Consider the following 72,089-nt stretch of genomic DNA (forward strand, 5'->3'; position numbering starts at 1 on the left):
CATTTGCAGAAATCTTTCCCGAATACTTGATTTAATACTTTTCCTTTTGCATGTATATTGGTCTATTGGGAATATAATTAGATTCATTTTTCAGGATTGTGTTACTTAAGCAGGTTAAGAATTTTTAGTTTTCTTTGTAATACTAAGTCTGAAGTCTTAAGATGGGCAACTTTAAAGCATTCCATCACGGTTTTAGCAAAAACACAAAATTTTGAGGAACAATCATGCCATAGTCATAATTGTTTAAATTCCTAGCTCATGTTGTTAATGCACAAAATTCTACAAGACACTAAACTGCAGACAAAATTGCCTAAGAGCAATTTTAAGTGAAGTCTTTTAATGAGGGACACTGCAACACAAGTTTAAATAAACTCATAAAACCCTGAAGTGCAATAAATGCTTTTTATTGTATGCTCATTTCAATGAGTAACATTTAGAAATAATAATCCCACGTAACAGTGACAATCTTATTTTACAGCGTGTACATCATTTACAATCACATGACACACAATTTTAGATTTCCAAATTTAATATTCTGAAGTTAAGAAAGATAAAAAATTTATTCTCAAGGAACTGATTCTTATCTGGTGCAAAAACAGAAAGGTGAACAATATTTAAAACAAAGCCACAATATAGCATGAAGTAAAATTACATTTTAATTATGTTTAACAGCTGAGTGTAAACATGAAGCAACTAAAACTTAAAAGTACACATCATATGCATTACATTTATGAACAGGATTTTCATTAAATTTCCCTAAACCTGCTTTTTATATTAAGCGCCATGTTGATTTGCAGCATGCTAACATAAAGCATTGTTAAAGGGATGCATATTTTAAATTTATACACTGTAAACTGAATATCCACCTCCAAGCTCTATTGGCAGCATAGTGTTTTGTTAAATACCGCATAAATACTGCCTCATATTGAAAATGCATGTTAATAATATGGTATATAGATTTTAAAAATCAAAATTTTCAATAATGGCATAAAATTGCACCTTTAAACATTAGAGCAAGTAAGACTAGAACAATCATACTTGCTATGACTGTCCTAAAAAAACCTCTAAACATAATATTTAAGAAAACTGTGTTCTCTCAATTTAATCTTTAGATCATTAAGAAATATAGTGCTAACTTTGCAACATTACTGTTGCATCCATTTTAGAAAGCCACATTTGACTCAAATATACTTCTGTCATATATGCCACACCGAACAACACTTGAGCATCAGAAAAAGGGGAACTTTAATCTTTAGACTTCAGTACAGAATGCTATATTTTAAACATCCTATCCTGTGTTAAAGTCTTAGCAGCTCTGAAATTCTTTTAAATAGTATTGAATTAATCTAACCTGTTTTCCAGTGAAATTTCTTTTGATGAATACACAAAACTTTTGCCATTTCTGGAATTCAATTTCCAGGTACCGTATAAAGGCTCAATGACTAAGTGACTAATGGATGACTGCATTTTATTTCCCCACTCCATTTCTAAAATGGCATAAAAGTGACACTTGCTTGTGATAGCAAAACATTGATAAACTCAATTAGATATGATCTTTTCAGAAACATCTGTCTCTAGTATGATCAGCCAAATAAAGTGGTTGTCTTTGCTCTTCCCCTCTGTAGCTGAATCATGCTTATAATACTATTAAATAGACAATAAGATTTTCTGCAACCATTCTATGGTGCTCCTTAAATTCTTTAACTAATTTCAAAGGGCTATGAGATCCCCTCTCAATTCAAATATCTTAAGATCTTTAACAAAAAGAATGTAAATTAATGATTTAATATCAAGTTTTGTAACCAGGTGAAACAGATCATGAAATTATCTTCCCATGTAGCATGTCATATTTTCTAAATAGCTTCTTTCTTTATATTGATCTTATTACATAAGAGCCTCCTTGTGGTGCCTCATAATATGCTGATTTTTTTCTGATGGTCTTCGGAATCCTTTCTTGCAGAATTCACACCTGTGTGGATAGTCTTTTGTATGTATTGATATCACATGTCGTTTAAAGCCAGATGCATCTGTAGTGCTGTATTCACAATACTCACATTGGTAAATCTTCCTTCCAGTGTGAGTCTTCATATGCTTTTTGAGCTCATTTTGTTGTCTGAACCCTCTTTTGCACCTTTTACACTTCAATGACTGATCCTTAGTATGAACTGAAAGGATATGACCACTAAGAATAAATGGATCTGATGTTTTAAAGTCACAGTGCCTGCACTGATGAATCTTCCTACCCTTATGGATATCACTATGCTTTTTGAGCTCAGAAGGACGATGGAAACCTTTATCACAGACCTCACATTTGTGAGGAAAATCCTTAGTGTGTACAGATATGATATGACGCTTAAGGTCACTTGAGTTGGTGCTCTTATGGTCACAGTGAGGACACTGGTGTGTCTTATGTCCTTGAAACAAATCCAGATGGCGTTGAAGTTCCCTCTCATCACCAAATGCTTGGGGACAATGCTCACATTTATATGGCAAATTGTTACCATGCTTAGACTTAATGTGAGTTTTCAAATTTGATTGATCTGCACACCTGAAGACACAATACTGACATTGATATGGCTTCTCACCAGTATGGGTTCTCATATGCTTCTTGAGTTCAGAAGGATGTCGAAAGCCCTTCCCACACTCAACACAAACATGAGGAAAATTCTTGCTGTGAACAGCCAGTAAATGTCGGTTTAACAGTCCTTGTTCTGCAGTTTCATAGTCGCAGTATTTGCACTTGTGCATCTTCGGCTCCTTGTCTCTTAATATAAGTTTATTTGAACTCAATGGACTAGCCTCTCTGTATCTTCGTGTGTATTCTGTAAATTCATGGGTTTTGTCAACTTTGTTTATAAGCTTATGGCTTTCTAAGTGGTTATGGAAACTCACTTTCTTGTTAGTTGTAAAGTCACAATCTGTACACTGATATTTTTTTCTCATCAAATGATCAGGATGATTCTTCATGTGTCTTTTCAAGAATCCCCTGGATTTAAACTTTTTTGTGCAAATATGGCAAGGGTATACTGTCAGGGGCTGTCCATCAGGGCCTATTATAACAGCTAGATTAAAAAAAAAACAACAAAAACAAAACAAAACAGGGAAGTTGTGAAATTTGGCCAGACTGTTTTAAACAGTTTTACCACAAAGGCGGCAAAATTAGCTGACATTCACAATGTGAGAACTATACTAGTAGAATAAAATCCCGTAAGATAAAATGCACATTGAAAGCAATTTATAATAAAGTAGCTCACTACAAAGTAATGAGCAGCACTCTACTATAGACTATTCACCTGCCAAAATGCTATATCACATGCACTTTGTAAACTAGAAATAGGCACCCTTTATTGTTAAACCAACCTGAAAATTCTCTTTAAAAACATCATTTGGGTAAAAAGCAAACAAGCATAGTTTTATTAATTACCAGTAGAACATTTAAAAAATCACAACTATTTAGATCAAAGACAAGTAGGTACATGGGAGTAGGACTAACTACACTACAAACAACTGGCATATTCTTGGGTTACAAAAAATACTACTGCATTTCAAGCAATTATAATATTCATCGAGTAATATGTTAGTATTTTACCTGTTTGCCACTGCCTCGTTTCTCCCCTTCTCCTCTTCTTAGTTTTTTGTTTAAGTACTTTATTTGTATTAATGCTATCACAAATTTGAAGGTATTGTGCTGCTGTACTACTTCTGTTTTCTAATGTTGAGTCCAAAGTATTTCCTGGAAAAAAAATTCGATATACCATTAAACTACATATATTTATACTTTTTTGGTTTTGGTTAGATGAATTAGAGAAGACATGGCATTCAGTTGCCATTGCAGTACTAAATTTCACAAAGTATACCCAACTTCTCCTTCTCTCTCTTTCATACTCTTACACACACATGTGTATATGCAAATACTTTAAATATGATACCATGTGAAAGTAACTTTAAAATATCCCAATTTATTTACCCTAAAGGAACAAACTGATAAGGTGAATGAAACATAAGAAACTGAATTTTATGACCTTAAACAAAATCTTGACAACAGATCAATTTCTCATTGATGAAGGCTGATGAAATTAGAGATTTAGCAAAGAAATTTACACATGTCAGTTAACCAATACAATCATGGTAACTGTAATATATGACAAACAACATATTTCTTGTATTTATGCTTTAGAATAGTTTACTTAATGTTAAAAGTATTAATATTGATTTTTAAGTGTTAAGGTAAATGTGGCAGGCACGCTACTGCAATTTCAGTGGGATCAGTGTATATGGAATAAAGTACTTAATAAAATCTCAGTTCTCACAATCACTTGTGTTATGCAATTTAGTTTAAAAATGTAGCCCTAAGAAACTGTTTAGCTTAAATGCTATGATATATTTGCCTCTCATTAATTCCCCTGAAATCTACAGTTAGTCAAATACCGCCTAAAGATAGAAACAAAATAGACACTTTATCATAAGAAAAAGTCTCCTTGTGTAAGAACTATCAGCCATGGAATAAATAACACTATATGAAGTGTATTAAAACTAAAAAAAAAAATTTATGCTGACACATGAGCTTTATGTAACAGCTATATAAATCTACTGGTTGCCATAGAAATTAAAAAAATAGTTCCATCCCAAGGAAGACATTAACAAGTGGTTGATATCATGGGCAACTTTTACTTTCATGTCAGAATAATTTCTATTGTATAATTTTTTCCATAGTAACTTTTTTATGGCCCATGTAGTAAGTGGCCTGATATTTGTATCTTGAGGTAAATCAATTTTTTTAATTTTAATTTTTTATTTTTTGGCCATGCCGTGTGGCATATGGGATCTTAGCTCCCCAACCAGGGATCAAACCCGTGCCCCCTGCAGTGGAAGGGCAGAGTCTTAACCACTGGACCACCAGGGAAATCCCGAGGTAAATCTAAAATGAACTGCATTCACAGAATAACACACACTATGTCTCTATAGAAATTAATCAATTTCCCAAAGAGGTAAACTCTTCTAACTAACTAGATATGAACAGGCAAGTAAGAGTCTAACAAATGGGTCTGTACACACAAACTAATAACTCTGTATCTACCAAGCAGTACACAAAACCAGCTACTTAACTTACATCTCACATATAATGCTCTCTCACCTGATGACTGACAATCTTCATACCTTCGAGAAACTCTTCTTTCATCTCCTTAAAAAAAAAGACTAATTAAAAACTGATAGACTGAGTATAATGATTACTAGTAGATCACATCTTAATCTACAAAATCTTACTTTGATCACCGTTCCTTGGATTAAACTTTTTTGTTGTTGTTGAGTTCTTCCACTCCCATAGATTAGATAATATCACACACTGAAAATAAGGGCTGCTGTCAGCATCCTTCGAACTACTAACATCTAGGACAACCTTACTTTTCAAATAAAACTTGGGTAGATATTTCTGCAGAATACCCTCAAAATTGAAGATGCTCAATAAATGACTGTTGAATGAATGAACCTTTGGAAAAACCAAGTTAAGATAAATTAATGCATTTGAACAACAAAATTTTTCAAAGTAAAGAGTATACCTGGACCATCTTGTAAATTAAGTAAGAATGAGATAAAATAGAAAGGGAAAAAATAACTTGATACATTTACCTTTCATTACGTACTTCCTAGAAGAGCACACCTGGATTTCTGTTCCTTTTCAAAACCCCAATATCTTATTATTTGTGGTGTTAAAATATAAAATACGTTTTTCCAAAAGGGGAAGGATCAATTTTCAAAGGATATTCCTATTTTAGAAAAATAAAGCTTTTTATGGCACTCACTTATACATGGAGGATTTAAAATAAATCCTACTGTAAAACAAAATGCATTAAGCAAGGTTCATTGTAAATAACACAAGATATGTGGTACAAAAATTATGTAAGTAACTAGAGATGAATCAGTCCACAGCAAAACATTTTATAATATTAGCCAACTCATGGGGGGCATTAGCACAGCATATTTAATGACCTAAAGGCTGATCAAATAGATATGTTATGTACTTATCAGGTGAAAAAATGCCAGTGTCCTACCATATGTCGCAGCCCAGACAACAGGGACAATTGTTTTATTAACATCAGAGTCCTCAAGCTGAGTCTCAGGGAGAGAAGTTCCTTCCTCTTCCCCTACAATGACTTCCATGTAAACTTCATCTGCTATTTCAGCGCAACCTAAATTTTAGAAATAATTGCTTGTTTATAACCCCAAGTATTTAATAAATGGGCAAAAATTTCCAAACGATTATCTTTCAACTTTCAAGTTTTCAATTTGGTTAATTTAAAAATTACATTAGGCACTTCGCAGTCTGGTGCCACTAGGAGACAGTAATTTATCAAAGTTCTTATCCTCCTCTTAAAACCTAGTCCTATGAAGATGACTTTTAGATTATATAAAATGTGAGCTTGAAATATATTGACTGATTTCACAGTCCATTGGACATTAGGAATTTATAAGAAGAGTTGTATTCCATAATTCTGCCTAATAGTTCTTCAGAACTCAGAAGGCATTTCCCATAGAATCAGTACTAGAAAGTGGTCCATGCTATCCCACATGTAAATTAAATGCAGTACTGCACATGCAATGAAAAATTGTCAAAAATACAAGTAATTGAAAAAGAATTAAAAATGAAAGTAAGTAAAACCATAATATATGGTTATAATATAAAATGCTGGTGGCTCAAGGCTATGTGGACACCCATTAAGAGGCAGGATTTTCAGAGACCCTACTGAAGACAAAAGCGTTAAGTGAGACATTTAAAAAAACATAGTATTAGTGTAAAAGAATTTAAACCTAGAAGGTCAGTAAGTATATTTTATGTGAAATAATCCATTTGGATTTAACGTGTTTAGTAGAAAATTGGCTTGAATTTACACTTTTCCTTTGATTCACATACTGGGATTTTCTACTATTTTTTTTTCTTTTTTTGGCCATGCTACGAGGTGCAGCATGTGGAACTTCCCCAACCAGGGCTCGAACCCACACCCCCTGCAGTGGACACATGGAGTCTTAACAACTGGACCACTAGGGAAGTCCCTACTCACTACTGAAAAATGTGGAAAAAATGTGGGAAAATGTATCCCTCTTCTCCTAGGTTTCCCTTCTTTCAATTAACCAGAAGGAAACATTGGTCTAAGTTTTGCACATCCCTATGGAATTCTGGCATCACCTAACCTAACCTTCAGTCTCCTGACCAATGAGTAAAAAGGAAAAGAATCTAGAGACCAAATAGAAATTAATTATTTTTCTCTCTAACCAATCCTCTAGACTCATTTGTTTTGACATTTTCAGCTGTGGTATATTATTCATGTTTGTTTGGGATTGGAATTCAGCTCCCTATGACTTCTAGGGGAGGAAATCTGAGGAGTGGGGATCATAATGCAGTATAGATAAAGCTATAGATAAAGCTGTCAAGGTAATGCACTGAAGTGGAGGCTCTTGCTCTTCTAGGGCAAAACTAAGTAGTTTTTGTCTCAGCATGGAAAGAAGACAGAAAAAGCATTAGGGAAGGGTTGCATTCCTATACTGAGGTGAGGAGAAAGTAGGAAGAAAGTAAAACATCTTCATAAGGTAATGTGTACCATGGCAGGAAAGGAAATGTGAGGAGGTTTTTTCACCCTGTGGTACTCAGCCGCAAGAAACCTTAAACAGCAACTACTTGGAGACCATCAACGGCATAATAAGTAAAAATTCTGGTGGCTTGACTTGAAAGAATACTTACTCAGCTAATCTCTCAGTGGCAGAAGGAAAACAACCAGCTAGCCCTTCTACTGCTAAATTCAGAGAGAGGTGAACAGTGCTCACTGCCATGTACAAAGATCACTGACAGCAGAGTTAGGCAGACATGAGTTCAAATCCTGTCTTCCTCGTTTAATACTGGAATGACCTTGGGCAACTGCTTAATTTCCCTGAGCACTTTCTCCTTCCATAAAACAGGGCTAATACCACCTACCTCAGAGATGAATTATGAGAATTAAATGAGATAATATATATGCAATATATTCAATAACACACACAAAGTAGATTCTCAGTAATTCCCTACATATTTGTGGGCTCTCCTAAAGTCAGGAACCATATTTTGCTGATCTCTGTATCCCTAGTATCTCAGACACAGTATTTTATGTTTGCTCATTTGAACAATACACTCATGCACAGATAGTCAAAAGGACCCTTTTCCTTTAAATTAATTATAGTGAAGGGTCAGACTTATTTTATTGAACTTTGTTCATATGTAGTGCTTGAATATGAGATTGCTTTTTTTTTAAGAATGCATGATGACTACTGATAAGTCACTACAGTGCCTTTTTTTCTTACTGATATCATCTTCTTCTTGAGAAGAATCTTTAACTGCCATGTAAACCATCTTCTCCCGCTGCATTCGGCTCTGGTCAAGCACTCCAGCTACAGAATGCCCATTGGTGTACTCACTCTCTGTGACAATTTCTGTTCCACCTTAAAAGTTAAAACATGTAACAAAATCAGTAAGTATCATGGAATAATTCCCTAAATTAATAAGAAGGATACATAAAAATATTTTCCTTTAGAAAAATATTCCCCCTCAAATATTCCAACATAAATTTCTAAGTGTCAAGAGAATTTTCTTATAAATTGCACTTTAAATTTTCAGTCATCACTAAGAAATAACAACAAATGTTAACACTTATGTTACACTTGTATATGCCAATCACTGTTTAAGTCTTTTACATGTATTTACTCGTTTAATCCTCACAATAGCATTATAAGGTAGTTACTACCATTATGGCCATTTTATGGTGAGGAAACTGAGGCAGAAGAAGGTTAAGTAATTCACTAAAGGCCACTCAGCTAGATGGAAGAACTAGGATTAAAATCCAAAGCACCCTGCCTAGCCTGCCCTTAAATACACATAATTTCCTACTCTAAACCAAATCCCCTCCACTCATATGTTTTGAAATTTCAACTGGAATCTTCTACTCAAGTTTAAAAGTGTCTAAGATGACTTGTTCCCTATCCCTGCTTTATATTTATATATAATTTTAAAATATTCCATCCCCAAAGAAACCTTTTATAAGAGTTGCACTTCAAAGGCAATATTATAATTTAGTCTCCAGAAAAGAGAAGTTCTAATTCCTAACCATTATAGCAATAAATTAAAATTATTATTTGTACCTATTTCAACGTCATCTTCAGCCTCAGCTTTAAATATATACACTTTTATTACTTCTGAACCATATCCATCTTCTTTAACATCTTCTTGTGAACCATCACTGCTGATTTTTAATGGTGTGTTCCCCATATGCTCTAATTTTTCCCCAACATCATCCACTGTAAAATATAAATGGGAAACTGTTTCAGTCAAAAAGTACCATTGACATTTAGTGGGTGTTAAGTATTAGTGCGATGTGAAATAATGTGTTAACCACCTACCCACTATATTCAATTAATGACCCATTATGCAACCATTAAAAGTGGTATATTTCATGAAAAAAGTATACAAGACAGATATACTACATGATCATAATTATATAAAAGATATAATCACAGATTTCAATTTATGTATATGAAATACTCTTAACCATAGAGCTTTAATTAAAGTGGTTTGGGAAAATATTAAATAATCTTCCATTACATTCAACATTTTAAGCTAAATCCTAACATCAAAATTAATAACAAAAATTAGAACATAAAATATATAATACTCATGAAATAAGCTGACATAAACAATTCCCAAATTAAATAACAGTATATCTAAAACCAATTAACATATGAAATCTAGTATTTAAAAAAAAGAGAAAACAGAAAACACCTGAATTATTTTATAAAAAGGGCTTTTCAGAAATCATAAAAATAAAATCTTAGTAAATACTTTTAATTCCTGTTGAGTCAATAGAAGGCAACTTCAAATCAGAAATTTTGTATACCTCCAGGTTTACCATTGTATGATTTGCTTCAAATCATATATAAAATAAAGCAACAATAATTACTTACATTTTAAGTATACTTAAAATTTTGATTCTTTAAGAATAGCATTTAGTTTCAAGTGAATACTGTGCATAAACTATGCAATGAATACATTATATTCATAAAGTTTGCTCTTTGGACATAAATATTAAACAATATACTCCCCCAAAGATTATATGCCTACCATTTTTAATTTCAATGCTTGTCCTGTCCCCATAAAAACTGAAATGTAACCTAAACTGAAAATCTGCTCCTCCCTACTATATGTATCATAGTGTCATATATGAAACAAAATCATGAAGCCTTGACTATATCTAAACAATTCCAGAGCTACTGAAAACAGAATAAAGTGACATTAAAAAGTTTTTAACTCAGTACTCTTAAAATATGAATTTCAGTAAATTCTAAATGGGTCAAAGTCTAGATTTTCTCTACCTCAGTTTCAAATTTGATACATGCAAATTCAAAAATATTCCTTTGGCCTTTCAAAATGGTGAAAACACATTTCAGAAATTCTTCTTACAATGTAAACTACTTTAACTTTGTGATTAAATATAAATGATTCCACACTATTTAAGAGTTCAAATAGTTTATTGTCTATGAAAGAGAGTACCTAAATGATCAAAATAAACAGAAAGATATTTTCATTCCATCATAAAACCTAATTATGTTAGTACTTTTATGGCAAATATTTTTTTCACAGTGGGACAGATTAAAATGAAAGAAAAAAAGATAAGGAAGAATCTGATATTACTGGTTTTTAACAGCCTCTCTTAAATATACGTTGAATAAAACAATGAGATCATTAAAAAAATTAAGAGGCAACTTAAGTCTTCAGAAAAAAAGTACTTTCTCATTCTTGGAAATAAAGACATAGGATATAAAACACTCAAAAAGTGCCCAAAATATGAATTTTTTAGGTTGGATTAAACAGTAAATTAATGAAGAAAATACTCTCATCTGATACATACTACTTTATTACACTTCAATGGTTAAAAGTAATCAAAGTTCCTCCTGGGATAAACTGAATTAAAACTGTAATTCACAAAATTAAAGCTCATGAAATGAAATAGACATTTGTTTGGTCATTTCTCAAAAGTTTTGTACCATAATTTTCACTTTAAGTATTGAAATTACTGGTGCTATTCTGATTCCATTTATACCTTTCCTCGAGGTCCACAGTTTAATGTATCCATTATTTTCTACTTAATTAGATTCCTCAGAATGAACAATTTTGAAATGTATTGAATAATTAAACTTGCTCTGTATTTTAAGTTCATAGAAGACGATAAAGTTATTAAATATGTTAGTGTACAGTTTTAAGAGATAAACCATCAACTTCACCAAGATTTATTCTATATCCTTTGTTATAGAAAGTACAAAGTTAACAAAGATTTAACAGGCAATCAACAGATTTTAGAAATAGATCCTCAAAGACTCTTCTTTATGCAGATAATACTCAAAATAACCACAATTCAAGATTAACCTTTTTGTTATAAGGCTTACAACATTCAAGTCCCACGGTGTTGTTTCCCAACCCACATGACATCCCAGTCAGTAATAAGTGGGTAATATTATATACAACACAGAATTCTACTGGTGCTAAATATAACATAAAAACAGTAAGGTGCGGGGGGGGGGATGGGATGAATTGGGAGATTGGGATTGACATATATACACTACTAAGTATAAACAGATAACTAATGAGAACCTACTGTATAGCACAGGGAACTCTACTCAGTGCTCTGTGGAGACTTAAATGGGAAGGAAATCTAAAAAATAGGGGATATAGGTATATGTATAACTGATTCACTCTACTGTACAGCAGAAACTAACACAACATTGTAAAGCAACTATACTCCAATAAAAATTTTAAAAAACAAAACAGTAAAGTGCATTATTTGCCAACCCTACAAAGTTTGCTATCGTTCAATATTCTTCTATAGCCCATTGGTACAATTTGATTAAAATTTCATTTTAGCAAAATGTACAGTATAATATTCCTTTTAAAAACTAAGTAGGCTTTTTACTGTACCCCTTTCATGTTACATCTACCAAAATTATATGGTGAATATGACATCAGTATAGACTACAGCTGACCCTTGAACAATGCAGGGCTTAGGGGCACTGACTCTCCACATAGTTGAAAATCCATGTATACCTTTACAGTTGCCTCTCCGTATCCATAGTTCTGCATCTGCGGACTCAATTAACCTCAGATTATGTAATACTGTAGTATATATTTATTGAAAAATATCTTTGTATTAGTGGACCAACACAGTTCAAGCCTGTGTTGTTCAAGGGTCACCTGTATATTGATGTACCACAGGGATGGGGTGAGGCAATGTGTAATGGATCCGTATTATGCAATGATGAAACAAGCAAAAATTAGTAAAGCAAAAATTAGTAATATTTAAATTACAAAGGTGTTCCACTCCCAGGTGTATATATCCAAGACACCTGAAAACCTATGTGCACAAAAACTTGTACATGAATGTTCAGAGCAGCATTATTCATAACAGCCAAAAAGTGGAAACAACCTAAATGTCCATCGACTGATGAACTAATAAACTGTATATCCATATAATGAAATATTACTCATTAATAAAAAGTAATGAAGGACTGATGCATGCTACAACATGGATGATCCTTGAAAGCATTATACTAAGAGAAAGAAGCCAGACACAAAAGGCCATATATTATATGATTCCATTTACATGAAATGTTGAGAACTGGCAAATCTATAGAGAAAGAATTTGGATTAGTCGTTGCCTGAGGGATGAGTGGAGTGGCAGGGGTGATTGCTCAAGGGTATGGGAGTTTCTTTTGGGGGGAAGACAAAATTCTAGAATTGATTATGGTGATGGTGATACAATTCTGTGAATATATGAAAAACCACTGAATTGCACACCTTTAATGAGTGAATTGTATGGCATGTGAATTATATCTCAATAAAGCGATTATACTAAAAAAATACAAAGGTGTTGTTAACTTTTCTCTTTTACCCCTGAAATTGGTGAGGTTTCATGACCTCTCCCATAATAACCCTACCAAAATATTTTGCTTTATACAAAATTATTTTCCTGAAAGAAATAAAAACTGATTTTATAGGTAAAAAATAATTTGAATGCATTATATTGGTTCATTATTTAAAGAAACCTCCCTTCTCCAGTGAAGCTTTTCATAAAGAAAATAATCACCCATAAATGTTTTGAGGGTGTTAGGTATTTTTAAAGAAAAGCACACCTGGGATAACTTTAGACAGATACAGTTATCCTATATTAATTCCAAGTTACTTAGCACAAGTGGAAGAGCCTAACCAACTGCTAAGATAGAGAAATTGTGACATTTGGTCTGAAAGTGGAACAAACTCAGATGCACCTCAGAGACTGAGAAAAGACAAACTCCCTAACACAAAAACTCAGCTGCTGATAAGATGTCCTTACAGGAATGGTTAGGGATTTAGGAATAAAATAACCATCTGTTTTAAGTCCTCAATTTTATCCCTTGAGTAGTTTGAAGATATCTTGGAAAAAAAAACAGAGGACTTTTAAAATTACCAGTGAGACATTTCAAGGCAATTTATTCTCTAACTCCTGAAAGATTCAATGGTCAACAGAAACCACGAGGTAAAAAAATGAATTAAAGATTAAGCGACGAAGAAAAAAAAGGAAAAACTAATAAAATAAAATAAATGAAAATGGTTAAAAAGAGTAACTAGTCCCAATTTGAATATTCTAACCATTATAAAAAGTTAGGGATCTGGGTGGCAAGAGAATGAATGATATAAAAAATATTTAATTTTTGTATATTCTATTTTCTAAAATAAAAAAATTATTTAAGTTTTAAAGGGATTTTTAAAATAAAGGAATGCCTTCAAATTTTATAAAGAATAGACCCACTTCTTCCTCAAGCTCCATCAATAACTTATCATGAGATTTTTATTATTGTTGCTGTTCAGGCAAACTTACCACTTAAAATGAGAATAAGATATTTCTATCTTCCTCATTCAGATAGAATGTCTTAAAGACATCGAAAAGCAGTCTGAAATAAATATGTTTAAAGTATTTTTGCATAGACTATACAGACACATATATAGACAACAGAAAACAAACACAGGCAGAATTGTAGAACACAATCTGAGTTGATTATTTACTTTTCAAGTATTTAATTCAAAAAACTAATCACACATTTCTCAACATACTATGCTTAAACTCCTAAGCAAAACTGAACTGACAGCTCCAGTACCTGTCATATTAAAAAGAAAGCAGTGGTTGCATGAAATAAACTTCCCATTTTGAAATGTATATATTTACCATTAAAATATTGTGTCACTTAATGTTCTTTTTAAACCTTCCAAATCTGTATTTTTGTTCTAAGATATTAATAAATTGCATTATTTTACTCCATTGTGGGTATAAATTTTCATAAATTAAAAACATGAACAAATTCAAAAAAGCATCTCAACAACACAGCTTTGAAAAAAATTATTTTTCAAAAGATCACCCCCATGACTTTTATTGAATAGATCCCCATCCCAGAAAACCTGTCCATGTTATACATAAATCAGTTTCAACCAAGTAATTATGGACTTTAAGTTTCACTTACAAGATATCATTAAGTAGTCTTCAGAAGTGCTCTTGACATCATCATCATCATCATCATCATCATCATCGTCATCATCATCTTCAGTTTTAATAGTAACTGTAGAACCAGGAACGCCGCCAGCTGCTTGAATCACAGTTTCTGTATCTGAATTAGTTACAAGAACCTCCTCTGATACCATTGTGGGAGAGTCAACTCCTGAAACACAATCTTGGACCACATGTTCTAAGTGTCCATCAGGACCAGTAACAAGGTCAGCCACAAAAACCTGCTCAGGTACTCTAACAGTTTCTGTAATTAGCTCAGACGTCAAGATGTGATCACCATCATCTTCCTCTAAATCTTCTTCAATAGCAACATCAGCCTCAAGTACGGCTTCAGGAACAATTACACCTTCTGTTACTACATCAGTCTCGGTGATGATATCAGGCCCATGGACAACTTCAGCTGCGAGACCATGATCAAGAGTTATCCCATCATCTGTGACAACATCAGAAACTAATACAGCCTCAGGAACTGAAACAACAATATGGTCTCCATCGATACGCGCAGTACCAGCCATTCCAGCCACTACAATACAAACAATTATCCAAAAAAAGTAAAGTTATTTTATTAATTAAAAGTACTGTATGTATATATCAGATGACATAAAATATGAAATAAATATGAAACATATTTCATATTTTTAAATATGAAACAGTCCTGTGCAAACTATCATTTTAAAGAACCACTGACAATTTAACTGTAATAAAAATCATCACCAATCAGGAACTGGGGTGGAGGTGGGTGAAAATGATGTTAGTAAAATCTAAATTAAGAACTTAAAAATAATGTACTTGATTTTCAAGTAAATAAAAAGCTACAGTGAGATATCACTACACACCAATTAAAATAACTAAAATAAAAACGAATAATACCACAGGTTGATGAGGATGCAGAGAAACTGGATCTCTCATACGTGATGGCAGCACCCACTCTGGAAAATAATTTGCCATTTCTTATAAAAAACATGTGCTTACCAATACAACCTAACAATTGTATTCTGTGGCATTTCTCCCATAGATATTAAAATATGTTTACAGAAAAAGCTGTACATAAATATCCATAACAGTGCCTAGTAGCTATTATTCCTAGTAGCAAAAAACAAAAACAAAAATACAACAACTCAAATGTCCTTTAGCAGGTAAATGGTTGGTTAAGCCAACTCTGGCACATCCTTACTATGGAATACTACTCAGCAATAAAAAAGGGACAAACTATTGATACATTCAACAACCTGAATCAACTGCTAGAAAATTATGCTGCGTGAAAAGAGTCAATTACCAAAGGTTACTGTACTGTATAATGTATAAATGGAATCATTTATATAACATTCTCAAAATTCTAAAGCTATAGAGATGGAGAACAGATTAGCAGTTGCCAAGGGTAGGGGTGTGTGTGACTACTTTGGCATAGCATATATATGGTGATGGAACCATTCTGTATCTTCATTGTGGTGATGTCTACACAAATCTATATATAAAATAAAACTGCATAGAACTATATACACTCTCACACACACAAATGAAAAATGAATGAAATCTGTAGTCCCATTAACAGTAATGTACCAATGTTAATTTCCTGCTTTTGATACTGTACTACAGTTATTATAAAGATGTCACCATTGGAGGAAGATGAGTAAAGGGTATACAGGACCCTATATACTATTTTTTCTACTTCCTGTGAGTCTAGCATTTCAAAAAATTTAAATTAGGGCTTCTCTGGTGGCGCAGTGGTTGAAAGTCCGCCTGCCGATGCAGGGGACGCGGGTTCGTGCCCCGGTCCGGGAAGATCCCACATACCGCGGAGCGGCTGGGCCCGTGAGCCATGGCCACTGAGCATGCGCATCTGGAGCCTGTGCTCCGCAACGGGAGAGGCCACAGCAGTGAGAGGCCCGCATACCACACACACACACACACACACACACACACACACACACACACACAAATTAAAATTAAAATAAAAAGGAAACATAAAAGGTTGCTAATATGTTAAATTAATAAAATATGACAAGCTTAATACATTAGAAAATACATATTATAAACATAAAAGTCCCTGAACTTCTGTATTTTACAAGAATTACTATATTCAAAAATGGAAAGCATCCTTTAACATCTGATTTGAGGAGAAAAAAAACAACTCATTTTAGAGAAGGATTTGGTTTATTTAAAAAGCATACATACAAACTCTAAATTGTATTAAATTCTAAATTAGTAAATCTGTAGGAATAAAGTTTTAAATAACGTTTTTCTTGAGCAGCATGTTAAACACCAACTCCTGCCCCCCTTGTAAATACTGTAAGAGTGTAAAATTCCTTCATGAGTATTCTGTTACATTCTCTCTGAGGTGGTATAGTAAACAAATTAACAGAGTTTGTGGACCAGGTTACAACAAAATTACCTGCATGAAATAATCCAGTACAAAGCCTTTTCTACATAATGATCACTTTCTATACAGTAATACCTGAAAGAGTACCATTTGTTATATATACTGTTCACTATTATTAACCAATTCATTATGGAAGTTTGTTAGCAAGTTAGGATGAAGACCAGTAAACACTACTAATACCCTAACACAACAAAAAATAAGGTGAGAAGGGAAAAGCTGCCTTTCAGGATTATCTTCCTTTCAACCCTTCTGTAGCCTTCTCACTATTCTCAAACTCTCACCTAAACCACCATATTACCCAAAAGGACACAGCCTCAACCTTGAAAATCTGGTAGACAAAGGGAGTATGTATAGAACAAGTACTTTCTATTCACTTGTTACTCCACTGGCCATTTTTGGAGACAGGGAGAAGGTGAGGGTTCAAATTTAGTATTCAACCAGACTGGAAATATGATTTTTATCAGGGAAAAATTAAATGTTACCCCTATGAAATTCACAGTATTGCAATTCTATGTATATGAACAATGAAATTAGTATTTTATAAAATATTTTCATAAGTTAGATTTAAAATATGGGAAATCCTGTTTATTTTAGAACATTGCTGGAGAGTAGTTTGGCTCCTGAGAGTAGACACTAGGGAAGGACAGAAGGATAGAATAATGCTAGTGCTGGCTTGGGTTCAGATTAACCTGTTTGGGAGGATTCTAAGAAGAAGGAATAAGTGTTTTTCAGTTTATCTAGTCTTTACTCTAGCAGGAACTTACAGGTCAAAATAAATCAGATCTAAACCAAAAAAATCCAAACATCCTTGTTTTCCCTGAACTAGATAATTTAAGGATCTTAGACCAAGAATTGATGGGTTCCTCACAGGGTATTGGCAGATTACTCAGACCAAGATCCAAGATGTCTTTTATTCAATTTTGCTCTTTCCTCTTTTCAACTCATCTGTTAGATTTCACTGACTTTCTAAACAAAGTCACTTATTTTAGCTATACTCTAGCTATATTTATTGAGTACTATGCACCAAGCAACCTAATACTTTTACATATATTATCTCATTTAAGCCTCAGAACTGTGTAATAAGGCGAGTGTTATTATCCCTATTTTAAATATGAACAAATGATGGTTTAGAGAGATTAAATAACCTTGCCCAGACAGGAATAAAGACGCATACCTACTAGAGAATGGACTTGAGGACACAGGGAGGGGGAAGGGTAAACTGGGACAAAGTGAGAGAGTGGCATGGACATATATACACGACCAAATGTAAAATAGGTAGCTAGTGAGAAGCAGCCATATAGCACAGACAGGGAGATCAGCTCAGTGCTTTGTGACCACCTAGGGGGGTAGGATAGGGAGGGTGGGAGTGAGGGAGACGCAAGAGGGAAGAGATATGGAGATATATGTATATGTATAACTGATTCACTCTGTTACAAAGCAGAAACTAACACACCATTGTAAAGCAATTATACTCCAATAAAGATGTTAAAAAAATAATAAATAAATAAATAAATAAATAAATAACCTTGCCGAAGGTTCAAGCTGGGAACTGAACTCATTGTTTTACTCCAGACTGGCTTTTTTTTTTAAACTTGCCTAAATGAGGAGAATAGAATTTACTTATTCTAGAGACTATTTTTTAATGAATTTATAGGGCTAATCAAGTGAGTGACCACTAAAGGAAGAGTTTGAAAGAGAAAGAATAAGAAGACCTACCATAGAGTCACTCGTTTAAAATTTAAGGCATTTAGTAAGCAGCATTAAAGGGCATTAAAATTTATCTCACTAGGTAGCAAATTATAAATGATATGAAGATCTTTTAAAAAGTGTGAAATCAATTAGATAACCAGATAACAGTAAGAAACAAGTCATTATTTCAAGCATTTCCCTTTTTACTAAAGTTATTTCATTTAAATGTGAATACCTGGAATTTCACCAGAAGGACAGCATAAAATTTGGTATTTGTTGGGTCCGTCTTGGGCCACCATCTAAGGTTTTTTGCTACTTAAGTCCCAAAGCAATATGGACTTTTTTCAGCAATAAAATCTTAAACAACAATTAAATTCAATGGCACAGATTCTAAGGGCAACTGTTATACTGAGACACGTACAGGTTATTACATAAAGCATACTACTGTAAAATTTAAACTCTAAAGTATCCTCCAAAAGAAACTGGTCCAATAAACTTCTGAATTAAATTAATAGTTCAGATTCTTAATATAGTAGCCATTTCATTTCATACCAACCAAAAACCTTACAGAATTTAGAGATCCTGAACCACACAGTGTGTTTACTTGGCTAGCTCTACTTATGTATGCTAAACTCTTATGTTTCACAAGTATAATTAATTTATGGCATTGCAGATATCTAAGTTTTGATGTTAGCAAAAATTTAAAGAATTTATCTAATTTCTAATCAATTTTTAGAATTTGGAAAGCTTAGTATTAGATATAGTAAGGGATTAATTAAACTCAAGACATTGAGGAGGAACAGTGGAAAGAAAGGTAAGAGGAACACCAAGCAAATATTCACCAGCACCAATCAGACATTTTTTTCACTCTGAAACGAATCAAGTTTTACTTGCTAATGGGCAACTTCTTCAGGAGTGAGGGGGGTTCTGGCACTTTACCAGATGCTACAGGGTAGGTAATATTTTGTATTAAATGGAGAAAATAATGCCTTTCTTCCATTTAAAAATATCTTATTTTTAAAAGGTAAAAAATTAAAGTTGAAATTTCAACCAAAACTTAATTTATCACATTGAATTTCAAGTGTTCCAGAATTTGAAAAACTATCTCTAGCAAAGAATTCACAAAATTATTTGTGAAATCTCTTATGCTTCAGCCTTCTGTCCTTCTTCTAAAGTTTATTCCTATATATTTTTTTCACATAAAATCACTTCTAAGTCATCAACACAACTCACTTCTGACTCTTTCAGCAGAATAAATGCATAATTCCTTTCTATTTCATCAACTACACAGTCAACTCGATTTCAACCATATTAAATCTTTTTTTAACATCTTTATTGGAGTATAATTGCTTTACAATGGTGTGTTAGTTTGTGCTTTACAACAAAGTGAATCAGTTATACATATACATATGTTCCCATATCTCTTCCCTCTTGCATTTCCCTCCCTCATATTAAATCTTAATCTATGTATTGCACCTTTATCATCAGACAGAAATGTCCAGGAGTCAGAGAACTGGGTAGGACATTAAATGTTTTCTAATCCAACCCCTTCATAAAAGTGAAATATGTAATTTGCCCAGTTACACAGATAATTTAATAGGACTGCCAAGACTAGAATCTAGTTCTTCTGGCTCTCATTACTGTGGGCTTTACAACAGGAGACAAAATAACATATTCAACCATATTATCTGAAAACAGTAGGAGCATTTTCTTAATTGAGTAAAGTATCACTTGTTGTAATCCCCCATTCCTAATTTCATCTTTAACAATTCCACAGTATCTCATGTTTCTGTTTACTTTTTGTCCCAATTTACCATTTGTCTTTTCTACTCTCACTCTGATCTTTTCTTTAATTCTTACCACCCTATCCCCGCCTCTTACACTTCAGATACCTCCCTCTTCTATCATTCAGACTGAACCTGTACAAATTCAGTTTCTTTGTTTACCGTCAAGCGAGACTTATCATCTTCATCAAAATGACTACTGTTAAGAGGCTACTGAAAAACTTGGCCACAAAAGTAGGGAAATTTTTTTTCAAAAAAAAGAAAAAGGTAATGCTATGAGTAACAACTTTCTGAGTATATGGCATCAGAATATAATTAATCACATAGTACAAGATATTCCTCTATCACTATATAAGCATCTAACTAGCTTCTTTGAAATGATTGAAGTACTTCCTTTTCCAGCTTTATTAACAATGCAACTTAAAATGTATTTTATGTTTTAATATTTCCTACACATGAGAAATGATGCAGGTATTTATGCAAACTGAGTTTTTCATTTCCAATGACATATTACCACTATATTCCAAGTTTCCTTACCTCAACCTTCCCACAAAATTATAAGAATGATTTTATCTAGACTACTGACACATAGCTTTACTTTAAGAAAATAAGCCCTACAAATGTATTTTCCTGGCAAAAGAACAATTTTTCACTGTAATTTCTCCCCTTCCCCAATACAGTTTTGATATTTAGTATGTTCTGACTTTTAAAAAAGAAAGAAAAATATAACAAAGAAAATGCTTTACCAAAATCCTGCATAATCATGGTATGTGCCATTCTAGAGTCTGATGTGTGCAATCCAAGACTTCCACCACCTGAATCCATACTTAGCAAAGTTCATTCACAAATCTCTGTAAAAGAAATGGTTTTAAAAATAGTTTAAATACATTTAGGCCAAAGTCAGTTGCTTTGAGAAAATAATGCAATTGAAAATGTGCCTCTCAACCAGGTATGCAAATCTCATTACAAAGGAAAACAAAACAAACAAACAAAAGCCTTGATTAGATGCTTTATGTGACAACCATAAATAAAAGAAGGGTCAAATGGAAGTAAACCAAAGATAATGGAGAATAAGCACAGTAAGGGTGATGAGCCATAGGGAAGTGATAGAAGCAAGCAAAAGAACAAAACTGCAGCACTGAGGTTCCACTTAAAATATAGGTTATTAAATAAGAAGAAAAAAGAGAACAAGATGACAACAGACAATAGTTAGGATATTTATACATTACTAGAAGACTCAGGTGTCTAGTATTAGTGAATTTCATCCAGTGGCTCTCATCCATTTCTTCCAGACCCAGCTCAGCTCTGCAGCGTAGTTCTGCAGATAAACATGTGTTTCACCTCTGGCTCCCGGGGTTCTACTTATAATGTAAAATGTTCTATCCCAGTTTCCCTGGAGTTCTTTGAGCCAGTAAGGACGTCTGGCCTTATTCTACTACATTCTCTTGTCTCACAGTTTTGAGGGCTCATGAAACATGACTGCTTCCTAAATATAGTGGAGATAAGATCAATCACATACAAACATTTAGTAAATTGTTTCTTTCAGAATATCTTTTACTTGTAATTGTATGACTAATTTTTTTCATTAATGATTAATAAAGCCACACTAGCCTCATGCTAGTTTTGAAAGCAAGGGCTCAACCTATTTCTTCAAATGACTTATCCTATATTTAAGATCACCAGATCGTATGGAACCTAAAGTCAGGTTCTGTAACTCAACGTATTTCTTACAACTACATGTATACTTCACTTAAAAACATAAGATTCTAAGTAAATCAACCAAAAACTCTGTCAATTTTATAAAACATTTCCTCATTTTTAGTTAGGAATGTTTAATAAATTGGGCTATACCACACAAAAGATGAGGTTGCATCATTAAGTTTTAGAAACTTTTAGAAAACTGCCATGTAAAACAACTTAATCTATCCTTAAGTACCAGAGATCACTAAGATTTTCTTCCCTTGTCTCAAAATTTGATAGGTGTAAAAGAGGCAGGAAAGTCTCACAGAGTAATCTTTATTAACATTTGAGTCATATATATCAAAATCCTACAGCAGTAGGTTACTTTTCTATATATTAAAATGATTCAAACAAAATTACTTCATGTGTGAGCAAAATTACAAATTTTTAGAAACTCTTAGCTATATTTCACTATCTTGTTTCAAATACCACATTATTTTCTGCCTTCAAAATGAAGTCAACAGAGGCCAAGAGAGTTCACAATAAACTACCTGGGGCTTCAGAGAGATAAATTAAAATGCCATAAGGACTTATTTTTAACATTTAAAACAGTGTACTATTTCAAATTTAATTAGAGTAATTGCTTTCTTTATCACATAACTAATAGAACAATTACAGATGTCTTTAAAATGTTTTAAACACTTAATTTTGTTTAATTATTAAAGATAAAACATTAAGTAATTTGTTAATCACCTTAATATGAGTATCCTGAAGAAATTGTTGATTTTCTTACATATTGTAAAATAAAATCTGCAGCACTTTCTTTTTGTTATTTTTCCTTCTGAACTATGTTGCTTTCTTTGGAAAAACGTTCTTTATACCTATTGTAAAAATACATTCACAATTAGATATTTTAAAACATTTTAAACCAAATCTCTTACACAACTTAAGAATTTTTCTTTACACTTTAATGTGCAGGGTGAGATTAGGAAGGATTCATATGCTCAAAACTGCTAATCTAAAAAGCAACTGAAGGGATTGCCACAGAAACAACTATCTAAAATGACATAAGCAACGTTATTTCACTTAGAATTCGACCACCTGATTAAACCAAAATCTTCCCTAAAGCATATTTTAATAATCACTAGCAATACCTTATTTTGGAAAGTGAAAGAGAACCAACCAAGGGCAAGCGTTACCCTTGCCAAATTCATAGAGAAAAATCTGCACTAGTGCTCAATGAAGTGTAAAAATTTTAACACACAGTGCAACTATTACGGGAAGTATAACACTGTAAGAATACCAAATAAATAAATTGGAGCACCTTTTTCCCATATAGGAAGTTTCAATAAGATCAATAATGAATGAGGTATGAGAACAGCAGTGTGTTAAGGATTCAACAGCCAATAGATAGCTAGGCTTCTCAGTCTTCTCAAGAGTGTATCTCCCATCCTTATTGAATGGAGGTAACCACCAAGTACTCTTCAAGTAAACATCTTTCCATAAATATGTGGGGAGCAGAAATCACAAAACAAAAATCAAAACAAGACAACCCCCCCCACACACATTTTACTCTTATTCGTCTCCTCTACACATAGTTCACTCAGGACCTAGCTTCTCAATAATGTAAATAGGGTGAAGGACAGGAGAGAAATCCTAAGGCAGCAGAGCAAGAGAATGTGAAAGTAGTATTAGCAGAGATAGGAGACAAAGGAGCCCTGGCAAGTAGCAGTATTGCAGCTTTGGACGCAACCCTCTTTCCGCAGAAGTCTCCCTTTCCCATGATCATGCCAAGTTTCAATCATTTTGAGCAGAACGCACACATGTGCCCCCTCCCATATATTACCCATCTGCCTGGATCTTCAACCAAACAAGAGAACCTTCGCAGTGGAAAGTCAAGAGAGCGAAGAGACAAAAATACCATTTCCCCTCCTCCCGCACTTGGTGCAGCGGTCGCCACCGCTGCTACCCACGCCGTGCTGCCCAACCTCTCATCCTCCTCCTGCTACCTCTGCCCCGCTACACGGGAGACGGCGGCTGGGAACCAAAATGGTGGTGTTTTAACGGAGGCGACAGTTGCCGCACACGGCCCCCCACCCCCACCCCAGGCTCTGACGGCTCCCTAGCCCCTAAAATGCCCGATTCAGTGCCACCTTTTCGCAAACGCCGCCATCCCTCGCGCGTACCAAGGTTACCATCCGCGGCAGGCGGGGGGTGGGGGCGAGGTAGGGGCAGTGCAACCGAGAGGAATATTGCGGGGTGGGGGGTCGCCGAGAGAAAATGCCAGGGGGCCGCCGCATTCTTCACTTCACTGTTTTGTTTTCCGCCATTTTCCCGTCACCCTAAACCACCGACGGCCTCCACGACGGCTCTCGCCCCCGGGGGCTCTGGCCTTGGGGAAGAACGGATCAGCTGAGGGGGAAGTAATTCTCTCATTTCCTCCAGTCACCCGCTGTTGCTGAGGAGAAACACTGTCTGCCCGAGGGGGAGGGAACGCTTAGGGACTAGACGCCACTTCCATTGTTCCCTTCGTCCTACATTACACGCTGGGTGGGAGCCTCTCCTCAACTCACGCTAACGACATTGAGCGCAGCGGACCCGAGTCCCTCTACTTTCTCCTCAGGAGTCTCCTTACCTGCAGCCGTCACCGCCAGTTGGCTTCTGACCGCGCTCCGGATTTCTGCGGGGGGCGGCAGCTGTGGATCCGTAAGCTCCTCACATTCGGGTTTCCGAGGTTCCGCAGCTCGAGCCAATCACAAGCTACTCTGCGTCTGGGAGGCGCGCCGCCTAGTCCTCCTTTATATCGCTGCTGACTTGCTGAGGTTGCATTACGTCACGCTCCCCTTGCTGCAGGGTAGGGGGCCGAGGGGGGAGCGCGCACGCGCGCGCGGTCGATCCAAAAGCCCGCGCTGGGTTTCTGCCCTGAGACCCCGCGGACTTGCAAGCCGGGGCTGCGCCACCGGCCGAGACCAAGTGCGCAAGTCTCGATCTTGGCGCGACCCTGAGGAGTTTCCGTGGGAAGATTTTGTTTTCCAGGTTTCTGAAAGGAGAGGAAGAGGGGGAGGGGGAGGGGGAGAATTAATATCTGAATGACCACTCACTGAACCTCTCATAGATGTTGGATACCGTTAAGAAAAAATCGGCCCTACCCTCGAGGATTTGACCAATTAGGCTGACCAGAGTGATAAGAAGTTTACCTCCCCCAAATGAAACCCTTGTGTGTTTTGCAGTTTCCCTCCTTAATTTCTTTTATATTTCCTAATGGTAGACAATTCGATGAAGAAAGTAAGGTGAAGAAAAGCATAGAAGGGAAAGGTGGACAAAGGACCTAAATGAAGTGAATATTAAATATCTTAAATGTGTCACTTTCAGCTTGTGTCTAAATAAAATGGGAGAACACTGAGAAATTCAGTGGTGAAGGGTGGGGAAAAGAGTGATGTGATGTGACTAAAAGGTTGCATTTGCAAAGGGCCTTATGCTGGAAATTTAGCTTTAGTACTATGAGCATTTGAAATGAATAGCAGAGTTTAAGGAGGGAAAGGGTACGATCCTTAAAAAAAAGAAAAAGTAACATTACCTTTGCCTAAATAATTTGAATATTTTACAAATAAAACGTTATTTTTCTCCATCAGCTAGATAATTTCTCCATGTCTCTATAACCTAATATACCACTAAAGGTTTTGAGAAAAGTAAAAGAGACACGGTGTGAAAGCCCTGGCACAATATCTGGCTTATAGAAGACCGGGAGTCTGCAAACTGTCTACGTACAGAGCCAAGTAGTAAATATTTTAGGCTTTGAGGTCTCTGTCACAACTGTTCAATCTGCAGCTGTAGCCCCAGTGCAGCCATAAACAGTATGTACACAAATGAGCATGGCTGTGCTCCATAGAACTTTATTTATGGGCACTGACATTTGAATGTTGTCATTTTAAAGTGTCTTGAAAAATTATTTTTCTTTGAATGTTTAAAAACTATTTAAAAATGTAAAAAACATTCTTAGTCTCAGGCCATTAAAATTACAGGCAGCCGTCCAGATTTGGCCTGTGCACCGTAGTTTGCTGACTCCCGTAGGTATTGTTTGTTTACACTTGTATTTTCCCTCCTAGATGAAGAAAGGTATTTTTATGAGTATATTCCCATCCATGCTGTGTTTCTACATTGGATACCCTGGAAAATACTATTTGAAAGGTCTTCTCCTAGTGACAATTCCAATAGGAGACATGGAAAAATCTGAGAAAGATGTGGGTTTTTTTATATTAAAAACCTTTGTGAACAGTACATTGTGGTAGATAATTTTTAAAACCTGAAGATCATCCTTGCTCTTCTCTCTTTCTCCAAACATCTCTAACATCAAAACGTCCTGAGACTTCTACTTCCTTAATATCTGTGGAATTCATCCAATTTTTTCTATTCCTAATATCATTACCTTGTTCGGGTTCACATCCCTTCTTACCTGGATTACTGCAACACTTTCCTAACTTGTTCATCTGGTCCATTTGCCATCAAATCCTGAAATCAAAAATCACCAGATCAGAAAAATATCTCAAATCAAGCTTCCTGACTCCAATTTCATTTCAGTTGAGGCCCTCAGCAAATACGTCTGTGCAATAGCCTCCTAACTCATTTCTCGGCTACAAGTCTCTCTTTACTCCACTTGATATCTTTTACTGTGTAGAGTCTACACCACCACAAAGATCACTTTGCATAACAAAACAAACAAAACTGATATCTCATTCCCCTGCTTAAACATTACTGTCAATTCCCACTGGAAGTCAAGGATGATATTCAGGCAAGGAGAGAAGGAGACTTGTAGGACTCCCAGCTGGGCAACCATGTGGAAGAGATCCAACATACATCTTTTAGATATCTGGTCAATATTTATTTGAAGGGTAAATTAAATACTATGTTAAGGATGGCTATTTGTGCTATTGTTTTAAATAGTAAGTGTTGCTTTTATAGTCATGCTTCAGCGTTTTGCAGTTTCACATTAGCACCAAGACCAATATTAGTTAAGTGCTATAAACTCTTTGTAGTTTGTAGCTTGCTTTGTTTCGTAGCTTGCTCACTTCACTCCCTCTACTTCTCTTGGTAGTCTTGGCTAACTAATAGTGTTTTACTATGGTACATTTAGAAACCACATGTTGCTGTCTCTCCTTCCTCATGTACTTCCAAAGTCACAGTTTGTCATCAGATACATTCCCTTTAACTTCAACCTATTTTCTGAAAACTCTTAGACTTCTTGCTTTAACTGGCACCTGGACATCTCCCAAGGAAATAATCTAAAATAAATTAACATAAGCATATTCAGAATCATCTAGAAGCTTGCTTTGTAACTGAACACTGTCATACATTATCAACACTCACATTTGTTTTCGTATTTACAAGCACATCAATACCAGAGAGTACCACTTTAATTGTTTTGGGTTGATGTGAAATGAAGGAGTCAAACTTTGTAAATTGTATGGTCTGGTCATATACCAGGTGTGCTGTACATAGTACAATTTCTTGGTAGTTGGAATAAAGTGGTGGGGCAAGTGAGCCATCCCATAGTATACAATAAGATAAGCTATGCTCAATATGCTATTGTGGAGTCATATTCATGTTATGAAATGTAATTTACTTTCAGCAAAACAATATAATGCATAGCATTAATGCTGTTAATTTACTACCTTTGTTGTTTATTGTTTTGGTTTTCTAATTGTATAAGCACTGTAAGCCTATGATATTTATTTATACATAGCTCTACTATTATTTATTTTTAAGTAACATTATAATAAAGCTAGCTTAAATCAACATTGACTACAAATATTTTTCCTTTAGTCTATGATAAAAATATACAAAATGATGCACAAAAAGATCTCTAAATACTATTCCCCAGAAAAAGTATGAGGATTTACTGGGGGTAATAGCTAATTCCAGGTTTGAGATAGGAAATAAACAAGATGAAATCGTGTTATATTTTTGTGTCAATGAGCAAGACAACCATCAAAGACAGTGGGATCGTGTCAAAAGTACACAAGAGCAAGAGAGGCTGGAAAAAGTTGCTTCTGAAGGCAGCCCAGCTTTAGGAAGACCAGCTTTAACTACATGTTGAAAATTTTATCCCCTAAAACAAAAACCTAGATCAGAGGAAGCTAATGGCAGACTCTGTGAGGGCTCACACCAAGAGTACATCTCAGAAATTCTGCTGCCAGTGTCATTGTCCCCATGGTAAGCCACAGTCACCCCCCACCTCTGCAGGAGACCCTCCAACTCTAGCAGCCATGTGGCTAACAAAGTCTTGGTGCTCTGGCCAGGTGTCAGGCCTGTGCCTCTGAGGTGGGAGAGCCAAGTTGAGGACACAGGTCCACCAGAGACCTCCCGGCTCCACATAATATCAAATGGTGAAAGCTTTCCCAGAGATCTCCATCTCAACACTAAGACCCAGCTCCACTCAGTGACCAGCAAGCTACAGTGCTGGACACCCTATGCCAAAAAACTAGCAAGACAGGAACACAACCTCACCCATTGGCAGAGAGGCTGCCTAAAATCATAATAAGGTCACAGAAGTCCAAAACATACCACGGGATGCAGTCCTGCTGACCAGAAAGGCAAGATCCAACCTCATCCCCCAGAACACAGGCACTAGTCCCCTCCACCAGGAAGCCTACACAACACACTGAACCAATCTTAGCCACTGGGGGCAGACACCAAAAACAAAGGGAACTACGAACCTGCAGCCTGCAAAAGCAGACCCCAAACACAGTAAGTTAAGCAAAATGAGAAGACAGAGAAAAACACAGCAGATGAAGGAGCAAGGTAAAAATCCACCAGACCAAACAAATGAAGAGGAAATAGGCAGTCTACCTGAAAAAGAATTCAGAGTAATGATAGTAAAGATGATCCAAAATCTTGCGAATACAATGGAGAAAATACAAGAAAAATTTAACAAGGACCTAGAAGAACTAAAGAGCAAACAAACAATGATGAAGAACATAATAAATGAAATGGAAAATTCTCTGGAAGGAATCAATAGCACAGTAACTGAGGCAGAAGAATGGGTACATGACCTGGAAGATAAAATACTGGAAATAACCACCACAGAGCAGAATAAAGAAAAAAGAATGAAAAGAATTGAGAACGATCTCAGAAATTTCTGGGACAACATTAAGCATAACAATATGAGAATTATAGGGATCCCAGAAGAAGGGAGAAAGAAAGGGACTGAGAAAATATTTGAAGAGATTATAGTTGAAAACTTCCCTAATATAGGAAAGGAAATAGTCAATCAAGTCCAGGAAGCACAGAGAGTCCCATACAGAATAAATCCAAGGAGAAACACTCCAAGTCACATATTAATCAAACTATCAAAAATTAAATACAAAGAAAAAATATTAAAAGCACCAAGGGAAGAACAACAAATAACACACAAGGGAATCCCCATAAGGTTAACAGCTGATCTTTCATCAGAAACTCTGCAAGCCAGAATGGAGTGGCAGGACATATTTAAAGTGATAAAAGGGAAAAATCTAAAACCAATATTACTCTACCCAGCAAGGATCTCATTCAGATTCAACGGAGAAATCAAAACCTTGACTGAAAAGTAAAATCTAAGAGAATTCAGCACTAGCAAACCAGCATTACAAGAAATGCTAAAGGAACTTCTCTAGGCAGGAAACACAAGAGAAGGAAAAGACCTACAATAACAAACCCAAAACAATTCAGAAAATGGTAATAGGAATATATGTATCGATAACTAACTTAAATGTAAATGGATTAAATGCTCCAACCAAAAGACATAGACTGGCTGAATGGATACAAAAACAAGACCTGTATACATGCTGTCTACAAGAGACCCACTTCAGACCTAGGGACACCTACAGACTGAAAGTGAGGGAACAGGAAAAGATATTCCATGCAAATGGAAATCAAAAGAAAGCTGGACTAGCAATTCTCATATCAGACAAGGTACACTTTAAAATAAAGATTATTACAAGAGACAAAGAAGGACACTACATACTGATCAAGGGATCAACACAAGAAGAAGGTATAACAATTGTAAATATTTATGTACCCAACATAGGAGCACCTCAATACTTAAGGCAAATGCTAACAGCCATAAAAGGGGAAATTGACAGTAACACAATCATAGTAGGGAACTTTAACACCCCACTTTCACCAATGGACAGATCATCCAAAATGAAAATAAATAAGGAAACAAAAGCTTTAAATGATACATTACACAAGATGGACTTAATTGATATTTATAGGACATTCCATCCAAAAACAACAGAATAAACTTTCTTCTCAAGTGCCCATGGCACATTTTCCAGGATGGATCATATCTTGGGTCACAAATCAAGCCTTGGTAAATTCAAGAAAATTGAAATCACATCAAGTATCTTTTCCGACCACAATGCTGTGAGACTAGATATCAAGTACAGGAAAAAAATCAGTAAAAAATAAAAAAAAAAATACTTGGAGACTAAACAGTACACTACTAAATAACCAAGAGGTCACTGAAGAAATTAAAGAGGAAATCAAAAAATACCTAGAAACAAATGACAATGAAAACATGACAACCCAAAACCTATGGGATGCAGCAAAAGTAGTTATAAGAGGGAAGTTTATAGCAATACAATCCTACCTCAAGACACATAAGCATTTCAAATAAACAACCTAATCTTACACCTAAAGTAATTAGAGAAAGAAGAACAAAAAATCCCCAAAGTTAGCAGAAGGAAAGAAATCAAAAAAATCAGATCAAGAATAAAAGAAAAACAAATGAAGGAAACAATAGCAAAGATCAATAACACTAAAAGGTGGTTCCTTGAGATAAACAAAATTGATAAACCATTAGCCAGACTCATCAAGAAAAAAAGGGAGAAGACTCAAATCAATAGAGTTAGAAGCGAAAAAGGAGAAGTAACAACTTCAGAAATACAAAGGATCATGAGAGATTACTAAAAGCAACTCTATGCCAATAAAATGGATGACCTGGAAGAAATGGACAATTCCCTAGAAATGCACAACCTTCCAAGACTAACCAGGAAGAAATAGAAAATATAAACACACCAATCACAAGCACTGAAATTGGGACTGTGATTAAAAATCTTCCCACAAACAAAAGCCCAGGACCAGATGGCTTCACAGGTAAATTCTATTAAACATTTAGAGAAGAGCTAACACCTATCCTTCTCAAAGTCTTCCAAAAGGTAGCAGAGGGAGGAACACTCCCAAATTGATTCTACGAGGCCACCATCACCCTGATACCAAAACCAGACAAAGATGTCACAAAGAAAGAAAACTACAGGCCAATATCACTGAGGAACACAGATGCACAACTCCTCAACAAAATACTAGCAAACAGAATCCAAAAGCACATTAAAAGGATCATACACCATGATCAAGTGTGGTTTATCCCAGGAATGCAAGGATTCTTCAATATATGCAAATTAATCAATGTGATACACCATATTAACAAATTGAAGGATAAAAACCATATGATCATCACAATAGATGTAGAAAAAGCTTTCAACAAACTTCAACACCATTTATGATAAAAACCCTCCAGAAAGTAGGCATAGAGGGAATTTACCTCAACATAATAAAGGTCATATATGACAAACCCACAGGCAACATCATTCTCAATGTTGAAAAAGTGAAACCATTTCCCCTAAGATCAGGAACAAGACAAGGTTGTCCATTCTCACCACTATTATTCAACATAGTTTTGTAAGTTTTAGCCACAGCAATCAGAGAAGAAAAAGAAATAAAAGGAATCCATATCAAACAAGAAGAAGTAAAGCTGTCACTGTTTGCAGATGACATGATACTATACATAGAGAATCCTAAAGATGCTACCAGAAAACTACTAGAGCTAATCAATGAATTTGGTAAAGTAGCAGGATACAAAATTTATGTGCAGAAATCTCTTGCATTCCTATACACTAATGATGAAATACCTGAAAGTGAAATTAAGAAACACTCCTATTTACCATTGCAAGAAAAAGAATAAAATATCTATGAATAAACCTACCTAAGGAGACAAAAGACCTGTATGCAGAAAATTATAATACACTGATGAAAGCAATTAAAAATAATAGATAGAGATGGAGAGATATACCATGTTCTTGGATTGGAAGAATCAACATTTTGTCAATGACTATATACCCAAAGCAACATACAGTTTCAATGCCATCCCTAGCAAACTACCAATGGCATTTTGCACAGAACTAGAACAAAAAATTTCACAATTTGTATGAAAACACAAAAGACCCCGAATAGCCAAAGCAATCTTGAGAAAGAAAAATAGAGCTGGAGGAATCAGGTTCCTGGTCTTCAGACTATACTACAAAGCTACAGTCATCAAGACAGTATGGTACTGGCAGAAAAACAGAAATATAGATCAATGGAACAGGATAGAAAGCCTGGAGATAAACTCATGCACATATGGTCACCTTATTTTTGATAAAGGGGACAAGAATATACAGTGGAGAAAACACAGCTTCTTCAATAAGTGGTGCAGGGAAAACTGGACAGCTACATGTAAAAGAATGAAATTAGAACATTCCCTAATACCATATACAAAAATAAACTCAAAATGGGTTAAAGACCTAAATGTAAGGCCAGACACTATAAAACTCTTAGAGGAAAACATAGGCAGAACACTCTATGACATACATCACAACAAGATCTTTTTTGATCCACCTCCTAGATAAATGGAAATAAAAACAAAAATAAACTAATGGGACCTACTGAAACTTAAAAGCTTTTGCACAGCAGAGGAAAACATAAACAAGACGAAATGACCACCCTCTGAATGGGAGAAAATATTTTCAAATGACGCAACTGACAAGGACTAATCTCCAAAATTTACAAACAGCTCATGCAGCTGAATATCAAGAAAACAGAAAACCCAATCCAAAAATGGGCAGAATACCTAAACAGACATTTCTCCAATGAAGATATACAGATTGTCAACAAACACATGAAAGGATGCTCAACGTCACTAATCATTTGAGAAATGCAAATCAAAACTACAATGAGTTTTCACGTTACACCGGTCAGAATGGCCATCATAAAAAATTCTTCAACCAATAAATGCTGGAGAGGGTGTGGAGAAAAGGGAACCCTTTTGTACTGTTGGTGGGAATCTAAATTGATACAGCCAGTATGGAAAACAGTACAAACCTTCCTTAGAAAACTAAATATAGACCTGCCATATGACCCAGCAATCGCACTGCTGGGCATATACCCAGAGGAAACCATAATTCAAAAAGAGTCATGTATCATAATGTTTATTGCAGCTCTATTTACAATAGCCGGGATATTGAAGCAATCTAAGTTTCCATCAACAGATGAATGGATAAAGAAGATGTGGCACATGTACACAATGGAATATTACTCAACCATAAAAAGAAACGAAACTGAATTATTTGTAGTGAGGTGGATGGACCTAGAGTCTGTCATACAGAGTGAAGTAAGTCAGAAAGAGAAAAACAAATACTGTATACTAACCCACATATATATGGAACTTAAAAAAATTGTTCTGAAGAATCTAGGGGCAGAACAGGAATAAAGATGCAGAGGTGGACAATGGACCTGTGAACACGGGTAGGGGGAAGTGTGAGCTGAGATGAAGTGAGACAGTGGCATGGACATATATACACTATCAAATGTAAAATAAATAGCTAGTGGGAAGCAGCCACATAGCAAAGGGTGATCAGCTCTGTGCTTTGTGACCACCTAGAGGGGTGGGATAGGGAGGGTGGGAGGCAGTTGCAAGAGGGAGTCTATATGGGGATATATGTATACATATAGCTGATTCACTTTGTTACACAGCAGAAACTAAAACACCATTGTAAAGCAATTATACTCCAATAAAGATGTTAAAAAATTACACAAGAGCATCAAAAAATAATAGTAACTGCATGGTTACTAAGAGATTGAAACCCATTGAATATGTAAAAAATTCATGAGTTTATTAAGGATACTGGACGAGAAATAGAGATTGCCCCCCTACGCCAACCAATGATAAATCTTATTGGATACAATTTGAAATAAATAAAACATCAACTCCTTTCTCTGACAATTAACAATTAAAAGAAAAGAACTCAGTATTTTATTCTGCTTTTACTGTACACACTATTTCAGTACAACCAAATAACTCTAGGTTGATGAGGGAAAGTTCTTTTTCTCACAAAAAATATAATAACTATGGAATAAACATAGAAATAAATATAGAAATTCACCATTTTACAACCTTTAATGAAGTAACAGATCTAGGCAGTAATCATCAGTGGGTGAAACATTAGATGAAGTGCTGATGGCAAACTTTATAAAGAAGTTCAGGCTGTTGTCATCTGGACCCTCTAATCAGTTTCTCCCCATCCTCACCGGTATTTGGTATTATCACTATTTTTTATTTCAGCTGGTCTATTATATGTGTAGTGATATCTCATTGTGGTGTTAATTTGCATTTGTCTAGTAGCTAATATTCTTCAACATCTTTTGTATGCTCATTTGCCATAATCTCTTTGGTGAAGTGTCTTTTCAAGTATTTTGCCCATCTTTTAATGCAGTTGTTTCCTTATTGCTGAGTTTCATAGTTTTAAATGTATATATTGTGCAAACAAGTCCTTTATCAGATTTGTGATGTGCAGATATTTTCTATCCATTGTCACCTGGTCTTTTCTTTTTCTCTCACTGTCTTTGGCAGAGCAAAAGTTCTTAAATTTGATGAAGTCCAATTTATCAACTTTTTATTGTATAGATTGCACTTTGGTGTGAATTCTAAGAATTATTTTCCTAGTTTCAGCTCACAAACATGTTCTCCTATGTGTTTTCCCAGAAGTTTTATTGTTTGGGCCTTACATTTATATCTATGATTTATTTTGGGTTAGTTTTTGCATAAAGTGTGAGATTTAATTTGTGGTTCATTTTTACATATATCGACGAGTAAAGATTCCAACAACATGACAGACGAGTGGGAAAGTTGTGGTGCATATATGGAATGGAGTATTGCTCAGCCATAAAAAGGAATGAAATTGGGTCATTTGTAGAGACATGGATGGATCTAGAGACTGTCATACAGAGTGAAGTAAGTCAGAAAGAGAAAACCAAATATCATATATTAAAGCATACATGTGGAACCTAGAAAAATGGTACAGATGAACCGGTTTGCAAGGCAGAGATAGAGACACAAATGTAGAGAACAAATGTATGGACACCAAGGGGGCAAAGTGGTGGGGTGGTGGTGGTGGGATGAATTGGGAGACTGGGATTGACATATATACACTTATATGTATAAAATAGATAACCAATAAGAACCTGCTGTATAAAAAATGAATAAAATAAAATTTAAAAATTAAAAAAATAAATAATATTTTTTACAAAGTCTATCCTTTCTCCAAAGAGATTTTACACATTTGTGAAAAATCAAATGGCCATATTTATGTAGGTATGTATCTGTCCCATTTATTAGGTTCCAGAACAATGACCTGATTACTTTAACTTTTTTAGTATGTCCTAAAATTGGGTAGTGTAATTTGTCCAGTTTTTTTCTTTTTCAAAATGGTATTAGCTATTCTCCTTTATTTTAATATCACTGTGTCTATATCTATAAAAAATCTGCTGGGATTATGATTGATATTTGTGAATCTGTAGATCTCTGAGGAAAATAGACATCTTTATTTTGTCGATTCTTCTAATTCATATAACACAGTATGTTCATTTCTTTAGATCTTCTTGGGTTATTTCATCAGTGTTTTGTATTTTTCATAATTCAGCTTCTGTACATGTTTTGTTAGATATACACCTAAGTATTTCATTTTGGGAGAACTGTTGCTTGTTTTTAAAATTTGGTTTCCAATTGTTAGTTGTGTTTAGCTTTAAGCACTTTGATTATAATGTGACTGGGCTTGGATTTCTTTGGGTTTGTCCTGTTTGGGATCCACTCAGCTTTGGGACATTTTCAGCCATTATTTCTTTGAATACTCTTTCAGCACCATCATCTTTTTCTCATCCTTTGAGACTTTGATTATATAAAGTTTAGACACTTTGTTGTTGTCCACAGGTCCCTAAGGCTTTGTTCATTTTTTTCAATCTTTTTTCTTTTTGTCGTTAATACTGGATAATTTCTACTGGTTTAACATCAAGTTCACTGACTCCTTCCCCTGCCATCTCTATTCTGCTATTGAATCCAGAAACTGAGTTTTTCTTGGGTTTGTCATTGTTTTGGTTATTGTATTCTTCAGTTCTAAAATTTCCATTTGATTCTCCTTTGTATATTCTATTTGTTTGATGATACTTTATTTTAATATTTGATTCAGGAATGTTATGATTGCTTATTTGAACATTTTCATCAAAGACAATTTCAAGTCCTTGTTAGATAATTCCAACATCTTCTTCATCTCATCATTAGCACGTGTTGATTGTCTTTTCCCAGGTACATTGAAATTTTCATGGATCTTCATATGCTGAATAATTTGGTTTGTGTCTTGTACATTTTGAGTAATACATTGAGACTCTGGGTCTTGTTTATATCCTATGGAGTATGTTGACATTTTCGTTTTAACAAAGACTTGTTTTGGTTAGGTCAATGAAGAATGAAGAAAATGAGAAAGAGAAAAAAACAAATGGTGTTTTACCTTACTCTCTTTGAGCTTTAGGAATTCTCTTTTTCTCTCTCAAGCTAGAGCTAATGGATTTCTCACAGCTCTCTATCTCTGCACTCCCAGTTCTCATTTTTGGGTTTCAAGTTATATCAACTTCAGGCCAGGGAATACTGGAGGGGGTAAAAAAGGGTAAACTTAATCACTGGTTCAGTGGTACTTTGATTTCTGGTTTTCTTCCCTGATTCTCCTCTTATTGTTTAATTTTAAGAGTTCTCAAACAGCTTTCTGTGCAGTCTGTCCACGTTTTATATTTTAATTCAGTAGAAGGTAAAGGGAAGCATGTATTTACTCCATCTTACCTGGAAGCAGAAGGTTGAAAGTAAACTTTTCAATTGTTTGAAATTTATTGAAAAATAATTTAAAAAAATTTTACCAAAAATGCAAGGAATGATCAACTGTATCAATATCAAATGCTCTTGACAGACACTTTGAGTATGATAACAGCTAATATTTGATGACTGGATTGAGCAATATGAAAGTTATTGGTGATCTCGACCAAACATCTTTTGGAGAATGGTGAGAACAAAAGCCTAGTTAGAATGGGTTCAAGAGAGAATTAGATAAGAAAAAGTAAATATAATGACTAAGGACAACTCTTGGATTTCTAAGTTAAGGCTTTATCAACCTGAGGCATAGAGGCTTAGTATTAGTCATTCATTCAGTCAAGCAGTTATTCACACATTCATTCACCTATTTATTCAATAAAGATTTAGTACCAGGCACTTCTAGACACTGGCAATAGAGATATGAACAAGACAGTCTCTCCCTTTATGGAGCCTACATGCTTATAAAGATCTAATATTTAAGCCAAAGAAGGAGTGAACTCATATGAACCACTTACCACTTTAGAGACTAAGGACAAAATTTTAAAACTCTGTGCCACATTTGTAAACTGCGGATTTAAACAGTACTTTACCACATAGGGTTGTGAGAATTGATGTGAGAACTGAAAGAGGGAATTCTTATAAATGCAGTCCAATGCTTGGTACACAGTAAAAGCTCAATAAATATTACTGTTTTTATTAATCGTGTTATCATCTTTACTAACAGAACAATTTGAATATGTCCCTTCCCTACATTCTCTGGGAATCTGAAATGATTTAGTCAAGGCTAAATATCTGTGAGTGGCCATACACTTGCTTAAACTTTGTCTTTGTGCTTTAGAATAGTCTAGTGGTATTCTAGCAAACAGTCTGAGTGAAGATGGGAACCTTGAATTATAGCATTTCTTGATTTCCATGGTGTAAATACTCCCACCATGGGTAATTTTAAACTACTAATGTGACATTATTGAATGCGGCCTTGAAAGAGATGTACTAAAAATGGCTTTAGTGAGTCAATACATACAGCTCTAGCACACCATTGAAATACTCCTGTTATTTCCTGAATTCCTATATAGGAATCCATCTCACTTCAAACCAGGTAAAACTTAGGCAACTTGTGACCACCGAATTACGATTTTCCATAATGTTACCACCACTTTGGAAAACACTTTGGCAGTATCTACTAAAGCTGAACATATGCATACCCTGATACCTAACAATTCCCCTCCTAGGTATATACCCATCAAAAGTGCATACATAAGCACAACAATAACAACAAAAATATGTCCAAGAACATTTATAACAGCATTATTTGAAATAACCAAAAACTAGAAACAAACCAAATGTCATCAAGTCATTCATTCATTCATATTCTTTGAGTACCTAATATGTGCCAGGCCCTTATCTCGTGTGTCTTTGTCTTTGGGAGCTTACATTCTAGTTGAGGGATACAGATAGTAAATAAAACAAACTAACAAGCAAATATATACAAATTGTTAAAGCTGCTATGAAGGAAAAGGAATGAGTATTCAGGTAAATAAAGCCTCTCTGAGAAAGTGATATTTAGGCTGAGACTTAAAGTTTGAGAACATTTTAGTCAGAAGAAGAGTTGGAGAAAGAGCAACACCCAGAGAGAACTGCATATGTGAAGTCCTTGAGACCAGAAAAATCTTTATGCACTTAAGAAATTGAAAGAAGGCCAATGTGGCTGGATCATGGTAGGTGAGGGGGAGAGCAATGCAAGATGAAGTTGAAAGCATGCAGATTTCAGATCATTCGGGGCCCTGTAATGAGTTTGTACTTTATTTTATTCACAATGAGAAGTCATTGAAAGATCCTACTGATTCAACTTTCTAAGTAATTTTTATATTCTCCATCCATATTCCATGTTGTCATCATCCTTCACCTGGATTACTGCAATAATTTCCTAACACGTCTGCCCCTTTTCTTTAGTTTATCCATTTCATGTCCATAAAATAGATCTTTTAAAAATGCAAATCTAATCACTCTGCTATCCTATTTAAATCTTTCAATGATTCCCATTTATTCTACAAGATGAAGTTCAACTCCTTAACCAGGCCTAATAAAACTTAGTGCAAGACCACATCATGACTTTCATGAACCCTAGGCACTTTTGCCTTCCTCTGTAAGAATATACTAAAAATTACATTTTTGACTGAGTTGTTATAAAGACGAATATAATTCAGGCTGGATTCATTATTGTATGTTCATTATTATTCCTCTTTTTCTTCTGATTTTAAAATAAGGTTAAAACATTTTCAGGACTTTATAGGTATCATGGGCCCTAGGCATGGTGCCTATTTTACTTAATGAGTATGTCACCCCTATTAGTGTGATATAGCTCCATCACAACTCTCTATATTCATTCACTGATTAATTCAAAAAAATATTTATTGAGTACCTACTGTATGCCAGACACTGTGAACAAAAAAGACAAAAAGTCATGACTTCATATTGCTTTCATTCTATTGTGGAGGGAGAGGGACAAAAGGTAAACAAATGACTAAATAAAATGAGTAGTGTGATAGGTAGTGATGAAAAAGGGAACAAGGATGATGGTTTCGGGGATGGTTTGCAATTTAAAATAGGATATTCAGCAGAAACCTTACTGAGAATATATTATTTATGCAAACACCTGAAAGAGATGAGGGAGTGAGCTAGGTGGCTATCTGGGATAAAAACATTCCAAGTGATGGAACAGCAAACGTAAATGTCCTGGGACAGGGATTTGGCTAGTGTACCACTGAATAACTAGGAAGCCAGTGTGGTTGGAGTAAGAGAGAGAAAAATGGGTCAGCTCATGGGCCTTTTATCATTATAACTTTGACTTTTCCTCTGAGGGAAATGGGAACCTAATGGAGGGTTTTGACTGTGGAAGTGACATGATTTAACATATGGTTTATCATCCTGGCTGTTGTATTGAGAGTAGACTATAGCAATGCAAAGGATGAAGCAAGGAAACCATCTAGGAAGGAATTACAACAATCCAGATGAGAGATAATGATGGCTTTGACCTTAGTAGTAGCAGTGGGTGGTGAGAAATGTCAAATTCTAGATATATTTTAAAAGTAAACCTAATATGTTTCTCTGCAAGGTTGGGTATGGGGCTAAGAGAAAGAGAGAAGTCAAGGATGACTGCAAAGTTTTCAGCGTGAATAACTGAAAGGATGGAGTTGCTACCAAGTGAAGTGGAGATATCGATAGAAGGGAAGAATGCTTTTAGGGAGTTCAGTTGTAGACTGGTTAAGTTTGTGATGCCTGTTAAATATCCAAATGTAGTGTGAATTTTAGGGGAAAAGTCCAGGACAGAAATATAAAATTTAGAGATGATCAAGAAAGAGTATAGATACAAAAGAGAAGGAATGAAATCTAGAGAAGTGAATTGCTTAGAAATCAGAAACGTGAGAATGAACCAGCAAAGGAGACTGAGAAGGAGAGAGGAACAAGGAAGAAGAAAACCAGTAGAGTATGTTGTTTTGGCTGCCAGGTGAAGAAACTGTTTTGAGAAGGGAGTGATAAACTGCATCTAATGCTACTGAGAGTTCAAGTAAGGTAGGGACTGAGAATTAACCACTGGATTTAACAACATTGGGATTTTTGGTGGCTTTCACAAGAAAAGTTCCAGTGGAGTGGTAGGAGTAAAAGCCTGGTTGGAATGGATTCCAGAGAGAATAGGATGGGAGAAGTTGGAAACTATGAATGTAGAAAACTCTTTTGAAGGGTTTTACTCTAAATGGGGCAGAAAATTGTGGCAATAGCTGGAGGGGTATACAGGGTGCCTAAAGAGGAATTTTTTCTTTAATGTAAGAAATTATAGCATGTTTATATGTTAATTGGGGTTGATCCAGTAGGGAGGAGAAATTAATAATGCAGGTGAGATAAAGGAGAATTACTGGAATGACATCTTTGAATAGCTGAAAGGGATGAGTCCTTTGTACACTTTGAATAGTATACAAATGAAGTGGTCTGCCTTACCATGGGGTGTGGATAATGGCAAGAGGGAAACAGAATATGTGTGTACTGTTGCCCATAAGTCAGCAGGAAGTTCTCGTCTAATTGCTTGTGGAATATCTCTCTTTTAAAATATTCTTCATTTTGGAAAGGTTCAAACATATACTGAAGTAAAGAGAATGGGATAATGAACCTCTTGTTGTCGTCATGCAGATTTAGCAATTATCTCTTCATCACCTATCTTGCTTTTCCTGTAGGCCCACCTACACTCTCTCCTTTCCCCAGAATACTTTGAAGGAAATCCCATATGGCATATTATTACCATAAATGTTTCCATAATAAGTACCATAAGAACCTTAAATGTTTATGATTTATGAACCATAAATATTTCATTATATGTCTCTAAAAGACATTTCTTTTAAAAATTTAACCACATTACCACAATTAAAAGATTAATGATAATTCCTTAGTAGTGTTAAGTATCCATTCAGTGGTCAAAATACCCCAATTGACCTTTAGCAATGTTTTCTTGAAACAGGATCCAAACAAGGTCCATGAAATGCAATTGGCCAATGTGTGTCCTAAGTCCCTTTTAATCTATAGATTCTCTTTCAATCTATTTTCCTTAATTTGCTTGTTGAAAAACTGAATTATTTGTCTTACAGAATCTCCCACAGTCTAGATTTTTCTGTTTGCATCCTCATGGTGACTTTTAACATGTTTTTCTGTTCTCTGTAATTTGTATTCTAGAGGCTTAATGAGATATGGGTTCAAGTTTTTGCAAAAATATTTCATAGATGGCATTGTATACTACCATCAGGAGGCATATAATGTCCAGATGTCTCTCTTGTTAAGATGTTAGCAGCAATTGATGATTTTTGCTTAGATCTATGAATTCATTAGGGGTTCCTGGAATTAGCTGTAATATTTCTAAAATAAGAAACTTCCCCTCATTCCTGATAAGGTTACACTAGTATACAGTTGGAAGTTTTATTTTGATTGCTTCAATTTTCTCAGTGAAATAGGAAGGGATGTCATCAACTAGAGTGAGGAGAGAAAGGAGATACTGGAGATTTGATGAGGAGAAGGTATTAAATAGACATCTAGGAGAGTGGGAACAAGATTGGATGAAGGAAATTTAATATGATTGCCAGGTAATACTAAGAGCACAGATGAGGTTCATGATCAAGAATTTGACATAAAACCAGTAAGTGTAGTTGTGTACTTTTCTCAAGCAAACTGCAGCTGCATGGGTGCAGGTAAAAGTAGGTAAAGAACTGGATTTAACCAGGATTGGGTTTTGGAAGATGAGTACAGGCAAGAAAAAGACAAGAATATTGAGGATATGTGCAAGGGAATGATTATAATGATGAACCATGGAATTTGAATTAGGTAAAGGGGGAAGTGAGGGCATGAGGATGATGAGGAACAGTGAAAAGCTGATAGGGTCAAAGGAGTGCATATCCTATAATGGCTGAATAATTAAAGAAGTCAAGGAGCTAAAAAAAAGAGTATGCTACAGGGATAGGCGGTTTTGATCAGATAATGTAAGGCTAAAAATTGAGTTATGGAGAGGGTAATGAATGATTAGGGCTAGAGAAAGACTACAGGAGTAAGTGGCTGAGGTGGAGTGAGGGAAAAGATCACTGGAAGAGAGGAGATCAAGGAAAAAGAGGCCAAAGGATTGGAAAATTCATGAATATAGATATTGACATCATTAAATATAATGACGGCTAGTGGGCCAGAAGCTAAACTCCTCAAGGGATGAGTGGTATAACTCAATAAGGAAGGGTAGTAAAATATAAACTCCATATAGGCAGGAATTTTTCTCTATATTTTTTTTAATCACTGTATCCTCAGGTCTTAGGATAATACCTGGCATATAGTAGGGTGCTCAATAAGTTATTATATGAATTAATAAGTGAATGAATGAATGACTTGAAATTCAAAGCTGAAGAGTGTTTAGGGAAGAGAGAGAGTAAATGAGTTGCAAGTAGAACATTTAACCCACTTCTAAGACCATTGAGTTGAGGGGTATGGGAAAGGAAACAGCTGTCACTTGATAGGACTTCAGGGGAAGCAATGTCTTCATGGGAGAGCCAGAGTTCCTAGATCAAGAAGGTGAAAGGAATGTTCAGAAAAGAGGTTGAGGATATAGGGAATTTTTCTGGTGAAGGATTGTAAGTTCCAGTAGACATTGTAGAAGAAATTTGGGAGGGTGCGAGGGGTGGGGGAAAAGGACCAAAAGAGAATTTGTGAAGTTGTATGCAGATTAGGGATTTGGGATTTCTGGACTTCTTTAGGTGACTGAAGTAAACAGAGATAAAGGGTGAAATGAGATGATTCTAATGATCTCAAAGCAGATAATAGTTGTGAGGCTGTGAGTGTTGGGGGTGAGGGAGAGAGAGATGGGGATCCTGCTAGGAATAAAGAGAGATATGAGGCCAATTCTTCATTTATGTAATGAAAAGATAGAGACCAGGGAAGGAGGTATGTCTTTCTCCTAACTCTTGGAGAACAAGGAATGCTAGGGTTCTCTTTCAATTCTTACATATCATAGTGTTGAATTCCAGGGATTTCTTTTGACTACTACCAAAGGTGAACATTTCAGGAAAAATGATATCTCATACATAAGCTCTTTATGCTTCAGCCATACTTCACTTACTTGCAGCTCGCTCAGTCTGGCATGCTGTCTCAGGTTTCTTTGCCTTCTAGTCTCTCTTCCTGGAGTATCCCCTATGTACATTCCCAATCTACCTGGAGTGCTCCTACTCATTTTTCAAGACTCAGTTTAGGCATCTATTTCAGTACAAACTCTTCCCTTTCCCCCACATCCAAGGCAGATTTAAGTACTTCCTCCTGTTGTATTCCTTAGCACTCTATAAATATACCACCATGACATTAACTTTTTTATTAGGATAGTGTAGATTCACGTGTAGTTGTAAGACATAACACATAAATAATCAATGTACCCTTTACCCAGTTTTCTCAATGGTAACATCTTGCAAAACTATAGTACAATATAGCAACCAGGATACTGACATTAGTAGAGTTCATCAATCTTATTCAGATTTCCCCAGTTTTATTTGTATTCGTGTGTGTGTGTGTGTGTGTGTGTGTGTGTGTGTGTGTGTGTGTAAATTTAGTTCTATGCACTGTTATCATATGTGTAGGTTCCTGTATCCACCACCACAGTCAAGGTACAGAATAATTCCTTCACCACAAGAATCCATCTTGTTGCTCTTTTATAACCAAAGCAAACTCTATTCTATCTCCTGCAACCCAACCCCTGACAACCATGAACATGCTCTCTATTTCTAAAATGTAGCCATGTCAAAAATGTTATAAAAATGGAATCATATAGTTTGGAAGATTTGGGGATTTGCATTTTTCACACATAATTCTTTGGAGATTCATCCAGGTTCTTGCATGTATCAGTAGCTTATTCTTTTTATTGCTGAACAGTAGTATATCATATGGATGTATCATGGTTTATCCATTCACCAGTTGAAGGACATTCGGCTTCCCCAACCCCCAGTTTTGGCTACTACAAATAAAGCTTCTATTCATGTATAGGTTTTTTGTGAACATAAGTTTTCCTCTCTCTTGGATAAATACTCATGAGTGGAATTTCTAGATGTAGTGAAAGAACCAGGGAAGTCCATCTCCTCTTATCAGGAAGGCAAAAACTTTCCCAGAACCCTATCCCCATCATACTCCCCCTTCAATTTCATTGGCCAGAAATAGCTTCAAGGGATGCTGGAAAAAACAGGGACAAACTTAGATGACCCAAACAAAACTGGGATTCTGTTAGCAAAGATGAAGGGTATATTGGTTATAAAATTAAAAATGCCTGCTAAAAAGTCAATGTTTGAGAACAAAAGAAACTGAATAAGAGAACGTATATCATAGTAGTTATAGTGAGCTAAATCCAAAACTATGTCCCTAACCCCTGGATCCTGTAAACATTACTTAAATGTCAAAATATGTGATTAAGTTAAGGATCTTGCTTGTCTGTTAAGAGACAGGAGAGGAGACAGAGATATACACAGAGGAGAAGGTGATGTGAAGATTGAGGTGGAGATTGGCATGATGTGGTCACAAGCCAACAAAGCCATCAGAAGCTGGAAGAGGTAGGGAATGGATATTTCCCTAGAACTTCTGGTGGGAGAGCAACAGTGCTGACACTTTGAATTCAGAGTTTTATATTCCAGATCTGTGAGAGAATAAATACCTACTGTTTTCAGTTGCCCAATTTGTGGTAATTTGTTATAGCAGCCACAAGAAACTAATACAGTAGTTAAGAGCACTGACATTAGAGTTACATCGGAGTTCAAAGCCTTCCTTAGCTATTTAGGACTATGACACTGGAGAAGTGACTTAAATTTTCTATGTTTAGGTTTACCCATTAGTGAAGTGGTGACATAACATAAAAACATTTAGCACTGTGGCTGGCACACAGTAAGCACTTATTAGCTTTTAGCCATTAGTGTTATTCAGAGAGGTAAAGCTACAGAGGAAAGCAAGAAAAACACTCGCATTAGTATATAATCCACCAATCTCAATATCTCTCTCTCTTTCAGTGTTATCATTTCCATAAAGAATGCTTCAGGGTTTTCAAGATGGCAGAGGAGTAGGAGGGCATGGAGTTCATCTGTCTCAACAAATGCATCAAGAATACATCTACAGATGGAACAATTCTCACAGAACACCAGCTGAACACTAGCAGAAGACCTTGGACACCAGAAAGGACAATAAAGATCCCCACATAACAGGGTAGGATGAAAGAAAGAAGGGAGAAAGAAGAGGAGAGGAAGCAAGATGGGACCTGCAGACCTGGTGGGGAGCTGAAGCAGAGGAGAGGTTCCCGCATTCAGGGAAACCCCATCACCAACAGGGAAATCAGTTGGGACAGAAGGGAAGCATCTGAGGCTGTCAAAGGAGGGTGAAATGGCCTGTCTGTGGCAGACAGGACAGAGTGAGAACTACATAGACAGTCTGTGCCATGGCCCTGTGTGCCTCAGACTGGGACATGTATCCACTGGTGTGCATGTCCACTGCGGGCTGAGAGCTGTAGTGTGGGGATTGGAGAGCAAACCTGGGGGGAGAAATTCTGTTGGCTGCGAGGAGACAGACTGAAGGAACAGGGGGGAGGAAATCTGCAACAAGGAATGCTTGTGGAGGAAACCTGGTTTGCCATGGAAGTAAGGTGCCACTGTTGAGTGACGCACAGGGGGTGGAGCCATCATTGTGGCCTCTCTCTCAGCACGTACTGGCTCCTGCCCCCCGAGGCACCAAGAAAGGAACCCACCAGTGCTGGCCCTTGTGCGCCTGCCACCAGGCACTAGAAAAGACTCCCACTAGGGCTGGATCACTCATACCCCTGGCCACTGGCTTACCCATGCACCTGTCACTGTTGGGGCTCCTGCGAGCCAGGAAGCCATGCCATCTCCATGAACTGTCCTCACTGGGGCAGACCTGAGTGCTCTAAAGAAGGCTCGGGAGCAGACTCCTGTGGGTGGCCCACATGCAGAGGTGGGGCTAAAACCACAGCTGAGCCCCAGTGGTGGGGTGACTAAGGAAGAATAACAAAACTCTTTCCCTCAGCTGCACAAGCCACAGATTAAATGCCCGCAATCTGCTTGATAGACCCTGCATCTATGGAATACCTGAATGGAAGAGCATTCCCACAAATTAAGGCAGTATAGCTCTGGCAGCTGTGGACTTTGGGGGCAAGCACACATAAGAGTTGGGCCAGATCAGACTCTAAGCTGTCCCCACAGGGCACACAGCAGGTCCAGAGACCAATCTAGAGGCATTGGAGGGCCTCCTGGGGAGGCAGAGGTGGGCTGTGGCTCACAACAGGGGTAAAGACAGTGACAGCTGAGACCCCAGGGAAATACTATTATTACTATTATTTTTATTATGTTTTGATTCATTCAGCTGTTGGTATTGTTTTATTTTCTTGAATATTTTTTAACATCTTTATTTGAGTATAATTGTTTTACAATAGTGTGTTAGTTTCTCCTTTACAACAAAGTGAATCAGTTATAAATATACATATGTTCCCATATCTCTTCCCTCTTGCATCACCCTACCTCCCACCCTCCCTATCCCACCCCTCTAGGTGGAAACAAAGCACAGAGGTGAACTCCCTGTGCTATGTGGCAGCTTCCCACTAGCTATCTAATTTACATTTGGTAGTGTGTATACGTCCCTGCCACTCTCTCACATCGTCACCGCTTACCCTTCCCCCTCCCCATATCCTCAAGTACATGCTCTAGTAGGTCTGTGTTTTATTCCCATCCTACCACTAATCTCTTCATGACATTTTTTTCTTAGATTCCATATATATGTGTTAGCATATGGTATTTGTTTTTCTCCTTCTGACTTACTTCACTCTGTATGACAGACTCCAGGTCTATCCACCTCATTACAAATAACTCAGTTTCATTACTTTTCAAGGCTGAGTAATATTCCATTGTATATATGTGCCACATCTTCTTTATCCATTCATCTGTTGATGGACATTTAGGTTGCTTCCATGTCCTGGCTATCGTAAATAGAGCTGCAATAAACATTTTGGTACATGACTCTTTTTTTTTCTTTTTTTTTTTTTTTTTTTGCGGTATGCGGGCCTCTCACTGTTGTGACCTCTCCCGTTGCGGAGCACAGGCTCCGCGGCCATGGCTCACGGGCTTAGTTGCTCCACGGCATGTGGGATCTTCCTGGACCAGGGCACGAACCCGTGTCTCCTGCATCCGCAGGCGGATTCTCAACCACTGCGCCACCAGGGAAGCCCTACATGACTCTTTTTGAATTATGGTTTTCTCAGGGTATATGCCTAGTAGTGGGATTGTGGGGTCATATGGTAGTTCTATTTCTAGTTTTTTAAGGAACCTCCATACTGTTCTCCATAGTGGCTGTATCAATTTACATTCCCACCAGCAGTGCAAGAGTGTTCCCTTTTCTCCACAACCTCTCTAGCATTTATTGTTTCTAGAGTTTTTGATGATGGCCATGCTGACTGGTGTGAGATGATATCTCATTGTAGTTTTGATTTGCATTTCTCTAATGATTAATGATGTTGAGCATCCTTTCATGTGTTTGTTGGCAATCTGTATATCTTCTCCGGAGAAATGTCTATTTAGTTCTTCTGTCCATTTTTGGATTGGGTTATTTGTGTTTTTGTTATTGAGCTGCCTGAGTTGCTTCTAAATTTTGGAGATTAATCCTTTGTCAGTTGCTTCATTTGCAAATATTTTCTCCCATTCTGAGGGTTGTCCTTTGGTCTTGTTTATGGTATCCTTTGCTGTGCAAAAGCTTTTAAGTTTCATTAGATCCCATTTGTTTATTTTTGTTTTTATTTCCATTTCTCTAGGAGATGGGTCAAAAAGGATCTTGCTGTGGTTTATGTCATAGAGTGTTCTGCCTATGTTTTCCTCTAAGAGTTTGATAGTGTCTGGCCTTACATTTAGGTCTTTAACCCATTTTGAGTTTATTTTTGTGTGTAGTGTTAGGGAGTGTTCTAATTTCATACTTTTACAGGTAGCTGTCCCGTTTTCCCAGCACCACTTATTGAAGGGACTGTCTTTTCTCCACTGTATATCCTTCCCTCCTTTATCAAAGATAAGGTGACCATATGTGTGTGGGTTTATCTCTGGGTTTTCTATCCTGTTCCGTTGATCTATATTTCTGTTTTTGTGCCAGTACCATACTGTCTTGATTACTGTGGTCTTGTAGTATAGTCTGAAGTCAGGGAGCCTGATTCCTCCAGCTCCATTTTTCGTTCTCAAGATTGTTTTGGCTATTCGGGGTCTCTTGTGTTTCCATACAAATTGTGAAGTTTTTTGTTCTAGTTCTGTAAAAAATGCCAGTGGTAGTTTGATAGGGATTGCATTGAATCTGTAGATTGCTTTGGGTAATAGAGTCATTTTCACAATGTTGATTCTTCCAATCCAAGAACATGGTATATCTCTCCACCTATTTGTAGCATTTTTAATTTCTTTCATCGGTGTCTTATAGTTTTCTGCATACAAGTGTTTTTTCTCCTTAGGTAGGTTTATACCTAGATGTTTTATTCTTTTTGTTGCAATGGTAAATGGGAGTGTTTTCTTAATTTCCCTCTCATATTTTTCATCATTAGTGTATAAGAATGCCAGAGATTTCTGTGCATTAATTTTGTATCCTGCTACTTTACCAAATTCATTGATTAGTTCTAGTAGTTTTCTGGTAGCATCCTTAGGATTCTCTATGTATAGTATCATGTCATCTGCAAACAGTGACAGCTTTACTTCTTCTTTTCCTATTTGGATTCCTTTTATTTCTTTATTTTCTCTGATTGTTGTGGCTAGAACTTCCAAGACTAGGTTGAATAAGAGTGGTGAGAGTGGGCAACCTTGTCTTGTTCCTGATCTTAGTAGAAATGGTTTCAGTTTTTCACCATTGAGAACAATGCTGGCTGTGGGTTTGTCATATGTGGCCTTTATTGTGTTGAGGAAAGTTCCCTCTATGCCCACTTTCTGCACGGTTTTTATCATAAATGGGTGTTGAATTTTGCCAAAAGCTTTCTCTGCATCTATTGAGATGAGCATATGGTTTTGCTGCTTCAGTTTGTTGATATGGCGTATCACGTTGATTGATTTGCGTATATTGAAGAATCCTTGCATTCCTAGAATAAACCCCACTTGATCATGGTGTATGATCCTTTTAATGTGCTGTTGGATTCTGTTTGCTAGTGTTTTGTTGAGGATTTTTGCATCTATGTTCATCAGTGATATTGGCCTGTAGTTTTCTTTCTTTGTGAAGTCATTGTCTGGTTTTGGTATCAGGGTGATGGTGGCCTCATAGAATGAGTTTGGGAGTGTTCCTCCCTCTGTTATCTTTTGGAAGAGTTTGAGAAGGATAGGTGTTAGCTCTTCTCTAAATGTTTGATAGAATTCGCCTGTGAAGCCATCTGGTCCTGGGATTTTGTTTGTGGGAAGATTTTGAATCACGGTTTCAATTTCAGTGCTTGTGATTGGTCTGTTCATATTTTCTATTTCATCCAGGTTCAGTCTTGGCAGCTTGTGCATTTCTAAGAATTTGTCCATTTCTTCCAGATTGTCCATTTTATTGGCATAGAGTTGCTTGTAGTAATCTCTAATAATCTTTTGTATTTCTGCAGTGTCAGTTGTTACATCTCCTTTTTCATTTCTAATTCTATTGATTTGAGTCTTCTCCCTTTTATTCTTGATGAGTCTGGCTAATGGTTTATCAATTTTATTTATCTTCTCAAAGAACCAGCTTTTACTTTTATTGATCTTTGCTATTGTTTCCTTCATTTCTTGATCATTTATCTCTGATCTTATCTTTACGATTTCTTTCCTTCTGCTAAATTTGGGGTTTTTTTGTTCTTCCTTCTCTAATTGCTTTAGGTGCAAAGTTAGGTTGTTTATTCGAGATGCTTCCTGTTTCTTAAGGTATGATTTTATTGCTATAAACTTCCCTCTTAGAACTGCTTTTGCTGTATCCGTTAGGTTTTGACTCTTCGTGTCTCCATTGTCATTTTCTTCTAAGTATTTTTTGATTTCCTCTTTGATTTCTTCAGTGATCACTTCGTTATTAAGTAGTGTGTTGTTTAGCCTCCATGTGTTTGTATTTTTTACAGATCTTTTCCTGTAATTGATATCTAGTCTCATAGCATTGTGGTCAGAAAAGATACTTGATACTATTTCAATTTTCTTAAATTTGCCAAGGCTAGATTTGTGACCCAAGATATGATCTTTCCTGGAGAATGTTCCATGAGCACTTGAGAAAAATGTGTATTCTGTTGTTTTTGGGTGGAATGTCCTATAAATATCAAGTAAATCCATCTTTTGCAATGAATCATTTAAAGCTTGTGTTTCCTTATTTATTTTCATTTTGGATGATCTGTCCATTGGTGAAAGTGGGGTTTTAAAGTCCCCTACTATGATTGTGTTACTGTCGATTTCCCCTTTTATCACTGTTAGTATTTGCCTTATGTATTGAGATGCTCCTATGTTGGGTGCATAAATATTTACAATTGTTATATCTTCTTCATGAATCAATCCCTTGATCATTATGTAGTGTCCTTCTTTGTCTCTTGTAATAGTTTTTATTTTAAAGTCTATTTTGTCTGATATGAGAATTGCTACTCCAGCTTTCTTCTGATTTCCATTTGCATGGAATATCTTTTTTCATCCCCTCACTTTCAGTCTGTAAGTGTCCCTAGGTCTGAAGTGGGTCTCTAGTAGACAGCATATATATGGGTCCTGTTTTTGTATCCATTCAGCCAGTCTGTGTCTTTTGGTGGAATCATTTAATCCATTTACATTTAATGAAATTATTGATATGTATGTTCCTATTACCATTTACTTAATTGTTTGGAGTTGTTCTTGTAGGTCGTTTCCTTCCTTTGTGTTTCTTGCTTAGAGAAGTTCCTTTAGCATTTGTTCTAAAGCTGGTTTGGTGGTGCTGAACTCTCTCAGCTTTTGCTTGTCTGTAAAGGTTTTAATTTCTCCATCAAATCTGAATGAGATCCTTGCTGGGTAGAGTAATCTTGGTTGTAGGTTTTTTTCCTTCATCACTTTAAATGTGTCCTGCCACTCCCTTCTGGCTTGTAGATTTTCTGCTGAAAGATCAGATGTTAACCTTATGGGGATTCCCTTGTGTGTTATTTGTTATTTTTCCCTTCCTGCTTTTAATATGTTTTCTTTGTATTTAATTTTTGATAGTTTGATTATTATGTGTCTCGGCGTGTTTATCCTTAGGTTTTTCCTGTATGGGACTCTCTGTGCTTCCAGGACTTGATTGACTATTTCCTTTCTGAAATTAGGGAAGTTTTCAACTATAATCTCTTCAAATATTTTCTAAGTCCCTTTCTTTTTCTCTTCTTCTTCTGGGACCCCTATAATTTGAATGTTGGTGCGTTTAATGTTGTCCCAGAGGTCTCTGAGACTGTCCTCAGTTCCTTTCATTCTTTTTTCTTTCTTCTGCTCTGCAGTAGTTATTTCCACTCTTTTATCTTCCAGGTCACTTATCCGTTTTTCTAACTCAGTTATTGTGCTATTGATTCATTCTAGAGAATTTTTAATTTCATTTATTGTGTTGTGCATCATTGTTTGTTTCCTCTTTAGTTCTTCTAGGTCCTTTTTAAACGTTTCTTGTATTTTATCCATTGTAGCTGCAAGATTTTGTATTATCTTTTCTATCATTCCTCTGAATTATTTTTCAGGTAGACTGCCTATTTCCTCTTCATTTGTTTGGTCTGGTGGGTTTTTACCTTGCTCCTTCATCTGCTGTGTTTTTCTCTGTCTTCTCATTTTGCTTAATGTATTGTATTTGGGGTCTCATTTTACAGGCTGCAGGTTCGTAGTTCCTGTTGTTTTTGATTTCTGCCCCCAGTGGTTCAGGTTGACTCAGTGGGCTGTGTAGGCTTCCTGGTGGAAGGGACTGGTTCCTGTTTTCTAGTGGATGAGGCTGGATCTTGTCTTTCTGGTTGGCAGGACTATATCCAGTGGTGGTTTTGAGGTGTCTGTGACCTTATTATGATTTTAGGCAGCCTCTCTGCTAATGGGTGGTGTTGTTTTCCTGTTTTGCTAGTTGTTTGGCAGAGTGTGTTCAGCACTGTAGCTTACTGGTTGTTGAGTGGACCTGGATATTACAGTTGAGATGGAGATCTCTGTGAGAGCCTTTGCTGCTTGATACTACCTGGAGCTGGGAAGTCTATGGTGTTCCAGTGTCCTGAACTCGGCTCTCCCACCACAGAGGCACAGGCCTGACACCTTGCTGGAGCACCAAGACATTGACAGCCACACAGCTCAGAATAAAAGGGGGAAAAAAGAAAGAAAACAGTAAAATAAAGTTATTAAAAATAATTATGAAAGCTAAAAGAAAATTATAAAATAATAAAAAAGAAAGAAGAGAGCAACCAAACCAAAAAACAAATCCAAATCCACCAATGATAACAAGCACTAAAAACTATACCAAAAAAAAAAAAAAAGAAACCACAGACAGAACCATAGGCTAAAAAGAAGCATACACATACACACTCACAAAAAGAGAAAAAGGAAAAAATATATATTTATCATTGCTCCCAAAGTCCACTCCCTCAATTTTGGCATTATGCATTGTCTATTCAGGTGTTCCAGAGATGCAGGGTACATCAAGTTGATTGTGGGATTTAATCCTCTGCTCTTGAGGCTGCTGGGAGAGATTTCTCTTTGTCTTTTTTGTTCTCACAGCTCCTAGTGTTCAGCTTTGGATTTGGCCCAGAGTCTGCGTGTATGTTGCCTGAGGGCATCTGTTGTTTACTCAGACGGGTCAGGGTTAAAGTAGCAGCTGATTATGGGACTCTGGCTCACTCAGTTCTGGTAGAGGGAGGGGTATGGAATGCGAGGCTAGCCTCTGGCAGCAGAGGTCAGGGTGACATTGCACCAGCCTGAGGTGCTGTGTGTTCTCTGGTGGAAGTTGTCCCTGGATCACGGGACCCTGGCAGTAGCGGGCTGCACAGGTTCCTGGGAAGGGAGATGTGAAGAGTGACCTGTGCTTCCACACCGGCTTCTTGGTGTTTGCATCAGCAGCCTTTGCATCTCATGCCTGTCTCTGGTGTCCGTGCTGATAGCCACAGCTCCTACCCGTCTCTGGAGCTTATTTAAGTGGTACTCTGAATCTCCTCTCTTTGCACACACTGAAATAATGGTCTCTTGCCTCTTAGGCAGGTCCAGTCTTTTCCTGGACTCCCTCCCAGCGAAGTGTAGCTCAATAGACCCCTTCAAGCTGTGCTCATGTAGCCAACCACAGTCCTCTCCCTGGGATCTGACCTCCCAAGCCCAAGCCTCAGCTCTCAGCCCCCATCCACCCCCATGGGTGAGAACACAAGCCTCTTGGGCTGGTGAGTGCTGGTGAGCTCTGTGCAGGAATCTCTCCGCTTTGCCCTCTGCATCCCTGTTGCTGCTCTCTCCTCTGTGGCTTCAAATCTTCCCCAACCCCACCCCTGTCTCCACCAATGAAGGGGCTTCCTAGTGTGTGGAAACCTTTCCTCCTTCACAGCTCCCTCCCAGAGGTGCGGGTCCTATCCCTATTCTTTTGTCTCTGTTTTTTCTCTTTTTCTTTTTCCCTACCCAGGTACATGGGGAGTTTCTTGCCTTTTGGGAAGTCTGAGGTGTTCTGCCAGTGTTCAATAGGTGTTTTGTAAGAGTTGTTCCACATGTAGATGTATTTCTGATGTATTTGTGGGGAGGAAGGTGATCTCCATGTCTTACTATTCTGCCATCTTGAAGGTCTCCTCTCTCATTTTTTTTTCTACTTGGTTTATTATCATCTAAAGGTCCTTCCTCTGCAGGAATACTGTTCTTCACTTCAGTGCTTGGGAGAAGAGGTAGCAATACTGAAGGCTTTAAGAAGAGAAGTAACATTAGATTTGTATTTTTTATTGAAATATAAATGAAGTAAAATATGTTGATTTCAGGTGTGTTACATAATGACTTCATATTTGCATAAATCATGAAATGATCACCATAAGTCTTTGTATTTGTCCCCATATAAAGTTTTTACAATATTTTTGACATTATTACTTATGCTGCATATTACAGCATATTGTGAACTATTTTTTATATAACTCTTAATCCCCTTCATCTATTTTGCCTACCCCCCATCCCCCACCCTTCTGGAAACCACCCATTGGTTCTCTGTATCTATTAGTCTATTTCCACTTTGTTTTGTTTTTTAAATTCCACATATTCAGTGGATCATTGGGTATTTGTCTTTCTCTGACTTATCTCACTCAGCATAACACCCTCCAGATGCATCCACATTTTTTTGCAAGTGGCAAGATTTCATTTTATATTTGGCTGAGTAATATTCCATTGTGCATATATATGTATATATGTACACGCACACATGCATACAATATCACATTTCTTTATCCATTACTCTATCATTGGATACTTAGGTTGATTGCATATCTTGGCTATTGTAATGCTGTAATGAATATTTGAGTTCATATGTCTTTTCAAATTATTGTTTTTGTTTTATGGTTATAAGTACACAGAAGTGAAATTGCTAGATCATGTGACAGTTCTATTTTTATTTTTTTGAGGAAACTCCATACTGTTTTCCATAATGGTTGCACTAATTGTCAATCCCACCAACAGCGCATGAGGACTCCCTTTTTCCACAGTCTTGCCAACACTTGTTATTTGTTGTCTTTAAAAAAAAAAAAAAATTAACATCTTTATTGGAGCATAACTGTTTTACAAGAGTGTGTTAGTTTCTCCTTTACAACAAAGTGAATCAGTTATACATATACGTATGTTCCCATATCTCTTCCCTCTTGCATCACCCTCTCCCCAACCCTCTGTATCCCATCCCTCTAGGTGGTCACGAAGCACAGAGATGATCTCCCTGTGCTATGTGGCAGCTTCCCACTAGCTATCTAGTTTACATTTGGTAGTGTATATATGTCCCTGCCACTATCTCATTTCATCACAGCTTACCCATCCCCCTTCCCATATCCTCAAGTCCATGCTCTAGTAGGTCTGTGTTATATTCCCGTCCTACCACTAATCTCTTCATGACATTTTTTTTAGAATCCATATATATGTGTTAGCATATGATATTTGTTTTTTTCCTTCTGACTTACTTCACTCTGTATGACATACTCCAGCTCTATCCACCTCATTACAAATAACTCAGTTTCATTACTTTTTATGGCTGAGTAATATTCCATTGTATATATGTGCCACATCTTCTTTATCCATTCATCTGTTAATGGACACTTAGGGTGCTTCCATGTCCTGGCTATCGTAAATAGACATGCAATAAACATTTTGGTAAATGACTCTTTTTGAATTATGGTTTTCTTAGGGTATATGTCCAGTAGTGGGATTGTGGGGTCGTATGGTAGCTCTATTTGTAGTTTTTTAAGGTACCTCCGTACTGTTCTCCATAGTGGCTGTATCAATTCACATTCCCACCAGCGGTGCAAGAATGTTCCCTTTTCTCCACGCCCTCTCCAGCATGTATTGTTTCTAGAGTTTTTGATGATGGCCAATCTGACTGGTGTGAGATGATATCTCATTGTAGCTTTGATTTGCATTTCTCTAATGATTAATGATGTTGAGCATTCTTTCATGTGTTTGTTGGCAATCTGTATATCTTCTTTGGAGAAATGTCTATTTAGTTCTTCTGCCCATTTCTGGATTAGGTCGTTTGTTTTTTTGTTATTGAGCTGCCTGAGTTGCTTATAAATTTTGGATATTAATCCTTTGTCAGTTGCTTCATTTGCAAATATTTTCTCCCATTCTGAGAGTTGTCCTTTGGTCTTGTTTATGGTAACCTTTGCTGTGCAAACGCTTTTAAGTTTCATTAGGTCCCATTTGTTTATTTTAGTTATTATTTCCATTTCTCTAGTAGATGGGTCAAAAAGGATCTTGCTGTGATTTATGTCATAGAGTGTTCTGCCTATGTTTTCCTCTAAGAATTTCATAGTGTCTGGCCTTACATTTAGGTCTTTAATCCATTTTGAGTTTATTTTTGTGTATGGTGTTAGGGAGTGTTCTAATTTCATACTTCTACAGGTAGCTGTCCAGTTTTCCCAGCACCACTTATTGAAGAGGCTGTCTTTTCTCCACTGTGTTTCCTTCCCTCCTTTATCAAAGATAAGGTGACCATATGTGTGTGGGTTTATCTCTGGACTTTCTATCCTGTTCCATTGATCTATATTTCTGTTTTTGTGCCAGTACCATACTTTCTTGATTACTGTAGCCTTGTAGTATAGACTGAAGCCAGGCAGCCTGATTCTTCCAGCTCCATTTTTCATTCTCAGATTGCTTTGGCTATTTGAGGTCTTCTCTGTTTCCATACAAATTGTGAAATTTTTTGTTCTAGTTCTGTAAAAAATGCCAGTGGTAATTTGATAAGGATTGCATTGAATCTGTAGATTGCATTGGGTAGTATAGTCATTTTCACAATGTTGATTCTTCCAATCCAGGAACATGGTATATTTCTCCATCTATTTGTATCATCTTTAATTTCTTTCATCAGTGTCTTGTAGTTTTCTGCATACAAGTCTTTTGTCTCCTTAGGTAGGTTTATTCCTAGATATTTTATTCTTTTTGTGGCAGTGGTAAATGGGAGTGTTTTCTTAATTTCACTCTCAAATATTTCACCATTAGTGTATTAGAATGCAAGAGATTTCTGTGCATTAATTTTGTATTCTGCTACTTTACCAAATTCACTGATTAGCTCTAGTAGTTTTCTGGTAACATCCTTAGGATTCTCTATGTATAGTATCATGTCATCTGCAAACAGTGACAGCTTTACTTCTTCTTTTCCTATTTGGATTCCTTTTATTTCTTTTATTTCTCTGATTGCTGTGGCTAGAACTTCCAAAACTAGGTTGAATAACAGTGGTGAGAGTGGGCAACCTTGTCTTGTTCCTGATCTTAGTAGAAATGGTTTCAGTTTTTCACCATTGAGAACAATTCTGGCTGTGGGTTTGTCATATATGGCCTTTATTATGGTGAGGAAAGTTCCCTCTATGCTTACTTTCTGCACGGTTTTTATCAAAAATGTTGTTGATTTTTGTCAAAAGCTTTCTCTGCATCTATTGAGATGATCATATGGTTTTTCTCCTTCAATTTGTTGATATGGTGCATCACGTTGATTGATTTGGATATATTGAAGAATTCTTGCATTCCTCGAACAAACCCCACTTGATCATGGTGTATGATCCTTTAAATGTGCTATTGGATTCTGTTTGCTAATATTTTGTTGAGGATTTTTGCATCTATGTTCATCAGTGATATTGGCCTGTAGTTTTCTTTCTTTGTGACGTCTTTGTCTGGTTTTGGTATCAGGGTGATGGTGGCCTCATAGAATGAGTCTGGGAGTGTTCCTCCCTCTGCTATCTTTTGGAAGAGTTTGAGAAGGATAGGTGTTAGCTCTTCTCTAAATGTTTGATAGAATTCGCCTGTGAAGCCATCTGGTCCTGGGCTTTTGTTTGTGGGAATATTTTGAATCACGGTTTCAATTTCAGTGCTTGTGATTGGTCTGTTCATATTTTCTATTTCATCCAGGTTCAGTCTCGGCAGCTTGTACATTTCTAAGAATTTGTCCAATTCTTCCAGGTTGTCCATTTTATTGGCATAGAGTTGCTTGTAGTAATCTCTAATAATCTTTTGTATTTCTGCAGTGTCAGTTGTTACATCTCCTTTTTCATTTCTAATTCTATTGATTTGAGTCTTCTCCCTTTTTTTCTTGATGAGTCTGGCTAACGGTTTATCAATTTTATTTATCTTCTCAAAGAACCAGCTTTTACTTTTATTGATCTTTGCTATAATTTCCTTCATTTCTTTATCATTTATCTCTGATCTTATCTTTACGATTTCTTTCCTTCTGCTAAATTTGGGGTTTTTTTGTTCTTCCTTCTCTAATTGCTTTAGGTGCAAAATTAGGTTGTTTATTCGAGATGCTTCCTGTTTCTTAAGGTATGATTGTATTGCTATAAACTTCCCTCTTAGAACTGCTTTTGCTATATCCATTAGGTTTTGGTTCATCGGGTCTCCATTGTCATTTGCTTCTAAGTATTTTTTGATTTCCTCTTTGATTTCTTCAGTGATCACTTCGTTATTAAGTAGTGTGTTGTTTAGCCTCCATGTGTTTGTATTTTTTACAGATCTTTTCCTGTAATTGATATCTAGTCTCATAGCATTGTGGTCAGAAAAGATACTTGATACTATTTCAATTTTCTTAAATTTGCCAAGGCTAGATTTGTGACCCAAGATATGATCTTTCCTGGAGAATGTTCCATGAGCACTTGAGAAAAATGTGTATTCTGTTGTTTTTGGGTGGAATGTCCTATAAATATCAAGTAAATCCATCTTTTGCAATGAATCATTTAAAGCTTGTGTTTCCTTATTTATTTTCATTTTGGATGATCTGTCCATTGGTGAAAGTGAGGTTTTAAAGTCCCCTACTATGATTGTGTTACTGTCGATTTCCCCTTTTATCACTGTTAGTATTTGCCTTATGTATTGAGATGCTCCTATGTTGGGTGCATAAATATTTACAATTGTTATATCTTCTTCATGGATCAATCCCTTGATCATTATGTAGTGTCCTTCTTTGTCTCTTGTAATAGTTTTTATTTTAAAGTCTATTTTGTCTGATATGAGAATTGCTACTCCAGCTTTCTTCTGATTTCCATTTGCATGGAATATCTTTTTTCATCCACTCACTTTCAGTCTGTAAGTGTCCCTAGGTCTGAAGTGGGTCTCTAGTAGACAGCATATATATGGGTCCTGTTTTTGTATCCATTCAGCCACCAGTCTGTGTCTTTTGGTGGGATCATTTAATCCATTTACATTTAAGGAAATTATTGATATGTATGTTCCTATTACCATTTACTTAATTGTTTTGGGTTGTTCTTTTAGGTTGTTTCCTTCCTTTGTGTTTCTTGCTTAGAGAAGTTCCTTTAGCATTTGTTGTAAAGCTGGTTTGGTGGTGCTGAACCCTCTCAGCTTTTGCTTGTCTGTAAAGGTTTTAATTTCTCCATCAAATCTGAATGAGATCCTTGCTGGGCAGAGTAATCTTGGTGGTAGGGTTTTTTCCTTCATCACTTTAAATATGTCCTGCCACTTCCTTCTGGTTTGTAGTGTTTCTGCTGAAAGATCAGATGTTAACCTTATGGGGATTCCCTTGTGTGTTATTTGTTGTTTTTCCCTTGCTGCTTTTAATATGTTTTCTTTGTATTTAATTTTTGACAGTTTGATTATTATGTGTCTTCACGTTTTTATCCTTGGGTTTATCCTGTATGGGACTCTCTGTACTTCCTGGACTTGATTGCCTATTTCCTTTCCTATATTAGGGAAATTTTCAACTATAATCTCTTCAAATATTTTCTCAGTCCCTTTCTTTTTCTCTTCTTCTTCTGGGACCCCTATAATTCGGATGTTGGTGCATTTAATGTTGTCCCAGAAGTCTGAGACTGTCCTCAGTTCTTTTCATTCTTTTTTCTTTCTTCTGCTCTGCAGTAGTTATTTCCACTATTTTATCTTCCAGGTCACTTATCCGTTCTTCTGCCTCTTTTATTCTGCTATTGATCCCATCTAGACTATTTTTAATTTCATTTATTGTGTTGCTCATCATTGCTTGCTTCCTCTTTATTTCTTCTAGTTCCTTGTTAACTGTTTCTTGCATTTTGTCTATTCTATTTCCAAGATTTTGAATCATCTTTACTATCAATATTCTGAATTCTTTTTCAGGTACACTGCCTATTTCCTCTTCATTTGTTAGGTCTGGTGTGTTTTTATCTTGCTCCTTCATCTCCTGTGTGTTTTTCTGTCTTCTCATTTTGCTTATCTTACTGTGTTTGGGGTCTCCTTTTTGCAGGCTGTAGGTTTGTAGCTCCCGTTGTTTTTGGTGGCTGTCCCCAGTGGCTAAGGTTTCTTCAGTGGGTTGAGTAGGTTTCCTGGTTAGCGGAATTAGTGCCTCTGTTCTGATGGATGAGGCTGGAACTTGTCTTTCTGGTGGGCAGGTCCACGTCTGGTGGTGTGTTTGGGGATGTTGGTAGCCTTGTAATGATTTTAGGCATCCTCTCTGCTAATGGATGGGGTTGTAGTCCTGTCTTGCCATTTGTTGGGCATAGAGTGTCCAGCACTGTTTTTTGCTGGTCCTTGAGTGAAGCTGGTTCCTGGTGTTGAGATGGAGATCTCTGGGAGTTTTTCACCATTTTTTCTTGCATGGAGCTGGGAGGTCTCTTGTGGACCACTGTCCTGAGTTTGGTTCTCCCACCTCAGAGACAGCCCTGATGTCTGGCTGGAGCGCCAAGAGCCTTTAATCCACACGGCTCAAAGTAAAAGGAACAAAAAATAGAAAGGAAAGGAAGGAAGGAAGGAAGGAAGGAAAGAGGGAGGGAGGGAAGGAAGGAAGGAAGAAAAGAAGGGAGGAAGGAAGAAAGGAAGGAAGAAAGGAAGGAAGGAAGAAAGGAAGGAAGAAATGAAGGAACGAAGAAAGCAAGAAAGGGAGGAAGGAAGAGAGGAAGAAAGGGAGGAAGGAAGAGGGAAAGGAAGGTTGGAAGAAAGGGAGGGTGGAAGGGCCGAAGAAAAGGAGGAAGAAAGGAAGGAAGGAAGGGAGGAAGGAAAGAAGGAAGAAAGGAAGGAAGGAGGGAAGACAGGAAGAAAAAAGGAAGAAGACAAAATAAAGTAGGATAAAATATTCTTATTAAAATAAAAAATAATTATTAAGAAGAAAAATTTCTATTAAAAAAACAACAAAAATGCATTGGTCTAACACTAGGACAAATGGTGAAAGCAAAGCTATACAGACAAATCTCACACAGCAGCACACACATACACACTCACAAAAAGAAAAAAAGTGGAAAATAATAGTATATCTTGCTCCCAAAGTCCACCTCCTCAACTTGGGATATTTTGCTGTCTATTCAGATTTTCCACAGATGCAGGGCACTTCAAGTTGATTGTGGAGTTTTATTCCACTGCTTTTGAGGCTGGTAGGAGAGACCTCTCCCTCTCCTCTTTGTTCTCACAGCTCCTGGGGTTCAGCTTTGGACTTGGCCCCGCCTCTGCGTGTAGGTCGTCCGAGGACGTTTGCCCTTCACTCAGACAGGATGGGGTTAAAGGAGCAGCTGATTCCGGGGCTCTGGCACAGGCCGGGGTGAGGGAGGGGCACGGATGTGGGGCAAGCCCATGGTGGCAGAAGCTGGCATGATGCTGCACTGGCCCAAGGTGCGCCACACGTTCTCCCGGGGAAGCTGTCCCTGGATCCCGGGACCCCTGCAGTGGCTGGCTGCACGAGCTCCTGGGAGGGGTGGTGTGGAGAGTGACCTGTGCTGGCAGACAGGCCTCTTGGTGGTGGCAGTAGCAACCTTAGCGTCCCACACCCATCTCTTTTGTCCGTGCCGACAGCCGTGGCTTGCGCCCGTTTCTGGAGCTCCTTTACGTGGTGCCCTTAATCCCCTCTCCTCACGCTCCAGGAAGCAAAGAGGCAAGAAAAAGTCTCCTGTCTCTTCGGCAGCTCCACGCCCATTTCTGGAGTTCCTTTAAGCAGCGCACTCAAACCCCTCTCCTCGCGCACCAGGAAGCAAAGAAGGAAAAAAAGGTCTCTTTCCTCTTTGGCTGCTCCAGACTCCTCCTGGACTCCCTCCTGGCTAGCCGTGGTGTACTAACCCCTTCAGGCTGTTTTCACTCTGCCAACTCCAGACCTTTCCCTGGGATCAGACTGAAGCCCGAGCCTCAGCTCCCTGCCCACGCCCACCCCGGCGGGTGAGCAGACAAGCCTGTCAGGCTGGTGAGTGCCGGTCGGCAAGTATCCTCTGTGCGGGAATCTCTCCGCTTTGCCCTCCACAACCTGTTGCTGCGCTCTCCTCTGTGGCTCCGGAGCTTCCCCCTCTGCCACCCACAATCTCCACCCATGAAAGGGCTTCTAGTGTGTGGGAACCTTTCCTCCTTCACGGCTCCCTCCCACTGGTGCAAGTCCCATCCCTATTCATTTTCTCTGTTTATTCTTTTTTCTTTTGCCCTACCTAGGTACGTGGGGAGTTTCTTGCCTTTTGGGAGATCTGAGGTCTTCTGCCAGCATTCGGTGGGTGTTCTATAGTAGAAGTTCCACGTGTAGTTGTATTTCTGATGTATCTGTGAGGAGGAAGGTGATCTCCACGTCTTATTCTTCTGCCATCTTCTCGCCTCCCCCTATTTGTTTTCTTTTTGATGATAGGCATTCTGACAGATGTGAGGTGGTATTTCATTGCAGTTTTGATTTGCATTTCTCTAATATCAATTTATCTTTCTGATAGTTCATTGTTAGTGTATAGAAATGCAACAAATCTCTTTATATTAATTTTGTATCCTGTAACTTTATTGAATTCATTTATTAGTTCTAATAGTTTTTCCATGGTATTTTTAGAATTTTCTATATATGGTATCATGTTATCTGCAGAGTGACAGTTTTCCTTCTTCCTTTCCAGTTTGGATTATTTTTATTTCTTTTTTCTTGTCTGGTTGCTGTGGCTAGGACTACCAATGCAGTGTTGAATAAAAGTGCCAAGAGTGGACATTCTTGCCCTGTTCCTGATGTTAGAGGGAATGCGTTCAGCTTTTTATCCTTGAGTATGTTAGCTGTGAGATTGTCATATATGGTCTTTATTATACTGAGGTATGTGCCCCCTATAACCACTTTGTTGAGAGTTGTTTTTTTTTTTTTTTTTACCATAGATGGATGTTGAATTTTTTGAGATGCTTTTTTCTGCATCTATTGAGATGATCATATGATTTTTTAAAAACATCTTTATTGGAGTATAATTGCTTTACAATGGTGTGTTAGTTTCTGCTTTATAACAAAGTGAATCAGTTATACATATATATGTCCCCATATCTCTTCCCTCTTGCATCTCCCTCCCTCCTCCTCTCCCTATCCCACCCTTCCAGGTGGTCACAAAGCACCGAGCTGATCTCCCTGTGCTATGCGGCTGCTTCCCACTAGCTATCTATTTTACGTTTGGTAGTGTATATATGTCCATGCCACTCTCTCACTTTGTTCCAGCTTACCCTTCCCCCTCCCCGTATTCTCCAGTCCATTCTCTAGTAGGTCTGCATCTTTATTCCTGTCTTGCCCTTAGGTTCTTCATGAAGATCATATGATTTTTATTCTTCAATTTGTTAATGTGGTGTAGCACACTGATTTATTTGCAGATATTGAACTATCCTTGCATCCCTGTGATAAATCCCGTTTAATCATGGTGTGTGATCCTTTTAATGTATTGTTGAATTTGGTTTGCTAATATTTTGTTGAAGATTTTTGCATCTATGTTCATCCATGATATTGGACTATAATTTTCTTCTTTTGTAGTTTCTTTGTGATGTATCTTAATTTCGGGGGGGGGACAATTGCTCTCTTACCATAATATTAGTTTTAGTTAAGAAATTGATTTTAGGTACTCTAAAGAAGAACTAGCCTCACTGTAACTTAGACTAGAAGACCTCTACATTCTCTTCCTCCCAATGCATCCACAGGTTCTGAACAACTTCTACATTCAACACTAGAGATCATGGAATTTGCAAAACTTTCCCAACTTTGGAACAATCATATGAATCCCTTCTCTCTAGTTGTTGGATAACAATTTAGCTGGAGAAACAGCTAAGCCAATCCCCCATCATCCCATCTCCATCTGCCTTTCTGTGAGGGAAAAATGGTGCTGCATGGGTTAGAATTATATTTGGGGAATGTGGCAGACACCTCTGGATGCCATTCCAATACCCATTTTCTCCTTTCCTCTTGCCTGCAAAACCTTTATTGTGATCAAAGTCTTGAATGTCTTGAAAGTCTTGAAAGTCAGAATAATACCCTTCTCCCAAAGATGTCCATGTCATAATCCATAGAACTTGTGAATGTTACCTTAAATGGTAAAGGGGAATTTAAGTTGCAGATGTAACAAACGTTGCTAACCATCTAATGTCAAGATAGGGAGATTACTCTGGATTTATCTAGGTGGATCCAATGTAATTCTTAAAAGTGGAAGAGGAAGGCAGAAGAGGTATTTGGAGTGATGCAATGTGAGACGAACTCAACCCACCATTGCTGGCTTTGATGGGGACAATAAGCAAAGAGATGTGAGCAGTTTAGAAGCTGGAAAAGGCAAGGGAACAGATTCTCTCCTAGGGCAGGAGCACTATAGCCATGTCCATACCTTAATTTTAGCCCATTGAGAGTCATTTTCAGACTTTGACCTACAGAATTGTAAGAGAGTAAATTAGTGTTATAAACCAACTAAGTTCTTGGTGATTTGTTACAGTGGCCATAGGAAACTAATGTGAGCAACTAGATAGATTAGCTCACTTTTAGAAATATTGAGTTTTCAATGCTTTTGAGATATCCAAGTTTACAGTGACATTAATCTGCCGCTATCCTCCCAGCTCTTTTGTTCTCTTACCCCTCACCCAGTCTGCTCATTGACCTGTTGATCTGTTAACAACCTACCTCATTGAATAGTCCCAACATCCTTTCAATCATAATAACTTCTTCCTCCCATCTGTGACATCTCATGAGCCTCCATGTCCTGTCAGTTTACTTAGAATTTGCTTCAATCTGCCTTTCTTCTCAATCTTTTTTTCTCACTGCTACAGTGATAGGATTCCTCATCTCTACCTTCTAACTGGTCGCTCTGCCTCTCATCTTGTCTCCTTTATTTTTTTAAAAAACATTTATTTATTTATTTGGCTGTGCTGGGCCTTAGTTGTGGCATGCAGGATCTTCATTGCAGCATGCAGGATCTTTAGTTGCGTCATGCGGGATCTAGTTCCCTAACCAGGGATCAAACCTGGGAACATGGAGTCTTAACCACTGGACCACTAGGGAAGTCCCCCATCTCCTTTAAATTCATCCTCCATATAGCCATCAAAGTGATCAATCTAAACATAAAATCTGATTATGATTATTTAAAACCCTTCAAAGGATCCCCATAACTAATAAAATAGTCTAAACTCCTTAACAAGACATATGAGACCCTCCATGACCTAGTTTTTGGTTACTTCCTCAGCCTCATCTTTTATCTTATGCCCTTGCTCACTTTTACACACCAGCAGTACTTGAGGTTCCCTGCATACTCCATGTTGTTTTTCATTTCTCCACTTTTTGCTTTCCCTCTGTCTCAAAAACTCTCTCCCAACCTCACTTCATAAAGCTAACTCCCACTCAGCTTTTATGACAGCTTAGGCATCACCTTCTTTTATGGCCTTCTTCCTTCACCATTTTCATCATACTTCTCCCTAGGCTTGGTTAATTGTTCTTTGAGCTTCTACTTCCTTGTATACATTTTTATCATTGTATTGATAACATTGGATAATAATAAGTGGTTTTTGTTTCTGTCTCTTCTACCAGTCTGAGCTCCAGAGACTATCTCAGATTCATCTTCGTACCTTTGCAACTAACCAGTGCTTGGCACATAGTTGGTGTGAAATAAGTGCTTTTTAAAGAAAGGAAGGATGAAGTAAGAGAAGTAGGAATAAGGGAAGAAAGGAACAGGAAAGAACAACCCAGATCTTAGGATCATTCCACAACACCACTCAGTTACAGAAATCATTTAGCAATTCTTAGTTTATTTTAAGGAATTAATTTATAATCAAATCACACATTTCAAATAAAATTCATTATTTATATGCCAATGCTTTGGTGCAATTCCATAGATTATCCAGTAACTAAAAAGTATTCAGTATTCTGTATAAGCAATTTGCAACCAACCTTCTATGCATTTCACTGAGTACTTCATAAAGATACATGTCATAAATCAGTAAGCAGTGTTATGCTGAATTTTGGAGATAACAAGTATTTGCCATCCTTGCTGGTTAAAGAAGTTGGATATTGGAAATGAAAGTTTCGCTCTGTGGTCATAGAAGGAAGGGTTGGGGGAAGGAAAAGTTAAAAATATAAAAAGACAAGAATTGATGGCATTAATACAGAAAGAAAGGTAAAGTATAATTTATAGCATAGGTAACTCATACCCATAGTTTTCTAAAAATATTCCAAGTATGCTTTGAAAATGATCAAATTATATTATATATATATATAATATATATAAAAATTATATAAATTATATATATATAGATTTTTTTCTGCCAGAAATGTTTAAGAGTTGGGTTTTGTCTGCACACGTCCTATCTTATAAGGAATTTCTGGCTCTTCAGAACTTGGGTATCCAATTTGTTGTCTCTCTCTTTGAGTGTAGCTTGACTTTGGAACTCCTGGTGTGGCCAAACTCTGCAAGGAAGTTAAAAATATCAAACATAACTAAATGATATTTAATAAAATTTCTATTCTTGTTTAGATATGTTATGTATTAGAAAATTGTGCATATAATATATGAATCATTTTAGAAATTTGTTTAATCACCATTATACAATTTAGTTATTAAAAAAAAACACACACAGAATTTTTTTTTAGCAACTGAATTGTTGGCTGCTTTTAAATAACCATTAAATACTGTACTCATAGTAGTTTCCCTAGACAAGTTTATATATTGTCCAATCCAGAATCTCTGTACTAAAGTAAGAACCTAACATTACAGGAGCAAATTTATGGAAGAAAACCAGATACCTCTTTTTTCTGAAATTATAGTACCAAAGTCCACACTCTAATCTTGCAGTTATGAATGTTAGTACTATATAACTGCACAATTAAATTTGTTGCTTTTATGAAGTATCTCACTTTTCTTTTGTTGTATGATCTTATTCACAAATATTAAACTACATTACTAGTGTTTCCACATCATGTTATAACAACATTGTTTATGTCATAGTAACCCAGACTTTTGTTACCACTATAAGATTGTTTTGTAATATGGGTTCATGCTAAAACCTCATTTTCTCAGCATAACATGTTACTTTTTGACAATTAATCTCTACTCACAGATGCACTTTTCTATTGCAAAGACCCTCAGAAACATGTTCATGAGCATTTAAAAATACTATTTTAAAACAGATCGGAGAAAGGAATGAAGGCCTTTATTTTGATAATTCTCTATTTTTATTGGAAAATATTGCACTGATCACTTTCCTCAGTTGTAAGAGTATGGTTCAAAGGTAAACACACATATGTGCACGTATACACATATGTTGACCACCACTCTGTGTCAGGCATTGTACTTGGCACGAAGGATACAATAATGAATAAGTGAGGGTACCTGATCTGCATGAATTAAAAAGCAAGTGGAAGACACATACCAATAGTCAGGTAGATAAATAATTATAACATAATATCTTAGTATAAGAATGAAGGCAATAATAGTGCTGCTGCTGGGAGGGCAGAGGATAGAGCACTACCTCTGCTTAAAGATTTGGGAAAATCTTTATGAATATGATATTCAAAGTACATATTAGGATGACTAGGAGTTTTCTAGGCATGGAACCATAAATGCTTTGGAACCATGTACTTGAGAAACGATACATGTGGTATGGCTGGAATATAGAGTGCAAACCTAAGATCAACCAGAGATGAAGCTGTAGAGCTGGAGAGATGAGGGGAGCTAAAATCCTTCACATTATGCTTACTTGAGGAATTTTGACTTTGACCTATTGGTAATAAGGATCAAGTATGGTCTTTTAAGCTAGATAACAATAAGATCATATTTGGTTTTAAGATGATAACATCGGCAGCTGTGTGACAGTTAAGCCTGAAATAGAGACACAGGTGGCAGAGGAATTAGTTGGTAATAATTTAGAAGGAACATGTTGAAGACCTGAATTTAGTCCATGGCAGAGGGATTGCATTTTCCCAGAACTGAGGGGTTCCTGGAATGTGGGACTTTCACTTTTAAAACCAAGACTGCCCCAAGTAAATTGTGGTGAGATGGTCACCCTAGATTTAAGGGAAAAATTAACAACACATGACTTTGTGCACGATTAGATTTAGAGAGAGCAGTAAAGGAGAGAAAAGAGCCTCTTAGTGTTCACAGACTTCAGTCTTAGATGATTGGGTAGATGGCACCATTAATTTTAATACAGAATACAGGAGAGGAGCAGGGTGGAGTGAAGAGGTGATGACATAGGTCTTTAAGGGACCTGCTAGAAATACAAATGTACAGATATCCTGTAGACTACTAGAATCACTGGTCTAGATATAGAGAAACTTCTATGAGTTGAAATTAGATTTGAAATTCACGAACAAGATGGAATCCTGAAAAAACAGCACCATTTAAGTTGTGGACAGAGTTGGAAATGTTTCAGAAGGAGTTTGAGGAATAATAATCAGAGAAGTATGCAGACAACCAGGGCAGTGGTACCCTGGCAGTCAAATGAAGAGTCAGGAAGCAGTGAGTGTCAAATGCCAACAGAGACATCAAGTAAGGTAAAGTCTTAAAATAAGCCTTTAGGTTTGCTTATCAGGGGCTTACAGGTATACGTAATGAGAGCAATCTTAATAATATGGTTTAATAAAATGCTGAGATTGGTCTCTTGTGTCCTTTAAATCATAGTACAATGAAAGATTTCTTGAGAAAAAGGTAAGTTGAAGTAGTTAAAAGAAACTCAGATGAAAATTTCCCTAGGTATTATGTAAGGGGCTCTGAGCATATTGTTTTCTTCTTTGGTGCACTATCTTCTACTCTTACCAATATCAATTTCACTTCAACTTTTTCTCTTACCTTGCCTCCTCCACTTCCAACTCTGCCCCTACTTAGAAATTGCTACTACTTTTTTTTTTTCTTGTGGTACGCGGGCCTGTCACTGTTGTGGCCTCTCCCGTTGCAGAGCACAGGATCTGGACGCGCAGGCTCAGTGGCCATGGCTCATGGGCCTAGCCGCTCCATGGCATGTGGGATCTTCCTGGACCAGGGCACGAACCCGTGTCCCCTGCATCAGCAGGTGGACTCTCAACCACTGTGCCACCAGGGAAGCCCTAAAAATTGCTACTACTTTTTGACTGAGGTAGCCACAAAAGGGAGCTATGGCCCCCTTCTTCCCTTTTGAGTCTCTTGTCCAACTCTTGTATATTACTGCTTTTCTTTTAGTGACTGTAATTAAGGGTAAAACTGATATGCACACTGCCTTGAAAGTGACTGCACCAAATTTGTTATTTTCTCTCACTACCCTCTCAGCTATTTCCTCATAGCACTTATAACAATTAGTAATTCTATATGTGTTTATTTGCTTTTATATTTCCCCCACTATATTACAGCTCCATGGAGCAGGAACTTTTCTTTCATCATTCTTTAACTACCACAACAGTGCTTGGCAGGTAATGGGCAACAAATTAGTTGAATTAGCTGAATGAAAAATGTCATGTTACTCTGTTAACTTCACTCAGTTTTAAAAGATTAATCTATCTGTCCCAAGATTTCTATAACTATAATCTTTAAGGGTCACTACTTTTTCCTGTTCACCTTGTCTTCCAGTAAAATGCTGTTTTAGTACCATTTTAGTCCACTTTAAGTGGTAACCTGCTATTTATCTGGACACACCTTAAAGAATGACCCTCCAATGAGTCATGTTCCCTGTGTAACCCCCTACCCTTGAATGTGAGCAGAATCTGTGACTCACTTTTAGCCAATAGAATGTGGAGAAAATAATAAGAAATATCAATGGAATAGTTATTCCCTTGAATAGATATTTTTATATGACTCCATCTTAGGAGAATGGAGCTGAAGCTTCTTCTGCTGGCCTTGAATAAAGCTGTAATGTTGTGAGAAAGTCTGTCAGAAGGCCAAGTGGCAACTTTAGATAACCTCTACAGACCGACAGCTACCCCCTAGTTGACAGCCAGCAAGGAAAAATATGGGGCAGGGTGGGTGGAATCACCTAAGTGATTCCTAAGGAACTGGATTCTACCAACAACCATGTGAACTTGGAAGAGGACCCAAACTCCAGATGAGAATTCAGCCTGCCTGACACCTTGATTGCAGCTTGGTGCAACCCTGAGCAGAGCACACAGAAAAGCCATACCCAGACTCCTGACCCACGTAAATTGTGACACAATAAATGTATAATGCTTTAAACTGCAGAGTCTATGGTAATTTGTTATGCAGCAACAAAGAACTAATACATAGATCAAAACTAATCATGATGTCACCTGCATTCAAACCCAGACAGTTTATCTGCTATATTCTCAATATTAGTCTTCCCTCTTTCATTATTTAGATTGTATTTTCTCTTGGATTTCCACTTATATTGACCCACAATGAGTTCAGTACCATTCTCTATTTCCTTCTCTTTCTGATTTAATATGTCACTTAAAAATTCCCAGTTTTTTCCCAGTTCTATCTTCCAGAATCATTGGTCCACATAGATGGTACCATTTATCTAATGTGTGAAAAATCAGTTTTTATTCCATCACACATCGAGCATGTTGTCTTTCTCTTCTACGTCACTAAAACTCCACATTTGTATTTCCTTTCTTTACCTCTCTGATGTCACTCATCAATTCACAGTGGTTTTTTCCCTCAATTTTAATGAGAAATAATTAACATGCATCACTGTATAAGATTAAGGGGTACAACACAATGGTTTGATTTACATATATCATGAAATAATTACAACAGGTTTAATTAACATCCATCATCTCATATAGCTACAATAGGAGGGAAAAAATTTTTTTCCTTGTGATGATAATTCTTAGGATCTACTCTCTTAACAACTTTCCTATGTATCATACATCAGTGTTAACTATAGTTATCATGTTGTACATTACATCCCTAGTAGTTATTTATCTTATAACTGAAAGTTTATACCTTTTGACCACCTTCCTCCAATTCCCCTCCCTCCACCCCCATTTCTGGTAACCACAAATCTAATTTCTTTTTCTATGAGTTTGGTGTTTTTTCATTTGTTTGTTTTACATTCCACTTCAAGGACCATGCATGTTGTTGTGAATGGTAGGATTTCCTCATTTTTATCTTGCTGAATATTCTACTGTGTGTGTGTGTGTGTGTGTGTGTGTACACACACACACACACACACACACACACACACCACAACTTCTTCATCCATTCATCTGTTGATGGACGTTTAGGTTGTTTCCATGTCTTGGCCATTGTAAATAATGTTGCTATGTGAGCATGAGGGTGCAGATCTCTTTTTGAATTAATGTTTTCATTTCCTTTGGATACATTTACAGAAATGAAATTGCTGGATCATATGGTAGCTCTGTTTTTAAGTTTTTGAAAAATCTTGTACCAATTTACAATCCCACCAACAGTGCACCAGGGTTCCCTTTTCTCCACATCCACATCAGCATTTGTTATCACTTGTCTTTTTAATCATGGCCATTCTAACAGGTGTGAGGTGATATCTTATTGTGGTTTTAATTTGCTTTTCCCTAATGAATAGTGATGTTGGGCATTATTTTCATGTAACCATTGGCCATTCATATATCTTCCTTGGAAAAATGTCTATTCAGGTCCTTTGACCATTTTAAATTTAATTATTATTATTTTGCTGTTAAGTTGGATTAGTTCTTTATATATTTTGGATATTAACCCCTTATCAGATGTA

At 36.7% G+C, this 72,089-nt stretch overlaps 1 protein-coding gene across 6 annotated transcripts; it reads right to left on the reverse strand.

Annotated features, from left to right (window-relative positions):
* Positions 1-384: 384 nt before the first annotated feature.
* ZNF711 (zinc finger protein 711) lies at positions 385-24,912 on the reverse strand. 6 transcript variants are annotated; one of them, XM_059051257.2, is made up of 11 exons: positions 24,775-24,912; positions 22,893-23,020; positions 21,689-21,945; positions 21,206-21,310; positions 14,563-15,129; positions 9,163-9,318; positions 8,329-8,466; positions 6,051-6,188; positions 5,135-5,182; positions 3,590-3,733; positions 385-3,062 (listed from the first exon to the last, which is right to left on the reverse strand). In XM_059051257.2, exons 4-11 carry the CDS (start codon positions 21,282-21,284, stop codon positions 1,885-1,887), a joined length of 2,448 nt encoding a protein of 815 aa, XP_058907240.1. In that variant the 5' UTR covers positions 21,285-21,310; positions 21,689-21,945; positions 22,893-23,020; positions 24,775-24,912; the 3' UTR covers positions 385-1,884. The 6 variants fall into 6 exon arrangements, with proteins under 6 accessions (XP_058907240.1, XP_066879490.1, XP_066879491.1 ...); XM_067023389.1 differs by lacking the exon at positions 6,051-6,188 and having other exon boundaries at positions 390-3,062; XM_067023390.1 differs by lacking the exon at positions 6,051-6,188 and having other exon boundaries at positions 390-3,062; positions 21,684-21,945; positions 24,775-24,899.
* Between the last annotated feature and the right edge of the window lie 47,177 nt (positions 24,913-72,089).

The sequence above is a fragment of the Kogia breviceps genome, chromosome X, assembly GCF_026419965.1.
Source record: "Kogia breviceps isolate mKogBre1 chromosome X, mKogBre1 haplotype 1, whole genome shotgun sequence".
Taxonomy (NCBI): domain Eukaryota; kingdom Metazoa; phylum Chordata; class Mammalia; order Artiodactyla; family Physeteridae; genus Kogia; species Kogia breviceps.

Coding starts and splice junctions, on each gene's coding strand:
- ZNF711 (XM_059051257.2), bottom strand. CDS start 21,284: ATGGATTCAGGTGGTGGAAGTCTTGGATTGCACACATCAGACTCTAGA. Junction 15,130..21,205: donor CATGATTATGCAGGATTTTG/GTAAAGCATTTT, acceptor TTTGTATTGTAG/TGGCTGGAATGGCTGGTACT. Junction 3,734..5,134: donor TGAAGATTGTCAGTCATCAG/GTGAGAGAGCAT, acceptor TTTTTTTTCCAG/GAAATACTTTGGACTCAACA.